This window comes from Vanellus vanellus, assembly GCF_965231255.1.
Source record: "Vanellus vanellus genome assembly, contig: HAP1_SCAFFOLD_110, whole genome shotgun sequence".
NCBI classification, from domain to species: Eukaryota; Metazoa; Chordata; class Aves; order Charadriiformes; family Charadriidae; genus Vanellus; species Vanellus vanellus.
The window spans coordinates 44,249-114,840 of NW_028127815.1; the positions used below are offsets into that span (position 1 = coordinate 44,249).

A 70,592-nucleotide genomic window follows, 5' to 3' on the forward strand; every position below is an offset into this window, starting at 1 on the left:
CAGCAAAACTATTCAATAGAGGGACAGCATTTTCTGAAATGTACTGAATGGACTGAAAATAAAAGTGATGCAAAATGGTGAGTCTATTTGTATTGTTCAAGATGACTAACAGATACAGTCAGGATTCTGTGCATTGTTCTAAAAATATCAAAGTACAAACTGGGTCACTTGGGCCCCTCCGAGTAAAGCCTGTGCCACGTCCCAATAGAAACAGGATTTCCTAATCCCCTTCCAGTACAGACCGGTCCACCTAAGGTACAAAGTGGATGCCCTGATACCCTGCCAGTATTGACTGGATCTTCTTTTAATCACCTTTGGGCGATGTGTTGCCATTTCATTACCACCCCCATGGCAGAGCAGCAGTGGGTAACAGTCAGAGGGCTGTGCCAGGCTGGGAAGTTTCCTCGTGTGTGGAATCCTGCATGAGGAGTTGCAGAAGCCACTGAAGGACAAGGTGAATCGAGCCAGTTTGCAGAGGTGACAGCCATCCAGCTGGCTTTGGACATTGCCGAATGAGGAAAATGGCCGGTGCTTTACCTCTATACTGATTCATGGGTGGTGGCAAATGGTCTGTGGGGGTGGTTACAGCAGTGGGAGCAGAGCAACTGGCAGTGCAGAGGTAGACCCATCTGGGCTGCTGAACTGTGGCAAGACATTGCTGCCCGGATAGAGAATCTGGTGGTGAAAGTACATCACGTAGCTTGCCATGTACCCAAGGGTCAGGCCACTGAGCAACGTCAAAACAATCAGCAGGAGGATCAGGCTGCTAAGATTGAAGTGGCTCAGGTGGACCTTGGCTGGCAACAGAAGGGTGAATTATTCATACCTCGGTGGGCCCATGATGCCTAAGGCCATGAAGGATGAGATGTGATGTAGAAATCGACTCGTGATCCAGGGGTGGGGATGACCATGGAACTGACACTATTGCACAGGTTATCCACGAATGTGAAACATGTACTGTAATTAGGCAAGCCAAGCAGTGAAAGCCTCTTTGGTATTGGGGATGATGGCTGAAATATCAATATGGGGAGGCCTGGCAGATTGGTTCTATCACACTCCCTCAAACCCGCCAAGGCAAGTGCCACGTCCTCACAAGCAACCACAGGATAGCTGGAAATATATCCCGTGCCCCCTGCCACCACCCAGAATACTGTTCTGGGCCTTGAAAAGCAAGTCTGATGGCAACATGGCACCCCAGAGAGAATTGAGTCAGACAGTGGGACTCATTTCCGAAACAGCCTCATAGAAACCTGGGCCAAAGAGCATGGCATTGGGCGGGTGTATCACATCCCCTACCACACACCAGCCTCCGGGAAAATCAAACGATCCAACGGACTGCTATAAACTACACTGAGAGCCATGGGGGTGGGACCTTCAAACGCTGGGATGCCCATTTAGCAAAGGCCACCTGGTAAGGTAACATTAGAGGATCTGATATCGAGCTGTCCCTGCCCAGTGAGAACTTTTCCATACTGTGGAAGGAGATATGTTCATGAAGACAGTTTGGGTTATTCCTGACACAGGCAAAGGCAAACCTATCTGTGGGATTTCTTTTGTTTAAGGCCCTGGGTGCACTTGGTGGGTGATGCGGGAGGATGGGGATGACCGATGTGTTCCTCAAGGGGATTTGATTTTGGTGAGAACAGCCAATGAATCAAATTATATGATATTTATTGCTAAATTACCACTCTATGTCATCACTACTACAGTGGCTATATGCTCTATCTATGGCATTGCAGTGAAAGTGACCTAAATTAATGAAGAATGAACTTTGATGAAACTGAGCAAAGTGCAGAAGTGATGGAACCAGAATTGGCTGCAGCAACTGGTACCCGGGAATTGTCTTGAGATCGACATCTTCAACCCACAGATGATGGGCATGGGCCATGCCGCCTACACCAGCTGTGAGCTCCAGATGCAGCACTCAACAATTCAACACCACACACCACGTCTCCTGCCGGGAAAGACAGTTACAACAGATGGAGCCCAAAGTCATGGACTAAATGAACTCAAGGGACATTTCAGTGGGATGGGCCATGGACTAGGGGAATGATATCTGTGTGCATATATACATATATGAAAGACAGGAAAATGGTGGTGATTTATGGAAAAGTGTAAGACCTGGGCATGAGGTAGATGGTATAGAATAAGGGGCGGACGCTGTCCTGGTTTTGCCTGGGATAGAGTTAATATTCTTCCTGGTAGCTGCTGTTTTGGATTGACTATGAGAATAACATTGCTAACTCATATTGTTTTAGCTGTTGCTGAGTGATGCTTGTATTAAGTCACGGACTTTTTCAACGTCCCGTAGAATGTGGGGGGGCACAGATAAGACAAGCTGGCCAAAGGAATATTCCATCCCATAGCCGTCATGCTCAGTAAGTAAATGTGAGTCAGCTTGGGAGCAGGGATCGGTGATTACTTCTCCAGACAGGCGGGGCAAATAATCATTGTGTGGTGACAGCAATTTGTTTTGCATCACTTTATTCTAGATATACTTTATTATTATTATTATTACTATTATTATTATTATTATTACTACTATTATTATTATTGTTACTGCTACTGCTTTTATTTTCTGTTACTGTTCTATTAAACAATATTTATCTCAGCCCATGTTTTTTTTTTTCCCTGCTTTTCCCTTTTCTCGCTATTCTACCTGAGACATCCCGTTTCATTTAAGAGCTGTTATCTGTCAAGCCACACCTGACGCAGTGTTGTGCAAGAGTCAGAGACAGTAGGATCAAGCCTCAGAACAAGTAGTATAAACCCAGAAAAATATCAATAAGCAGGATTATGACAAGAGAAAAATTAGGCTCATGATCTAAGATAAACTCTGGGCAATGTGCAGAGAAGGGGTAGCAGGTTATTTTTGGTGAAACAGCCTCCATTGGGTCAGTTTCCATAGGGCATCCTTGAGCTCCTGGTTCCGCATGCTGTAGATGAGGGGGTTCACTGCTGGAGGCACCACCGAGTACAGAAATGATACCACCAGGTCCAGGGATGGGGAGGAGATGGAGGGGGGCTTCATGTAGGCAAACATGCCAGTGCTGATAACGAGGGAGACAACCACCAGGTGAGGGAGGCACGTGGAAAAGGCTTTGTGCCGTCCCTGCTCAGAGGGGACCCTCAGCACAGCCCTCAAGATCTGCACATAAGACACCACAATGAAAACAAAACACCCAAAGGCTAAACAGGCACTAACCACAAGAAGCCCAACTTCCCTGAGGTAGGAGTGTGAGCAGGAGAGCTTGAGGATGTGGGGGATTTCACAGAAGAACTGGTCCACAACATTGCCCTGGCAGAGGGGCAGTGAAAATGTATTGGCCGTGTGCAGCACAGCATAAGGAAAAACACTGCCCCAGGCAGCTGCTGCCATGCGGACACAAGCTCTGCTGCCCAGGAGGGTCCCGTAGTGCAGGGGTTGGCAGATGGCAATGTAGCGGTCATAGGCCATGATGGTGAGAAGAGAAAATTCTGCTGAAATGAAGAAACCAAACAGAAAGACTTGAGCAGCACATCCTGCATAGGAGATGGCCCTGCTGTCCAAGAGGGAATTGGCCATGGCTTTGGGGAGAGTGGTGGAGATGGAGCCCAGGTCAAGAACAGAGAGGCTGATGAGGAAGAAGTACATGGGGGTGTGGAGGCGGTTGTCGCAGGCGATGGCGGTGATGATGAGGCCGTTTCCCAGGAGGGCAGTCAGGTAGATGCCCAGGAAGAGCCCGAAGGTCAAGAGCTGCAGCTCCCGTGTGTCTGCGAATGCCAGGAGGATGAAGTGGGTGATGGAGCTGCTGTTAGACATTTGCTGCTTCTGGGCAGGGGGACATGGTAGAGGTCTGTTACCAGAGATTTCCCTAAGGAAAATGAAAGCCATTTCCCATAGACTTTGCCCCTCCTGTAATACGCCCTTTTCCTTTTCCAGGAGACATTCCTCAGCTTCCTGACTCGAGCTCTGGTTTACTCTTGCTGATTGTGCTGTGAGGAGGGAAGAGTTCCTGGGAAGAGTGAGGACCGGGGTCCGTGCCGATGTTCTACCTGTTCTGATGGAAACACCTACAATGCAGAAGGGCTTGTCAGCATCTGCACATGCACTGCTAAGGAACCAGGATGGCAGAAGGCAGTTGGAGAGGCTTTGGGTATTTTACAGCTCTCCCACCTCCCCTGAGCATTGTTCTGGGATGTCAGAAACCCTCAGCATTTCTGCTGCACTCCAGGAGAACGGAGTGAGTGCTGTGAGACATGAGGATTGCCTGGGGCAGACAGCAGAGTCAAGGGAGATGGTTTGTCCCTCCATCTTCCACCGTCATGAGATGGAGGGGGATTCCCCTCTTTTATTATGCAATCAGACAGTGCTGAGAGCAGAAGGATCCATCTCAGACTATGAAATGTCTCACCCTTTCTCAAGGTCTCAGCAGCCCACCTCTAGCCAAGGACACACATGACTCATTTCACCCACCAAACAGCATTTCCTCAGTCACAGAGTCTCTGTGTTTCTCTGTGGGGCTTTGCGATAACACAAAGGTGCTATGGGACAGGTTGGCATCCTGGAGGGCAGCTCACAGCTTCCATGGACACCCAAAGGACATACCCAATTTATGGGATCTCAGTGAGAGAAAATGGACTCCTTCCCCACCCACACAACCTGCACTGCCCACAGCCCCAGAAGTCAGAAGAAAACTTTGACACTGGTTCCCATGGACACACCGGCAGGAGTGGATGAACAATATCAGTGTGGGACTCTGCAGCTGAAATTCCCATCCCCAGGGAGGCTGACAGCAATAAAAAGATAACTTTAAGGAGACTTGTGGACAAACCAGGAGAAATGCCGTGAGGGTCTGACTGGGAGAGTCACGGGGAGAGGTAGCTGGGCACTCAGGGCAGCATTACCCTCACCCTGCTGGGCACACCACCGCCCAGACACTGATCATGCAGGGCAGGTGCCCTCAGCCCCACCGCTGGGCAGCAGCAATGGGGCACGTGGCAGGAGGGATGCCCTTCGCCTCTCCTGCTGCTCTGCCGGGCTCAGAGCTGACTCCCACCCCAGAGCCCATGGCCGTGAGGGCTGAGAGCTGTGCTGGGTGGCTCAGGGAATGCATCTGCACTGCAGGGGTGGCTGGAGGTGCCCCTATCTCCCCTGCAGCAGGGCTTCCAGGAGCAGCTCCCTCCTTCCCTGCCCATCTCCACTGCCTGGAGCTCTCCCTGCCAGCAGCTCTTTCCCTGCCCCCACGTCTCTTCCCTGCCAGTGCTCACAGACCCCATGGCAGCCCCCGTGTGCCCAGCTCTGCCCTGCAGCCTCTGCTTGTGTGCAGGGGCTAAAGAGCAGGTGCCAGAGACCCTGGTTGGACTGGAAAGGGGATGCTGGTGCTGTCTGTAGCCCCCAGAGCTGGAAACCGAAGACACAGACTCAGGAAAGCTCCTTATCTCTACAGGGATCCCTCCTTTGATCTTTCATTTGAAAGTCCTCTTGGACATGTGCCACTGCCCACCCAGCCAACCAAGATGGAAAACATCAAAAGAAAGACCCTCTACTGTTCAGGGAACTCAAACATGAAATGTGCCCTCAGGAATGCCCAGAGGTGATCTGGAGGTGTAAACAGTCCTGACACACACATGTTCCTCTAAAAAACAGAATGACCCCTCCCCACCAGGGGTTGCTACTCCCACCCACAGCTTCTCCCCACAGAACCTACGTGGGAGCTCCCCGGGCAGGCGCAGAGGTGACCCTGGCAGGCGACAGGGTCCCTCCCCTGGCACACAGCCCCCGGGGTGCAGGGACCCTGCTGGCAAGGAAAGCCCTGCCCACCCCTGCCTGCACACCCACCTTCACAGCCCTTCGACCGTTCCTGGGAGAAGGCAGCTGTCATGCCCTGTGCCTCTGATGGTGCAGCAGGGAAGCCCCAATCTCGAGAATGTCCTCTTCTTCCACAGCAGAGAAGTTGTGAGCGTCCTCCTGAAAGATCCCACGGGCTGTGGGAGGTGCCAGCTGTTGGAGATCTCTCCAGCTACTGCAGCTGCTCTGCTTTGGGAAGAGTTCTCCCCTCATTCACCCTCAGCATCCTCCCTCTCCAGACTGCCTTTAATGTCTCTCTGCCTCCCTGCTCTGCCCTCGCTGCCTGCAGACAGTGCCCTCAGCCCTGCTGCGCTGTGCAGAGGAGCTGCTCCTGGGCTGAGCTGTCTCTCTGCAGCGCTGCCCGCTTGCCAGGAGCTCCCTCCGTCCCAGCAGCCCGGCCCAGCTCAGCAGCAGAGGACCTGCTGTGGCTTTCTCTGCCTCCTCCCCACACTGCCCCAATCCCTCGAGGTGTCCCTGTGCCTCCAGGGCTGACAGCTCCTCCAAGGCAGCGGGGTCTCTCCTGGGGAGCAGAGTTTGAAGCACAATGAAGTCATCACCGACTGTCCCTCTCTGAACCCTGGACGGATTGATCCCTGTGGTGGAAAGTGCTCTGCCAGGTTGTGCAGACCTACAGGAGGTGTCCATGTTCCCCTCTGGAAACCCCCATTCCTGCCCCATTGCCAGGCAGGGCACGGAGGCAGTGACAGGCCGGGGATCATTCCCACCGGTGCAGGGCAGGGATTGAGCCAAGTCAATGAGGCATCTCAGCTCTTATCAGTGTTCCTGAGGTCGGAGGGACAGTCTGCTTCTCCAGTGCACCCCAGAGACCCACCGGAGGGGGGATTCCTCTTGCCTCAGCTCAGCTGCCAAACATCATTGTGAGCTCCTTCTCTGAGCTGCCCTGTGAGCAATGGAGACAGAGGCCAGGAGGGAGCTTTTCCAATGCAAACACCGGGTGACATCTGAGGTGCCAGAGGTGGTTCAGGACACGTGCAGGGAACTGCAAGCTCTAATGGCGCAATTTTGAGAGACAGGGCAGCATCCGTGTGCACTGGTGGGGAATCCCTTTGGCCAACAGAAAACATAGAAGACCACAGAATCACAGAATCACAGAATGGTAGTTGTTGGAAGGAACCCTCGTAGATTGTCTAGTGCAACCCCCGTGCAACCCCCGTGCCAAAGTAGGGTCACCTAAAGCAGGTTGGACAGAAATGAAGCCGGGCAGCTTTTGAATATCTCCACAGAAGGAGACTACACGGCCTCTCTGGACAGCCTGTTCCAGTGCTTTGGTGCCCTCAAAGTAAAGACATTTTTCCTTGTGTTCAGATGGAATTTCCTGTGTTCCAGTTTGTGCCCGTTTCCCCTTGTCCTGTCACTGGGCAGCACAAAAAGGAGTCTGCCCCCATCTTCTTGAAACCCTCTCTTTAGAAACTGATAAGCATTGAGGAGATCCCCTCTCAGCCTTCTCTTCTCCAGGCTAAACGTACCCACCTCTCTCAGCTGATTCTCATAAGAGAGGTGCTCCAGTCCCGTGAACATCTTTGTAGCCCTCTACTGGACTCTCTCCAGTAGTTCCCTGTGTTTCTTGCACTGGTGTACCTAGAACTGGCCACACTACTCCAGATTCGGCCTCAGCAGCACAGAGCAGAGGGGAAGGATGACCTCCCTCCACCTGCTGCCCACGCTCTTTTGTAATGCACCCCAGGAGACCATAGGCCTTCTTGGCCAACAGGGCACATTCCTGGCTTATGGTCAACTTATTGTCCACCAGGACTCCCAGGTCCCTCTCAGCAAAGCTGCTTTGCAGCAGGTGAACCCCCAACCTTTACTGGTGCATGGGGTTTTTCCTCCACAGGTGCAGGACCCTACACTTCCCCTCGCTGAACTTCATTATGTTCCTCTCCACCCAACTCTCCAGCCTTTCCAGGTCTCACTGACCAGCCTGCCGTTTCCTGGGTCCTCCTTCTTGCCCTTTTTGAAGACTGGCGTGACTTTGGCTTTCCTCCAGTCCTCAGGCACCTCTCCTGTCCCCCTGACCTTTCAAAGATGGTGGAGAGCGACTTCATAATAACATCTGCCAGGTCCCTCAACACTCCTGGGAGTGACCCATCAGGGCGGTGGGTGTCAAGTTTGCCTAAATGATCTCTAACCCGATCCTCCTTGACTGAGGGAAAGTCTTCATTTTCTCAGATTCTTTCTCTTCACTCCGGAGTCTGGGATTGCTGAGGGCCGGCCTTAGCAGTAAAGACTGAAGCAAAGAAGGCATTCAGTAATTCTGCCTTCTCTGCATCTTCCGTCACCAGGGCACCCACCTCATTCAGTAGCAGGCCCACATTTTCCCTGGTCTGCCTTTTACTACTGAGGTACTTGGAGAAGCCCTTCTTATTGTCCTTGACATCCCTGGCCAGGATTAATTCCACGTGCGCTTCAGCCTCCCTCGTTACATCCCTACATACTCTCGCAATGTTTATATACTCCTCCCAAGTCGCCACTCCCTTTTTCCACATTCTGTAAACTTCTCTCTCGCACCTGAGTTTTTCCAGAAGGTCCTTGCTTGTCCATGCAGATTTCCTGCCTCCTCTGCCTGATTTATTACTCATAGGCATGCACTGATGTTGAGCTTGGAGGAAGTGGAGCTTTTCTATTAACCAGCTCACCTGCACCCCCCTTCCTGTAACAGCCTTTTCCCGTGGGATTCCTCCAAGTATGTCTTTGAAGAGGCCAAAGTCAGCTCTCCTGAAGTCCGGGCTTGTAATTCTACTTTTTGCCCTGCTTCTTCCACGCAGGATCCAGAACGCCACCATCTCATGGTCACTGCAGCCAAGGCTACCCCCAGCCTTCACATCCCCAACTAGTCCTTCTTTATTTGTGAGTAAGACATCCTGCAGCGCACCTCTCCTCGTTGGTTTCCCCACCAACTGTGTCAGAAAGTTCTCATCAATGCTCTGCAGAAATCTCCAGGACTGTGTGTGCCTGGCTGTGTTGTTTCCAGCAAATATTGGGGTGGCTGAGGTCCCCCATGAGAACCAGGGCCTGTGACCATGAGGCTATTTCCAGCTGTCTGTAGAAGGCCTCATCAACTTCCTCTTCCTGATCTGGTGGTCTGTAGTAAACACCCACAGCAGTGTCTCCCACATTAGCCTGTCCCTTCATTCTTAACGATAAGCTGTCAACACGTTCTTCATCCAGCTGCAGGCAGAGCTCAATGAGTTCCAGTTGCTCTGTCCCATAGAAAGCAACTCCACCACCTCACCCCGCGGGCCTGTCTTTCCGAAACAGTACATAGCCATCCGTGACAGCATTCCAGTCCTGCGAGCTATCCCACCATGTCTCTGTAATTGCAATGAGACCATGGCCCTGTGGCCATCATCCCCTCCGGAAGGGTTTTGTGGAAAGGAAGGCTGGGACGCTGTGTCAGGGTTTTCACTGAAGGAAGTATTGACCCAGAAGCCTCATCATTTTACTGCTGTCCTTTAGTCCTTGTGCCCAACACATGTCCTTCAGACACATGTCCTTCAACACATGTCCTCCCAGAAATGGAGGAAAGTATGCCAAAGAAAAAGAAGTCATTACTGGGGGATTTGTTGGGAAACAGCACAGGATGGGCTCAAAGATGTCTCCCTTAACTTGTCAATGTCTTCTCTTTCAGCAGTGCGCCATGCCCAGAGTAGCTGTTGAATAGCAGCTCCATCACCCACTTCCTCCTCCTGGCATATGCAGACACTGGGGAGCTGCAGCTCTTGACCTTCGGGCTCTTCCTGCGCATCTACCTGGCTGCCCTCCTGGGAAATGGCCTCATCATCACCGCCATCGCCTGCGACCACCTCCTCCACACCCCCATGTACTTCTTCCTCCTCAACCTCTCTGTTCTTGACCTGGGCTCCATCACCACTCTCCCCAAAGCCATGGCCAATTCCCTCTGGGGCACCAGGGCCATCTCCTACTGGGGATGTGTTGTCCAGCTCTTTTTCTTTGTCTTCTTGATTGTAGGGGAGTATTGCCTTCTCAACGTCATGGCCTATGACCGCTACATTGCCATCTGCCATCCCCTGCACTACGGGACCCTCCTGGGCAGCAGAGCTTGTGTCCGCATGGCAGCAGCTGCCTGGGGCAGTGGGTTTCTCAATTCTCTCCTGCACACGGCCAATACATTTTCACTTCCCCTCTGCCAGGGCACTGTCCTGCACCAGTTCTTCTGTGAAATCCCCCACATCCTCAAGCTCTCCTGCTCACACTCCTACATCAGGGAAGTTCGGCTTATTGTAGTTAGTATCTGTTTAGCATTGGGTTGTTTTGTTTTCATTGTGCTGTCCTATGTGCAGATATTCAGGGCTGTGCTGAGGATCCCCTCGGAGCAGGGGCAGCACAAAGTCTTTTCCATGTTCCTCTCTCACCTCCTCATGGCCTCTGTTTGTCCGCACATAATCGTTTACCCACCTGAAGCCCCTGACTATCTCACCTCCCTATCCCTTGACCTGGTGGTGTCAGTGCTGTACTCGGTGTTGCCTCCAGCAGAGAACCCCTCATCTACAGCATGAGGAACCAGGAGCTTAAGGATGCTCTAAGAAAAATGATGGTTGGATGTTTTTCAGAAACAACAGAGTGCCTGTTTTCTTCTGCACAGCATTCAGAGTGTAACTCTTTACAAGCCCAGCCTGTCTTCTCAGGTTTTTGCTGTGTGTGTGTTTCTTTGTTTTTCTTGTTATAATGTTGTGCTCAGCAAAATTTTATTATTCTTCCTACTTCTAACTCATTGTGTACCTGTAGAATTTGACCCACAGACTGTGTAAATCAGGTGCAGTGCTCTCTGTGTATTCAAACAAAAGAAAGGACCCTGCAGTGACTTGTTTGTCTTAGATCCTTCCTCTGAGACCTCTGTAAAGACACAGGGCAGTGCCTGTGTGCAGAGGTGGAGGGGAACGAGTCCCAGCACAGCAGCACTGCCAGGGCGCACCAGCCTCGGTCTTGCCAGAGCTGCTCTCTTGCCACTTCCACGCTCTCCTTTGGAGCCCTTGTGTAGGTGTAAGGCCTCAGGGGTCACAGTCCTGCTGTGTGGTAGTCCTGTGACTGCAGGCAGGGACAGGCCATGAGCACTTCTGTGACACAGCTGACCTCTATAACGGCATCTCCATCATGACAGGGGATGTCCTCAACACAGTGCTTGAAAGCTTTGGTCTTCTTCCAAAGTTGCTCTCAGGAACATGCCCAAGGAATACACTCTAAAGAGCCTTGTTGCTTTGTTTGTTCTCTGTGGGCTCAGTGCGATGAGACTGTGGTCCCAGGATGGCCTTCTAGGGACTTAGGGCTGGTTCAGGTGTTGCTTGTTGGTGGCCAGGGCCCATGCAGACAGTGAATGGTCTCCAACAAACCTGCCTGGGGCTCTGCAGCAGTTCATAGGGCTGATGGCAGAGCAGTGTTTTTCTGGAGGGACTTGGGAGCTGCCAGAAGAGCACAAGGGATCTGCAGGGACAGCGCCAAATATCTGTATGAGCCTGCAAATGAGAGCTCTGCAACCCCGAGGGAGACAGCTGGCACAGGGAAAGGAGTCTGGCAAGTGATTCATTTTACCCTCAGTGAACTTTCACAGACTGGATCCAGCGCAGCACCCAAACACATCTCACAGCACTGGAGTAAGGCAGGGTACCTCTGAGCACCTTCCATGGCCACATAAGAGCCTGTGTGGGAGGTGCTCAGTGGCAGTGACCACCATCAGCTGGGTCTGCCTCCCAGCCTGACCAGCACAGCCCAGCAAAATCACCCCATTGGTCCTGGGCACCACAGCTCACTTGCTCTGCAGAGCAGCATCACCAGCTCGGGGGCTGTGGGGACCATGGGGACAGGGCGCAGCAATGACTGGCTGAGCCAGCACAGACGTGCTGACCTTGGGAAAAGTCTCTGTGGGCAGGTGGGATGTCCTGGGAGAAGAGCAGGGAACGGTGTGTGTGCAGGGGAGACATGGAAAGAGAAACACTTGGCTGTGAGTGCCAGCTTGGGCCAGGTTGCCCTGCGGCTGGGACAGCAGAAGCTGCCAGAGGAGCGCCGGGGCCAGGACTCTGTGCTTTCCTGGGGAGCGCCGCTGGTAACGGGGGCTGCACGCTTCCTGGGATGGGATCTCCAGGACATGACACCACAAGAGACACTGCTACTTACCTCCGTTTCCTCCTTGCTGCTGGGCCCAACCAGACGGGGCTGCTCTGCTCGGCTGGGGAGAAGGTAGAGGAGTGGGGATTGCTGGGAAGGGGCTGGGACGGCTGGGCTCAGAAACGCAGGGGAGGGAGAAACACCAATGTACAGCTAAAGTGTGTGAGCGTGCAGGGTAGGGGCACTCAGCAGTGTCCTCACACAGCCCGGGCTCCTGGGAGAGACACACAGGAGCAGCAGAGCAGGGTGATGTCTCTGCCTTTGTTCATGGGACACCCCAGGGAAGCTGCCCCGGGGCAATCGTCACAGGGCAGCCACTAACAAGCACCGCTTCCAGCACTGCCCTCTCGCCCAGCTCAGAGAGGTTGTTCTTACCTCCACAGAGGGACATTGAAAGACGAGGTGTGAAGACCATGTTTGCGTTCTGCAGAGGAGACAGAAGCATACACATTGCGTGCGGGTGGTAAGATGAACCCAAGTGAGCACAAATGCCATCAGCTGTTCTTAGGGGTGCCATGAAGGACTGTGGGACTAACGGTGTCTTGAGGTCACTTCACCTGGAGAGTAAGGTCCCCTGGGAAACCCACATAATGAAGCACTGGAATTTGCATCCTTGAACTGAGGTACCCCTGTTCATTTTTCACGATTTGGGGCATCTCAGATGAGTGAAGAGCAGGAGGACACACCACAGGGCTGAGGTGCCGGCCAGCCTCTGGCACTGGCAACAGGAGGCCAGGGAGACACTACGACTGCTGCAGTGCTCTGCCTCTGCCTGTGGAAGGGAAGGACTCGTGTCTCCAAACACCCCTGTGTGTAGAAGGAGTGCATGAGGCCAAATGAGGTGGGGACACCTCACAGCCCTGATATTTGTGTCTGACTCCAGGAACAACCCACACTATCCCAGTGAGGTTCATCTCACCTGGCTTGGACAGGCTCATTACCAATTCCTCTGTCTGCTATGTTATCCCTCCTTGGCTTTCTGGCCAAGAAAGGGGAGGGGGACAATCAAACCTCCTTGATGCAGTTTCCCCTCCTGCAAATGGGGAACATCACCAAGACTTTGACAAATCTCTTCATCCTCTTTCATGAGTTGCCCCGTATCTTCTTGCATTAAAAGGCTACCAAGCTCTTCCTTGTTGTGCATGGTGGTAGGAGGAAGGCCAATGGACGTCAGCTGAAAAACATGAAGAAAATCTTTCTCCCCATCAAGATAGTCAAGCACTGGAGGAGATCTCTCAGAGAGCTTATGTCGTCTCTTATTTCATATTTCTTATTCCATATTTCATGGAATCATAGAATGGTTTAGGTTGGAGGGGAATTTAAAAACCATCTACTTCCAACCCTACTGCCATAGGCAGGGACACCTCCCACTAGACCAGCTTGCTCAAAGCCCCATCCAGCCTGGCCTTGAACACCTCCAGGGATGGGGCATCCACCACTTCCCTGGGCAACATGTTCCAGTGTCTCACCACCCTTGGAGTAATGAATTTGTTCTTAATATCTAATCTCAATCTTCCCTCTTTCAGTTTAAACCCATTACCCCTCATCCTATTGCTACACTGCCTGAAAACAGTGCCTCCCCAGCTCTCCTGTAGGCCCCCTTTAGGTAATGGAAGGCCACAATAAGGTCTCCTTGGAGTCTTTTTTTTATCCAGGCTGAACAACCCCAACTCTCTCAGCCTGTCTTCAGAGGAGAGGTGCTCCAGCCCTCTAATCATCTTTGTGAGCCTCCTCTGGACTCACTCCAACGGGTCCATGTCCTTTTTCTGTTGGAGGCTCCAGAGATGGATGCAGTACTCCAGGTGGAGACTCACAAGAGCAGAGGGGAAGAATCACCTCCCTCGACCTGCTGGCCATGCTGCTTTTAATGAAGCTCAGGATGTGCTTGGCTTTCTGGGCTGCAGGCACATATTTCTGGCTCATGTTGAGCTTCTCATCCACCAACACCTCCAAGTCCTTCTCCTCAGCGCTTTTCTCTATCCATTCTGCACCCAGCCTGTATTTGTGCTTTGGTTGATTTCCTCTTGCAACTTTAAACTTCAAACATTTTTGGTGTTGTTATTGTCTTTGCTTGGTTTTGTCTTGTTTTAATAAGTGATTTCTCAGCGATTTTGTGTGCTGCCTTTGTTTGCAAAGGCAAGTGATTATTAAAATAGGGTGGGATGCAGTGAGAGGGACACGGGAGCGCGGTGCCAGTGTAGGTGCCTGGGACCTTCTGCTCAGGCTCCAGCTGCAGCTTCCCAGGGGCTCTGGTCTCCAGCAGCTCCTCTGGGACAGTGGCCAGGCCCAGGCAGGTGCTTCAGAGACACGGGGTCCTCTGGAGGTACCACTGGGTACTGATGGTCAGACAGCGGAGCGCTGCCTGGAAGCCTGAGACATTTTGACATGTGTATAAGCACAACCTCATCAGCTAAAACAAGAGAATACTTTTAATAAACATTTGCACAATTAATAATTTGTGATTGCTCTCTACATTCCCCTTCCCCTTCCTCTTTCATCATTAGGAACACCTCTCAACAATCCCACTGCTGCTTTGAGCTTCAGGCAGTTAAAATTTGTCTTTCAGTAGTCTGTTGAATTCTGGGTTTAGGACATCTCTTCATTTGTGCTTATTTCCATAAGAACAGGTTCAACAAGCCTTTAGGTTCAACAAGGTTTCAGGTTCAACAAGGCCAAGTGCCAGGTCCTGCACTTGGGTCACAACAACCCCATGGACACTACAAGCTTGGGGCAGAGGGGCTGGAAAGCTGCCCGGGGGAGAAGGACCTGGGGGTGTTGGTTGACAGCTGCCTGAATATGAGCCAGCAGTGTGCCCAGGAGGCCAAGAAGGCCAATGACATCCTGATTTGTATCAGAAATAGTGTGGTGAGCAGGACTGGGGCAGTGATCATCCCTCTGTACTCAGCACTGGTGAGGCCCCACCTCGAGTGCTGTGTTCCGTTTTGGGCCCCTCACTACAAGAAGGACATTGAGGTGTTGGAGCGTGTCCAGAGAAAGGCAACGAAGCTGGTAAGGGGTATGGAGGACAAATCTTATGAGGAGCGGCTGAGGGACCTGGGGTTGTTTAGCCTGGAGAAGAGGAGGCTGAGGGGAGACCTTATTGCTCTCTATAGTTCCCTGAAAGGAGCTTGTAGAGAGGTGGGGCTGACCTCTTCTCCCTGGTGACAAGTGATAGGACAAGAGAAAATGGGTTCAAGTTATGCCAGGCAAGGTTTAGATTGGATATTATGATTTTTTTTTTTTTTTTCACTGAAAGGGTTATCAAGCATTGGAATAGGCTGCCCAGGGAGGTGATGGATTTGCCATGCCTGGAGGTGTTTAAAAAAAGGGTAGATGTGGTACTTGGGGACATGGTTTAGAAGTGGTTCTGCCAGGGTAGGTTAATGGTTGGATTTGACGATCTTAAAGGTCCCTTCCAACCTCAACAATTCTATGATTCTGTGATTCTATTCTATGAAATCCATGCTGAAGGTTCTTGGACACATTCTTCTGCTGCTGGTGCCCGGAAATGTCACCACGGAGGACTCTGACTGATGGCACAACACTCCTCACCAAAGTGAGCTTGTACAGCCACTGGCTCCCTGGGTTGCACATTTGGACTCTTTCAAAGACAGGTGCTACACTTGCTTGTCCTCTCTCACCAGAGACCTCTGCCAATCCCATGACCTTTCAAAAGGGATATTCCAAAGAAATATTGATCTTCCCCTGTAACCTCATTACCACTCTTCTCCCTGTTACACACTGTGTGTACTTTCTCTAATCTTTCAGATGCTTACCCTTCTCCTGAGACAATGCTCATTTCTAAAGTCATCTTTGCAGATGCAGACTCTCTGGGCAAAGGCCCTTTCCATTCTTCGCCAGTTTTCTCCTCCCCTTACTCTTTCTTCACTCAGATACCTCTCACCTGTGCTGCTGCTTTGACTTTCAAGGAGTTCAAAGCTTGCCTGTCTTTCAACAATCTAATTGTCTCCTCAGCCAACTCCTTAACTGTGTTTATATCTGTCTTGTCTATCTACCTTCCTAAACTCTTTCTCATAAGAACTCCCTTGTAGAAAGGCAGCCTCATTAGAGGTAGCTTGTTCTGAGCGTGTGATTGCGGACTGTGTGTTATTGTTTAGGAAAACTGATTATGCTTTACTTTTCTTTTCTTACAAACAGGAAAAGTTCTCCTGCGCCTGGGTGCAGCCAGGGCTCTGAGGAGCGCAGGTGGGAGATGGGGCAATGGAGCTGTGACATCCAGCTGCAGACTTCAGTGGAGAAGTCTGATGCAAGGACCAGGGGTGTCAGTCCCAGGTGGCCAATGTCAGAAATGGGGAGGGCGGGGAGGTGAGGAGCAAAGCTGTCCTACAGTGTCAGACCTCCAGGGACTGCTTCTCCTCCCTGTCCAGACCCCCTGAAGGGACACCCTGTATCCAGAACAATCAGAGAATGCTTCTATCCTAATTGTAAGGGATAATCAGGAGTAATATAGTATATCCTTTAAAATAAAAAAGACATTTTTATTAGGTGCGCTTTGAAATCTCCTCCTTAATTACACTCTGAAACCTCTCTACTTGGCTGTACAAGTCTTGAAGATTTGAAGAAAATTATAGGAACGATGAACACCTTGTTAGGGCTTTCTGTCTTTTAATGAGCCCCACGGAGTATTTGGTGCTGAGTCCATGAGCATCAGGCACTGAGAGAAGATTGAACAAAGTGCTCCAGAAGTCCAAGTCAGAAGCAAAGTACCTTGAAGCCTTGATTGGCCGCACTGAGGGTCGTTACTGCCAAAGTCTCCCCAGGGACTCGTTAGAGGAGATAACTGGAGGCTGTGGTTGCAGGTAGGCAAAGGCACTGTGCAGGTGGCTGTAATGCTGAGGAACCCCTTGGCTAGGTTGATGCAGCAGAAAGGCCAACCCCTGACCCCCAGGCCCTGGGAAGGCAGGTCCTGCCCCTCACTGGTGGCTCAGGGCTCTTCCTGGTGGCCGTGGGGTGTGAGGGTGAGTGAGGCCGAGTGTAGGAAAATTCTGTGACACCTCCTGCCCTCCCAAAAAGGGGCAAGGACTAAACAAAATCCAGAGTCCCAAAAGAATCACAGAATCATTGAGAATTTCAAAAGACCTTTAGGATCATAGAGTCCAACTGTAAACCTGACACTGCCGAGTCCACCACTAAACCATGTCCCTATGTGCCACATCTGCACATCCATTAAATACCTCCAGTGATAGTGACTCAACCACTTCCCTGGGCCGCCTGTTCCAGTGCTCGAAAGCCCTATAGCTGAAGAAATTTTTCCTAATACACAATGTAAATCTCCCCTGGAGAAACTTGAGGCCATTTCCCTCAAGTCCTCTCTCTCATTACTTGGGAGAAGAGACCAACACCCACCTCGCTACAACGTCCTTTCAGGGAACCGTAGAGAGTGAGAAAGTCTCCCCTCAGCCTCCTCTTCTCCTGTCTGAATAACCCCAGTTCCCTCAGCCGCTCCTCACAAGACTTGTCCTCCAGACCCCTCACCAGCTTCGTTGCCTTTCTCTGGACACGCTCCAACACCTCAATGTCCTTCTTGTCATGAGGGGCCCAAAACTGAACACAGTACTCGAGGTGGGGCCTCACCAATGCAAAGTACAGGGGGACGATCACTTTCCTAGTCCTGCTCACCACACTTTTACTGGTACAAGCCCAGATGCAGTGGGCCTTCATGGCCACCTGGGCACACTGCCAGCTCATATTCAGCCACCAACACCCCCAGGTCCTTTTCTGCTGCGCATCTTTCCAGCCACTCTGCCCCAAGCCTGTAGCGCTGCGTGAGGTTGTTGTGACCCAAGGGCAGGACCCGGCTCTTGGCCTTGTTGAACCCCATACCATTTGCCTCGGCCCATGGATCCAGCTTGTCCAGATCCCTCTGTAGAGCCTTCCGACACTCAGGCAGATCAACACTCCCACCTTAATTGGTGTCATCTGCAAACTTACTGAGGGGGCACTCCACCCCCTTGTCTAGATCGTTGATAAAGATATTGAAGACAACCGGTCCCAGTACTGAGCCCCGGGGAACATCACTTGTGACCGGCCGCCAAATGCATTGAACTCCATTCAGCACCACTCTTTGGTCCCGGCCGTCCAGCCAGTGTTTTACCCAGCAGAGTGTACACCTGTCCAAGCCATGAGCAGCCAGTTTCTCCAGGAGAACGCTGTGGGAAAACGTGTCAAAGGCTTTAATGAAGTGCAGGTAAACAACATCCACAGCCTTTTCCTCATCCACTAAGCTGGTCACCTTGTCATAGAAGGAGGTCGGGTTTCTCAGGCAGGACTTGCCTTTCATAAACTCATGCTGGCTGGGTCTGATCGCCTGGTTGTCCTGTATGTGCTGCATGATGGAACTCAGGATGATCTCCTCCATAACCTGCCCCAGCACCGACGTCGGACTGATAGGCCTGTAATTCCCCAGGTCCTCCTTCTGGTCCTTCTTGTAGATGGGCACCACATTTGTTATCTTGCAGTCAACTGGGACCACCCCAGTTAGCCAGGAATGCTGATAGATGATGGAAAGTGGCTTGCTGAGCACTCCCGCCAGTTCCCTCAGTACCCTTGGGTGGATCTCAAGCGGCGCCATAGACTTGTGTATTTCTAAGTGATGTAGCAGGTTCCTCACCATTTCCCCTTGGATTGTGGGGGCTTCATTCTGCTCCCCAATCCTGTCTTCCAGCTCAGGGGGCTGGGTACCCAGAGAGCAACTGGTCTTACTCTTAAAGACTGAGGCAAAGAAGGCATTAAGTACGTCAGCCTCTTCCTCATCCCTGGTCACTGTGTTTCCGTACACATCCAATAAAGGATGGAGATTCTTCTTAACCCTCCTTTTGTTGATGTACTTATGAAACATTTTTCATTGTCTTTTATGGCATGGCCAGATTAATTTCTAGTTGTGTTTTAGCCCTTCTACTTTTCTCCCTGCATAACCTCATGACATCCTTGCAGTCCAACTGAGTTGCCTGCCACTTCTTCCAACTGTCATAAACTCCTTTTTTCCCCTCAGTTCCAGCCAAAGCTCTCTGTTCAGCCAGGTCTTCTTCCCTGATGGCTCGTCTTTTGGCACATGGTGACAGCCTGCTCCCGTGCCTTTACAAGTTCCTTCTTGATGAATGTCCAGCCTTCCTGGACTCCTTTGCCCTTCAGGACTTCCTCCCAAGGGACTCTGTTAACCAGACCCCTAAACAGGCCAAAGCCCGCCCTCCGGAAGTCCCAGGTGGCAGTTCTGCTGACCCCCCTCCTGACTTCTCCAAGAATTGAAAATTCTGTCATTTCATGATCACTATGCCCAAGACGGCCTCCAATCCTCACATCCCCCACAAGCCCTTCTCTGCTGGCAAACAACAGGTCCAGCGGGGTGCTTCCCTCCTCTGCTCCCTCCCCACCTGTGTCAGGAAGTTATCCTCAACACACTCCAGGAACCTCCTGGGCTGCTTCCTCTCCACTGTATTGCATTTCCAGCAGACATCCAGTAAGTTGAAGTCCCCCACGAGGACAAGGGATGGCTATCGTGACACTTGTCCCAGCTGCTTCTAGAATATTTCATCTGTCTCTTCATCCTGGTTGGGTGGTCTATAACAGAATCCCACCATGACATCTGCTTTCTTGGCCTTTATTTAACACTTCCCAGTACAGACAGGTTCCTGTACAGTACAAAGTGGGTTATTTTAACGTGTCCCAGTATAGGCTGGGCCCAATCCCAGTAGCAGTGGGATCCCCTGATCCTCTCGGAATGCAGACTGGGCACCATCCAAGTACAAACTGCATCTCCTGGCAACCTCCCAGCACAGACTGGGCCCTTTCAAGTCCAAAATGGGGCCCTTTGAACCAAGCCCAAGAAGACTGGTCCCCGTCCCTGTAGAAACTGGATCCCCAATCCAGTACAGACTGAGCCTTCCACAGTATAAACTGCACCCCTTTAACCCCTCCCATGACAGACTGGTCCCTGTCCCACTAGAAAGTGGATCTCCTCAACCCCTCCCAGTAGAGACTGGGCCCTGACCCAGTATGAAGTGGATCCCTTCAACCTCTGCCAGTACAGATGGGACCCTCTCCTAGTACAAACTGGATCACTCGATCCCCTCTTAGTAAAAACTAGTTCCTGTCCTAGTACAAACTCCACCACCTCATCCCCTCCACACAGAAACTGGGTCAGGTGCCAGTACAAACTGGATCCCATGGCCCCCTCCCTGTAACCACTGGGCTCCATTCCATTAGAAACTTTATCTCTTTAAACCCTCCCAGTATACACTGCGCCCTTCCCAGTACACACCAAATCCCTTAACCCCTCCCACTACAGACTGGTCCCTGTGGCAGTACGAACTAGATGCTGTGGTCCCCTCCCAGTACAGACTGGGTTCCCTCCTGGTACAAACTGGATCCCGTGCTCCCCTCCCAATACAGAACAGACTGTCAACAAATAGAGATTACTCCATTTAACCCCTTCGAGTACAGACTGGGTCAATGCCGAGTCCAAAATGGACTCCCCGGTCCCTACCCACTACCAACTGGCCACCTCCAATACAATCTGGATCCTCTAACTTATGCCAGGACAGACTGGGCCCTGTCCAGTCCAAACTGCATCCCTTGATTCCCTCCCAGTACAGAAGGGGCCTTGTCCCAGTATGAAGAGAATCCCTTTAATTCCTCCCAGCAGAGAAAGAGCGTCTGCCTAGTCCAAAGTGGATCCCAGCCCAGCTCCCAGTGCAGACTGCTCTGTGTACCAGTACAAAATGGATCGCTTTAACACTGCCCTGTACAGACTGGGCCTCATCTCAGTACAGACTGGATCCCCCAGTTTCCTCACAGTACAGACTGGGCCCTCTCCACGTAGAAATGGGATCCTCTGAGCCAATCCCAGCAGAGTCTGGGCCTCGTCTCAGTACAAACAGACTGGGCCCTGTCCCAGTACAAACTTTATCCCTTTAGACCCTCCCAGGGTACACTGGGCGACCCTCCCAGTCCACACTGGAGCCCCTGGCCCCTTCCCACTACAGTCTGGTCTCTGTCACAGTACAAACTGGGTTGCTTTAACCCCTGCCAGTACAAACTTGGCCCCTCCCCCTACAAACTAGTCCTCTTTCACCCCTCCAAGTACAGGCTGAGCACGCTCCCAGTATAAACTGCATCCTCTCATCCCCTCCCAGTACGACTGGGCACTGTGCCATTTCAAACTGGATTTCATTAAACCCTTCCAGTACAGACTTGGTCCCCTCCCAGTAAAAACGAGCTCTGTTTCGAATCATGGAATGGTTTGGGTTGGAAGGGACCATTAAAGGTCATCTAGTGCAACCCCCCTGCCATGAGCAGGGACACCTTCAACTGGATGAGCTGTCTCCAAGCCCCAGCCAACCTGGCCTGGAATGTTTCCAGGGATGGGGCATCTCCTTTCACTCTGGGCAACCTGGGCCGGTGTCTCACCATCCTCATTGTTAAAAGGTTCTTTATATGGAGTGTAAATTTCCCCCCTTTTAGTTTAAAGCCCTCACCCTTTGTCCTATCGCAACAGGCCCTGCTAAAAACTCTGTCCCCAGCTCTCCTGTAGGCCCCCTTTAGGTACTGGAAGGCCACAATAAGGTCTCCCCAGAGCCTTCTCTTCTCCAGGCTGAACAACCCCAACTCTCTCAGCCTTTCCTCACAGCAGAGGTGCTCCAGCCCTCGGAGCATCTTTGTGGCCTCCTCTGGACCCACTCCAACAGGTCCATGTCTGTCCTGTGCTGAGGGCTCCAGAGCTGGAGCAGCACTCCAGGTGGGGTCTCACCAAAGCAGTGCAGAGGGGCTGAATCCCCTCCCTCGACCTGCTGGTAATGCTTCTTTTGATGCAGCCCAGGATAGCGTTGGCTTTGTGATCTGAGAGCGCACATTGCCAGCTCATGTCCAGCTTTTCATCCCCCAGTATACCCAAGTCCTTCTCGGCAGGGCTGCTCTCCATCCCTTCATCCCCCAGGCTGTATTGATATCAGGGATTGCCCCGACCCATGTGCATTACCCTTCACTTGGCCTTGTTGAACCTCATGCTGTTCATACAGGCTCACTTCTTGAGCCTTTCCCGGTCCCTCTGGATGACATCCTGACCCTTGGCAGTGTCAACCGCACCACTCAGCGTGGTATCATCAGCATACTTGATGAAGGTGCACTCGATCCCACTGCCTTTTTCATTGATGAAGATATTGAACAGTACTGGTCCCAGTACAGACCGCTGAGGTTCACCACTTGTCACCAGTCTCCATCTGGACATGAGGCCGTTGACCACTACTGGATGGGACCATCCAACCAGTTCCTCATCCACCGAACAATCCACCCTTCAAATCCACATCTCTCCAGTTTCACAGAATCACAGAGTGATCAGGGTTGGAAGGGACTTCTGGAGATCATCTAGTCCAAGCCCCCTCCTAGAGCAGGGTCACCTACAGCAGGTTGCACCGGATAGCATCCAGGCGAGTTTGGAATGTCTCCAGAGTGGGAGATTCCCCCACCTCTCTGGGCAGCCTGTGCCAGTGCTCTGCCACCCTCAAAGGAAAGAAGATCCTCCTCATGTTAAGATGGAACTTCATACATTCAAGTTTGTGCCTGTTCCCTATAGTCCTATCACTGGGCACCACTGACAAAAGACTGTTCCCATCCCCCTGGCACCCTCCCTTTAAGTATTTATAAGCGTAGATAGGGTCCCCCCTCAGTCTCCTTTTCTCCAGACTAAAAAGCCCCAAGTCCCTTAGCCTTTCCTTATAAGAGAGATGTTCCAATTCCTTCATCATCTTCGTAGCCCTTTGCTGGACCCTCTCCAGCAGTTCCCTGTCCTTCTTGAACTGGGGAGCCCAGATCTGGACACAGTACTCCAGATGAGGTCTCACCAGGGCAGAGCAGAGGGGAAGGATGACCTCCCTCGACCTGCTGGCCACACTCTGCTTGATGCACCTTAGGATGCCATTGGCCTTCTCGGCCACCAAGACACATTGCTGGCTCATGGGCATCCTGTTGTCCACTGGGACATGCTGCTGCATGTTCCCCCAAGATCTTCCTTTCTTCCAGCTGGACAAGCCCAGCTTTTTCAGCTTCTTCTCACAGCACAAGTGCTCCAACCCTGACCACCTTGGTGGCCCTCCACTGAACGGGCTCCAGTTTACCAGTGTCTCTCAGGCATTGCAGGGGGTCAGAACCTTGGGGAGTATTCTGGATCCTTTCTCAAATGTGCTGAACCCAGGGTGGTAATCATTCCCACTGGCTGTGCTCCTCTTCCTACCACCCAGGATGCTTTTGGCCTTTGCTGATGGCTCCATATTTTGCCTAATGAAACAGAAGGACCACCGGAGCCTTTCCTGCAGTGCTGATACCAACCTAGGCAGTCCCTGCCCTCTGTCACTTCAGGCCCTTAGTCAAGCTCAGCGAAAGAACTTTAGATCTGTCCTTGTTGGATAACATGATGTTACTGTTGGCCTGTCCTTCAAGCCTGTCTAGGTCCCTTGGGATGGCAACCCTGCCCACTAATATAGTGTCTGCTCTCCTCAATGAGGTGTCATCTACAAATGCTATAAAAAAAGCATTTTCTCATCTCCTTTGGGTAATTAAAAGCCCTTGAAACATGGTGGAACCCGACTAGATACATCCCTCTGGGCAGAACACTATGCGTTCACCACGTTCTTCCAAGCCCGAGTACTGATCTCAGTTATTACCCATCTACTTATCCACCCAATCAGACCATAATGTCCTAACTGGACACAAGAATACTGTGGGGAATGAGGCTGATAGCATAGTGTTCGGCGCACAGTCTAGTTGGAGGCCTGTAAGTAGCAGTGCTCCCCAGGGGTCAGTACTGGCCAATCTTGTTCAACATGTTAATCAACGTCCTGGATGAGGGCACAGAGTGTACCCTCAGCAAGTTTGCTGACATCTGTTGGAAGGGTAACACAGCAGGGCATAGGCAGTCCAGGAGGTTCTTGGATTGTATTGACGACAACTTTTTTCTCCCAGTGGTAGAGGAGCCAACGAGGAGAGGAGCTCTGCTGGACCTTGTCCTTACCAACAAAGAGGGGCTGGTAGGCAGTGTTAAGCTCAAGGGCAGCCTGGGCTGCCGTGACCATGAAATGATCAAGTTTGAGATTGTCAAGGCAGCGAGGAAGGTTCGCAGCAAGCTGACCACCCTGGGCTTTAGCAGAGCTGACTGTGGCTTCTTGAAGAATCTGCTTGGTATAGTGCCATGGGATGAAGCGCTGGAGGGAAGAAGGGCCCAAGTAAGCCAGTTAATATTCAAGGCTCACCTCCTCCAAGCTCAGGAGTCATGCATCCCTACAAAGAAGAAGGCAGGCAGAAAAGCCAGGAGGCCTGCATGGATGAACAAGGAGCTCCTGGACATGCTCACAAGTGAAAAGGAGGTCTATAGGGAGTGGAAACATGGGTGGGAAGCCTGGGAGGAATACAGAGAAATTGTTCAAGCAGCCCCGGATCAGGTGAGGCAAGCTAAAGCCCAGATAGAACTAAATCTGGCCAGGGGCATCAAGACAAACAAAAATCCTTCTTTAAGTATGTCAGCGAGAAAAGAAAGACTAGGGAAGATGTGGGCCCTCTCCGGAAGGAAATGCAAGAACTGGTCACCTGGGACAGAGACAAAGCTGAGGTCCTCAATGACTATTTTGCCTCAGTCTTCACTTGCAAAGACGGCAGCCGCACTGCCCATGATGCAGAGGGCAAAGGCAAGGAGCTGGAAAGTGAAGAACTGCCCACTGTAGGTGAAGATCATGTATAAACCACCTGAGGAACCTGAAGGTGCACAAGTCCATGGGACCTGATGAGACACATCCGTGGGTCCTGAGGGAACTGGCAGACAAAGTTGCTAAGCCACTGTCCCTCATATTTGAGAAGTCATGGCACTCTGGTGAGCTTCCTGCTGACTGGAAAAATGGGAAAAATAACCCCTATTTTCAAAAAGGAAAATAATGAAAACCCAGGGAACTACAGGCCAGTCAGTCTCACCCCTGTGCCTGGCCCGATCATGGAGCAGATCCTCCTGGAAACTCTGCTTAGGCAGATGGAAAATAAGGAGGTGATTGGTAGCATCCAGCATGGCTTCACCAAGGGCAAGTCATGCCTGACAAATTTTGTGGCTTTCTACGAAAGTGTTACAGCGGCAGTGGACAAGGGAAGAACAACTGATGTCATCTACCTGGACTTGTGCAAAGCGTTTGTCATTGTCCCGCACAATATCCTGGTCTCTAAATTGGAGACACATGGATTCGACAGATGGACCACTCAATAGATAAAGAACTGGCTGGACGGTCGCACTCAAAGTGTTGTGGTCAATTGCTCCATGTCCAAGTGGAGAGCAGTGATGAGTGGTGTTCCTCAGGTGCTGTACAACATCTTTGTCAGAGACATGGAGAGTGGGGTTGAGTGCACCCTCAGCAAGTTTGCTGATGAAACCAAGCTGTTTGGCGAGGTTGACACGCTGGAGGGGAGGGATGCCATCCAGAGGGACCTGGACAGGCTGGAGAGGTGGGCCCAAGCCAACCTCATGCAGTTCCACCAGGCCGGGTGCAAGGTCCTACATCTGGGTCGGGGCAATCCCAAGCACAAATACAGGCTCGGCGGGGAATGGCCGGAGAGCAGCCCTGAGGAGAAGGACCTGGCTGTGCTGATTGACGAGAAGCTCAACATGAGCCAGCAATGTGAGACTGCAGCCCAGAAGGCCAACCAGATCCTGGTGTCCATGAAAAGCAGCATGGCCAGCAGGTCAAGGGAGGTGATTCTGTCCCTCTACTCTGCTTTCGTGAGACCACGCCTGGAATATTGCATCCAGCTCTGATACCCTCAACATAAGAAGAACATGGATGTGTTAGGGCAGGTTCAGAGGAGGCCCTGAAGATGATCAACGGTCTGGAGCAGCTCTCCTATGAGGACAGGCTAAGAGAGTTGGGGTTGTTCAGCCTGGAGAAGAGAAGGCTCCGGGGAGACCTTATAGCCCCTTCCAGTACCTAAAGGGTGCCTACAGGGGAGCTGAGGAAGGACTTTATACTAGGGCATGTAGTGATAGGATGAGGGGCAATGGCTTTTAACTGGAAGTGGGTGGATTTAGATTAAATATTAGGAAGAAATTTTCACTTTAAGGGTGGTAAGGCACTGGCGGAGGTTGCCCAGAGAAGTTGTTGAGGTCCCATCCCTGGAGGTGTTTAAGGCCAGGCTGGATGGGGCTTTGAGCAAATTGGTCTAGTGGGAGGTGTCCCTGCCTATGGCTGGGGGGTTGAAACTTGATGATCTTCAAGGCCCCTTCCAACCTAAAGCATTCTATAAAAAAAGAAGTGCTTTTTTAAGTACATTAATAGCAAGAGGAGGTCTAAAGAAAACGTTGGACCGATAGTTGTTGAAGGTGGTCAACTGACTGATAGGGATGAAGAAAAAGCAGCCGTGTGCAATGCTTTTTTTTTGCCTCACTCGTTAATCATGCATCTAGAGCTTGGGCTGCCCAGTCCCCTGAATTGGAGGACCACAAAAACTTTCCATTTGTGGGATGGAAATCGTCAGAGAACAGCTGTATCAGCTGAATGTTCACAAGTCCATGGGGCCTGATGGGATTCATCCCAGGGTATTGAAGGAGCTGGTGGATGTGCTGGCAGGACCTCCTGCAACTTCTCTGGGCAACCTGTTCCAGTGCCTTACCACTCTCAAAGTGAAAAATTTCTCCCTAAAAACTAATCTAAATCTTCCTTCTTCCAGTGTGAAGCCATTCCCCCTCATCCTATCATGTCCTGCCTAATTAATAAATCAGAGCAGATATGCTGGACCTCAGCCAAGCACCAGGACCACACTCAGATATGTAACAAAGAAAGGCAGTACCAAGTGCCCAAGGTCCCATGCAAGGCAGAGGTTTTGTTCAGAGCATGCAGGGGTGGATGGCAGATGGCAATGGAAAGAGGAAATGAGGTGATCCGAAGGAGAGCAAACCCTCAGGACCAGAGAGAAGCAGGGCTGGGCTGTGCAGCCCTGGCAGGAGAGGGCTTTGCTCTCTGGGACGTCTCTGCAGGCCTGCAGGGCCTGTGGTGCAAGGGGAAGCTGATCTCCAGGAAAGACACGGTGCTTTGGAAAATGTCCTCGGCGATGGACATCCTGTGATCCAAGAACATGGGTTAAATCATTGCTCTGTTCCATGATTGCATCATCAAAGGGATGATTAAAGGCTGTGGGAGGAGCAGGGCCGACATCTACTGGATGGAGATGGGACAGGACTGGCTTCACTGCAGCTGCCTCAAAAAAAGCACTGAATGTCCCAGAGGTTCTCTTGGGGTGTGTTACACGGCTGCTCTGAATGGTGGTCGTCATCCTGCAGGTATTGTGCTGTCCCTGCTGGCTGCATGCGGCTGTGCAGGAGAGCCCTGGCACCTCCCGTAGTGCCACAGGGTGTAGGTCACCTTCCAATGGAGCAGCTGCCCTGAATGAGGTTGGGCACTGTAGGGGTGTCTGTGAGAAACAGGCCATGGGTGCCAAAGGAGATGGGGTAAAGACAGCTGGTGGAGGAGGGAGAGTGTCACCACCATGCCCCACCAGCCTCAAAATGATGACTCCAGACACTGCCCTGTCCCTCTTAATATTTCCATCAGTTACGAGCACGTGTCTTAGACCACCTCTGGCACCTCATGTGTCACCTGTGCTTTGCATGGGTACAGGAGGTACAGGAGACTCCTGCCTTTCACTGCCTGGGTGTGCTGTCTCCTAGTGGGGCAAGAAGAGGGGATTCTTGGACATAACTCTGTCTCCGAAAGGGGAAATGGCACTGCAGGGAAGAAGTTTCTCTGCCCAGCAGAGGGAGAAAACATCAGTGATGACTTCAGCTTGTTTCCCAGGTGGTTCCCCTGGAGCCCCAGGGACATCTCTGAGGGAGCCCAGAGGGGACAGAGGCAGTGCCACCGTGGGCTGGTCCTCTGCTGCCGAGCTGGGCCGGGCTGCTGGGCCGGAGGGAGCTCCTGGCAAGCGGGCAGCGCTGCAGAGAGACAGCTCTGCCCAGAAGCAGGACTGAGGGCAGTGCCTGCAGGCAGAGAGGGAAGAGAAGAGAAGAGAAGAGAAGAGAAGAGAAGAGAAGAGAAGAGAAGAGAAGAGAAGAGAAGAGAAGAGAAGAGAAGAGAAGAGAAGAGAAGAGAAGAGAAGAGAAGAGAAGAGAAGAGAAGAGAAGAGAAGAGAAGAGAAGAGAAGAGGTAAAGGCAGTCTGGGGTGGGAGGACAGGAGAGAGCTCACCGGGGGAGAAACCTTCGCAGCCTTTCACATGGTAAGTCTCTGGCTGTGGGGCAATGCAGATGAGTTCCTGGCAGTGTCTCCTAGAGCTGGCACATGCCATGGCTGATAGGAGCTGTCAGGACGGCTCTCCTGGCTTGTCTGGTGTGGAGCAGGAGGATGTGCTTCAGAGCATGGATGTCCTGCTGCACCTTCAGAGAGACAATGACATGGTAGGGTAGGGATGATTAGGTCAGGGCATGGTGCTTCTGCTCTCAAGAGAGTGCAGCAGCACAGGTGAGCTCTACCTCATGATATTTTTCAGAGGACCTCTTCAGCAGCACACCAACTCAGCAACATCTTCCCCTTTGCAGCCACATCAGGTTCGCTGTGAACTGGTCTTTAGCCCCCACACACTCAGAGATGCCCCTGGGCAGTGCCCCGTCCCTGGAGGTGTTGGCAGGCAGAGGTGGGCGCACAGCAGTGGGATGGGGTTTGTGAGCACTGATGGGAGCTGAGCCGGGGACAGGGGGACGGCTGCCGGCAGCAGAGACACGGGCAGGGAGTGAGAGGAAGCTGCTGCCTGAAACACTGGCGAGGAGGATGTGGGCCCGTCCGTGCTGTCCCTGAAGCACAGACACCTTCCCCTGGGCAGCTCCTGCCTGGTCTCCGTTCCCAGCCGGGGCACATCTCTGCCCTCCAGCCCACGGGGTCTCGGGCACACATTGACCCTGCAGCAGCCAGAGCCCAGCAAAGGACGAACCCCGGATTGCCGTCTGCCTAGCATGTCCCTCCTCCCTTGTCAGGAGAGTTGTGGCATTTCACTGCCGTCCCCTCCTGCCTGAGCTGCCCTTGTTCTCACCGTTGGATAAACTGAGTCAGTGCGGGGGGTGGGGGTTGCGGGTGACAGATTCAGCTCCCGTTCAGATGCCGACCCTTTGGGTCCTGCTCTGCAGTCGTGTCTGTGGGAGCAATGTGCCCAGGACTCCTCCAGGCAACTTAAGGACATCAACTATTTGCCTGAGGAGTCCTGTGGGGCTGCAGGGTGCTCTCCAGAAGGGCACAGCTCTCCCATAGTATCTCTGTGCTCCCTCGGATCCACATGGAGAAGACATCTCGGTGCTCAGGCCATGGAAATGCTGCTGGGCAGCTGTACGTGGGCAGCTGCAATGATCCCTCCTGGTCCCAGTCTGGGAGGGGAGAGATGAGAAAAGGCAATGAGCCTGTATATCTCCCCTTTGAACCTGCATTCCTTTCTTCTCCGCAGTGTCCTGCTTCTTTTGATGGCAACACCTCAGAGGGATACTCCTCCAGTTGCAAGCTGCCAGCACAGGGCAGCGGAGAAGAGGACTGATGGGCAGAGCTGCTCTCCTCTCTCTGCACTAAGGGACCGTCCCTTTGCCTCTCAGGACCCACAAGACTTCACCTGGAGTGCATTAGAAATGTCAGGGATTTCAGCCATCCCAAACCGCTCCGAAATGTGGCAGGTACAACCAGAACAAAACAGAGAAAACAAAATCCCCTCTCCTCTGCTGTGCAGTTGGGCAAATTGCCGACAACAACACTGAAAAGCTCTTTGATACAACACAATTACATTTAATTGGAGACAGCCCTGCTGTCCTAGTTCCCTCATGCTGCACAGCAAGGAGGACTCCTCAGGAGCCCATTGCCCTGCTCCCAGTGGCAGCCTCAGCCGGCAAAAGCCAGAGCTCAAGTGAGGGAGCTGCAGAGAGGTGCTCCTGAAAAGAGGGTCTGAATGTGGGGCTGCAAAGACATATGCAATCCATTTTGCCAGGAGAAGTCTGCTCTGACTCAGTACTGTCTTTTCCTCCTTAACAGATAACCACAAGTAACAATAACAGATACCCAGAGGCAGAATATGTCCAACAGCAGCTCCATCACCCACTTCCTCCTCCTGGCATTCGCAGACACACGGCAGCTGCAGCTCTTGACCTTCGGGCTCTTCCTGGGCATCTACCTGGCTGCCCTCCTGGGAAACGGCCTCATCATCACCGCCATCGCCTGTGACCACCGCCTCCACACCCCCATGTACTTCTTCCTCCTCAACCTCTCTGTTCTTGACCTGGGCTGCATCTCCACCACCGTCCCCAAAGCCATGGCCAATTCCCTCTGGGACACCAGGGACATTTCCTATGCAGGATGTGCTGCACAGGTCTTTTTTTTTTCCTTCTTGTTTGGTGCAGATTTTTCTCTTCTCACAGCCATGGCCTATGACCGCTACGTTGCCATCTGCCATCCCCTGCACTACGGGACCCTCCTGGGCAGCAGAGCTTGTGTCCGCATGGCAGCAGCTGCCTGGGGCAGTGGGTTCCTCAATTCTCTCCTGCACACGGCCAATACATTTTCACTGCCCCTCTGCCAGGGCAATGCCGTGGACCAGTTCTTCTGTGAAATCCCCCACATCCTCAAGCTCTCCTGCTCACACTCCTACCTCAGGGAAGTTGGACTGATTGTGGTTAGTGCCTGTCTCTTCTTTGCGTGTTTTGTTTTTATTGTGGTGTCCTACGTGCACATATTGAGGGCTGTGCTGAGGATCCCCTCGGAGCAGGGACGGCACAAAGCCTTTTCAACGTGCCTCCCTCACCTGGCTGTGGTCTCCCTCTTTATCAGCACTGGCATGTTTGCCTACATGAAGCCCCCCTCCATCTCCTCATCATCCCTGGACCTGGTGGTGGCAGTGTTGTACTCGGTGGTGCCCCCAGCAGTGAACCCCCTCATCTACAGCATGAGGAACCAGGAGCTCAAAGAAGCATTGAAGAAAGGGGTTCAATGGGTTCACCTTCAGCAGCAGTAAGCTGCCCATGTCTCCTCACAGGCTGTCCCTACTGTGCTGGATAATAGTGAGGCCTTCGGTAAATGTGTCATCACAGCATCAGAACTGCCTTCCTGAGGAGCATCTCCGTAATAACAGGGCAGCTCTCTCTGTTGCAGGAAAATTGACATAAACTAGGAAAATGAAATGTAAAATGTCATTGTAATTGAAGCAACCAAGGACACCTGCTGCTGCTCAAGTCCTCTGTACTGCCCCAACCCTATTTCATAATTTACCTAATATGAAAATAGAGAAAGAGTAACTAGACATGATTTATCTATGACTCAGTTAAGGAACTACCACCAGACAATGTAGCATTGTTGAGAAGCAGGGGATTCCTGTCAAGAGAGTGATGAACTGTAGGGCGGGTCAGCGAACCCAGAAAACCTCTTGGAACTGCCAAGATCAGAGAAGTGGTAAAAGGTAATTCTGCCAGGGGGAGATCGCGACCACTGAATCGCTGACCACCTACCCAAATGATACCACCTACTCAAAAGAGAACAATGGAAGAAGAAGACAGAGTCTGTGCACTAATTTACATGGGAAGCAAAGAAATCTCAAGCAATCCTTGAAGAGAATAACAATGAGTAACTGTGAATATATATATGAATTGTTTGAATATGTAAACATCAATGCATAGAAGTGGAGTCTTTTGAAGCTAAGTTGTGCTCCCGTTTTGGGCTGAGCACCCCATTTCCGCGCATTAATGGAATAAACTTGGAAATACCTCTGCTCTGTGTGTTATTGGCTTGCACACCGTGTAACAAACCCAGATTTGGGATATCAGGAGGGTGTCATACTGAAGTGAAATAGATCTAGTTTTGTCTTTGAGGCAGCAGCAGAAGGAAGATGTGCAGTTCCGTGTGGTGACATGAAGCTAAATAGAGGATTCAAATGAGTCTATGGGCTGAGACATCTTTGGCATCTGAGGAGCATTAGGAGGGCTTTGGAAGAAGCTGCACAGGTTATGGGGAACTCACAGCCATTAGGAAAACCTCAGAAAATGACAGCCTTGTGTTTGAAGAAATAGTGAAGACAGAGTCATCAGTAGAGCTTGGGACAGCATGGGGGCAGAGTGGGGTGGGGAAGCAGGGGCTGGCATCTGCATCTGTTCTGATGCTGGCATCATCTTCTCTGATCTTGGCATCTGCAGAGAAACAGCCACAGCCTGTGGGGCGTATGGCCCCTTTGTTGGGGCTGGGACCCCCCAACAGAACTGAAATCCTTGTCCTTTCCACTATGGCTGCGGTCTCTTCCACTGAGGCCCCTGAGAGCACTCCAGTTCCTTACATCAACGGGGCCTTGTTGCCTCCACCCCACCCTCCAGAGGGCCTGAGAGGTGTCCTACCACTGTCTTGTCCTTGGCATCACACACCCCTTCATCTCAGTGCTCCCAGGAAGAGCCCTGAGCTTCCCGTGTGGGAAAGGATCCCCATTCCCAGGGTGTGGGGGTCAGTGCTTGGACATCCCGCTTGATGAGACAGGTCAAGGGCTTTCACAACCACTTCCATGTTTCATTTTCAACCTGTAAGCAGTGCCTCTGACTTCCTGCTTCACCAGCCTCCAGGGACAGTCCCTTTTCTAGTCATTCCCTCCAAGGTCTTTTCAGGGGTGGCCCTCAGTGCAGCCCACTGACATGCTCAGAAACTTGGAGCTTTGCTGCTGCTTTTTACTTCTCAAGGGGCCAGTTCATTAACATGCAAAATGCCCTAACAAGCCAAGGCTCTGAGCATAATTTTCTTCACTTTACAATTCTTATTTGAGAGATTTCAGAAGTGAAATGATTTTAAAAATGAAAGAAAAGAAAAGAAAAAAGTTTCCTTTTTCTTCCACTTGTCTTTGTTTATCTGCTTACGCATTAAGTGATATCAGCAATTTCCAAATGATATTGAAACTGGACCTCTCCAAATGGAGGGTGAATGTGTAGGTATTGAGGTTTGGGCTGGACTGGCCACTCAGGCAGAACAGCAGATGCTCTCCCCTACCGAGGAGAGGCAGGAGAGAGAAAAAGTGACTTACGAGTTTAGAAGGACCTAAACTCTGTTAATGAAATATTAATAATAAAATAAAAAAAATGAAATATATACAAAACCATATCAAGCTCCCAGGATGATGATCACGTCACTGGCTGGCGCTGGGGCAGTCCCAGACTGGACTCAGTGATGGATGGGAACTGGATTCCAGATAAGGATTCAGGATCGGGATCACAGGCAGATGAACAGACAGAGTACTCCTCAGACACCGGTCATTGAAGGAAGCGAGCTGACCCTTTGATCCCTCAGCTTTTATACTGATCATGAGGCAGATGGGATGGAATACCCCGTTGGTCACCTGTCCTGTCCACTCCTCCCCGCAGGTGGGACCCCACTATGCTTTTCCACTTCCAACCGTCCAAGGGGGAAATCACAAAGTCGGTTGGCCGTGGGTGTTATAGCAATAAGTATAAGCAAGAGCCTCTCTGCACACCGTGCCTGGGCATCCGCTGTGACCATAGGTCTGATCACTCTGAGAGAGTGAACACTGTCTGCAAAATATACTGTTAATTTCAGTAGTTAGAAGAAGCCCGGCTAAGAAGTAAATATACTGAACAAAATTGGTTCTGTTTTACCTCACACCAGGACAGGTGTGTATTGTTTCTCTCAAACAGGTTTATTAGGAAAGCATTTTTCTTCAATTGCCAAAACGCTGGTCGGTACAGGTTGGGAGTCCACACTATTTACCAGCTGGGATATTTGGTTGAGCACTCTATGAAATGATTATCAGGTTATCAAGTTATCAGGTGCGTTTCTCACAGCTGAGACATCAGCCTGCAGAGAAACACTCTGCAGTTTCTGCAACATCTCATCAAGTTCCCACCTAGCTTTTTCAGACGATTTTTCCATGGCTGAGGTGTTGACCTGCGGAGGGACATCATCTAACCAGTTGTCCAATACACTGCCACATGCTACAGCAGATTTATGGTTTTTCCTCAACTGAGACAGCGGCCTGGTCACGTGACCTGTCCAATGCTGACACACTGTCCTGCGGGGCAGAAAAAGATTATGTGCATAATGCTGCATGTCAGTATCCACATGACCCACCGTCGGTGCCTCACCCTCTTTCCAGCAAAATAATACCAATCCATGAGCATGTGCCGCTGGTGCTCTCCGTACCCACATGCACCAAGTGGGTCCGGTAATTTTGAGTGCATCTGGATCTAATGGTGTCTGCACGTTGTCCAAATCAGTAAAAATCATCTCCCGCACAGCTATTTCCCTCAGATTCTGAACATCTCTCTCAATAGTTGTCCACTTGGATGGGTGGTATGGGATAGCGTCCCTATAGGGATACTTGCTCCTCACGCTTTACAGGAGTCATCTCCAGAGGCTAAGGGATTGTGGTGTTCTTCCAAAAACCCTGTCAATACCCAATTCTCTAGTCAATGGTCCCAACCGCTTGGCTTCTCTACCATCTAAGTCCAAACTATTGGCTCCAGTGTCCCAGCAATCGAGTAGCGGAGGAATCACTTGCTCGCCTTCCTGACAGCCGTAATGCTTACGTATGTCTCACAGCTCACTTAGGGATAACGATGGAGTGGTTTCCTCTGTTTCCTCATTGTGTGATGTCCCTGACTGACTGTTGCTATCTGGTCCTATTGCACGTCTTGTCTTATGCACAGGGTTGACTGATACCGGCGCTGACTGGGTCTGTAGTTCAGCTGCATCATCCATCACCAAGGTCGGAGTAGGTGTAATACTCGTTGCAGCTGCGGGTCCTGTCATGGTAGCCAGCGGGGACTGGAGAGGTGCAATGTCCGTCATGGGGGCTGGTGGGTGCTGTGCAGGAGAAATACCGTGCGGTGCCTGACCATAGGAGCCGGTGGGATCTAAGCCAGCGGAGTCTGGATCGGATGGATGCCTGCCATGGGGGCTGGCAGGGTCTGAGTGTCGCAGGGGACGGCAGGGTCTGTGCAGGCGCAATGTCTGTCACAGGGACAGGAGGGGGCTGTGCAGGTATGATGTTGGCTGTGGGGGCCTATGGGGTTGCCACTGGATACTTCCCTATACTGCAGATCCACCAATAAAGAAGAAAGAGCCCGCAAAATTTAATTACCCAAGCACAATAACCAAAACATCCCAAGGGTACTCCAGACTTTCAAAAACTGTTGCTATTGATGCCACCGGCACATACAAAAACTCAAGAGACATCCCCCCTCTTGCTAAATGGCCCATAATATAACCCAAGGTGTAATTATGCACAATGTCCAACAGAGGCCTCCCGCCGTCCCAAGGTGAGTCTGACCGCGGCAATTCGCAAGGTGCCATTAGGTAAGGGACAGAAAACGGAAACATTAAAAAAGACCTGATAACATAGCAAAATACTGCCACCCAAAATAAAAAGGCAATGTTTTTAAGTCCCCATCTAGAAACGATAAGCTGCCCTAAACCAGCAGAAAGAGGAAATGTGGAGAAATGCCAGGAGTGTTGCTGTGAGGAGGCAAGAGAGGGACAGAGGGTTGGGCTCTGCTGGGTGGAAGAGGAGACCAGGGCGTTCCTTCAGAGTGGGTGTCTGCACTGCAGGGGATGGCAGGGAGGGTGCCCAAGTGCCCTCTCCCAAGGTGTTTGTGGGAGCAGGTCCCTCCGACTCCCTGCCCATGTCTGGGCTGCCTGGAGCTGTCCCTGCGGGAGCTGTTTCTCTGTCCCAACATCTCCTCCCTGCCAGTGCTCACTGACCCCATCCCTCCCGCTGTGTGCTCAGCTCTGCCCTGCAGATCCCTCCTGGCAGCAGGGCACTGCCCAGGGACATCTCTGCGTGCCAAGAGGATAAGAAGAGGCTCAGACAAATGCTAACAAGAACTGGGGTCTCCGTACCTGCTCCAGAGTGTAGAAAAAAAATTTCCCATCTCCCACTGTCAGGGATGTCACAGTCAGGGGTGAGAAGGTAGAGTTGAGGCTCCTGAAAGAAGGGAACAAGGCCAAGAGCAGGACTTCAGGAGAGCAATCTTTGGCCTTCTGAGGGACCTGATCAGAAGAATCCCATGGGATAGGGCCCTGCGGAGAAGAGGGGGGCAGAGAGCTCTTTGCTAGTCAAGGATGGACTCTTGCAGCTCCAGAACAGTCCACCCCATCATACAGGAAGTCTGTCAAAGCTGGCAGGAGCCTGGCATGGGTGAGAAAGGAGGTCCTGACTAAAATGAAGCATGAAGGGGCAGCCCAGAGAAGTTGGACGCTGACTGGCTTCTGGCCTCAATGATTCTTTGACTCTGTGCTGGAGAGAGCCATTTGCGTGAGCGTGTGCTTGTCTGTGCCTGGTGGGTATCAGGGGGACGAGGGTATCCCGGGGCCAAGTTCTGGATAGATGGAAGGTGTCAGACCAGCTCTTGGAAGGATCCGTTTTTGCTGTGTGTCTGTATGGGTAGATATCTTACACTAACATAATACAGCACACAAAGAGCCCACCCGTGTTTCCCTTTCTCCACTGACCGTGGTTTTGATTGCCCTAGACACCTCTTCATGCACCATGGGTCTTCCCATGATGATAATGCATTTGGGGGGCGGGGGGGAGCAGGGAGGCTGGGTGAGTAGAGGGACGAGGCTGGCTCTGACAGGGGCCATGAAGCAGCTGCCCGGAGGTGACAGCAAGGACTTTACAAGGAAGAAACTTATCTCTTTTGACGTCATTGTTTTTAGGAAGGCAAAGCTCCCCTTGAGCCAGTGGTTGCAAGGAAGGTCAAGAGCAGAAAGAAGGCTTAGGGGGACCTCCTTGCAGCCTGTCAACCTAGGAGGAGGTCATAAAAATACAGAGATAGGCTCTCCACCATGCTGCATATTAGGAGGATGAAAGACAAGTGTTGGGTGAAAGAGGGGATGTTCAACCTGGAGATAAGGAGAAGATTTTCCGCCAGTGTCAGGGCTCGTCCTGAGCCGGGTGGCCATGAGCCCCACCTGCCCTTCTGTCTGCCATGGTTGGTCAGGTTGCTGTAACAGAGGTGCCCCCAGGATCAGAACCCAGGTGGGCCTCTTCCACCTGCATCACCCCCTCCCCAAGGACGGAATTCCTCTTGGGTGGGGTCTCTGATGCGCTGGATGACCTCAGCCTGCATGCTGGCCAGCATGTCTCCTGAGGGCCAACCAGGCTGCTGCTGTGGAAGTGCCCTCATAAGCATCACCATGCCAGCCATCTCCCCTTGGCCTGCCGCTCCCCTTTCCCTCTGCCCCTATCTTGGCTCTGCTGGGAGGAGTGGTATTGTGATAAACCTCTTGTCCCCAAACTGCTGGGGCCATCTGCGGGCCAGTCATGCTCCTATAACAGTAGTGGCCTCACAATCAAATCAGAACTTGTCTCACCTTTGCCTATCTCTCCCCATCCACTCCCTTGACTCCTCATCTCTACTGGACCCCACCTTCAACATCCAAACCCCGTTACTAGCTTTTCCCTCTCCTCTGCCCCACGGGTTGACAGAGACAGGGTGGCACACCTTACGTTTAAGCTTTGCAGTGCTCATGCATAATTCTTGTGATAAAGTCAGTGCTGAGATCAGACTCTATGGTGTGGAGCAGTTAAAACAGCAGATTGTCAGTGGTGGCCATCATGTTGGTTTCGAAAGGGGGAGGGGCTTCTGTCTGTTTTCAAAAAGGAAAATTTGCTTTCTCTTACGATGCAGGTTGACCTGATGGGTCTTTTCACATTAATCCCTTTGATTGCCCAGGTTGGAAGGTGACATTTTCCCACCTTGGATCAAGACGATGGGCTCTCTCACAGCCACTCCAAGTGTCTTACTCTGGAGTTATTCAGCCTGAGTTTGCCATACATAAAGAGTGTTTGTGCATGCTCATGAGTCCACTAATAAGAGGGCCAAGTTTCTCCTATTCCCAATGGCCACTTCCGATGTGTGAGAATCTGCTGGCAAGCACTCCAGGATCCCTGGTGCCAGCCCACAAGAACCTGGGCCTTCCCAGTAGACCCTATGGATCTTGTCCAAGACATACTCTTGAATTCCCAGACTGAGGGGAGTGCGCTGCATTGATTGTGACTTCTGTTCATGACTATATGTTACTCTGCTGAAAGCTGAGCTGCTGTTCCAGCTTTCTGTAGCTCAGTTTCTAAAACCTTTAGTTCTGTTTCTAAATCTTGTGCTTGTCCAAGTTCTAAGTCCAGCTGTTTAATTTGTAACCAGGGTCTATGTCTGTTTACCCTGAGATCTTCCTCTCAAATTTTGATTAAGATCATTGTCTTTATTTTGGGAAATTCCTCCTCCTTCAATTTACGGGTGCCTTTTTTTCACATTCTTTACCTCGTCATCCATTTCTCTCAGGAGATCCTGTGAATCATACATGGCACACCACAGGGTTCCAATGGCACCGGCTTCCTTTTTCACTTTGCAATGACTAACGTAAACTTGACAGGTTGGAGAAGTGGGATCTGCTACTTTAAGACAGTGGGATCTCCTAGGGCATTTCCCTGGTTCAATCACCTGCTTATTGAGTTTGTAACATCCTTTTCCTCCTTAACATATATTTTAGCTCAAGCTGCCTGGTCTGTTTTATGCTGTGCACTTCCCATACAGCCTTTACACAGGCAAACACTAACAGGAATTTTGCTGCTCCAAGCGACTCAGTAGAAAAGAGTTTTAAATGTGTTTTCTGTAAGCTCCAATTCCAGATTGACTTTCCTTCAGAGGTCCATTGGTTCTGAGCATCCAGAAAGCCACACCAAAGATGCATTGTGGGTCATTTCAGTCACCACCATCACCCACAAACCTTCCACTTTGACTGCAGGGCTTGCCTCTCCATTTACAGACCACGCAATGAAGTTGGGATGAGGCTGTTCATTAGGAGAGCTTCCCAGACAAAATGCTGTTTGAGCCCAGCCAAGGGTGTGTCAGGGGCAATTCCTCGAGGCAGCCAACCAAATATTAAATGAGCACAGAGCTACTTGTGGCTGGAATTCTGTGTGCAGGAGCAAGGACTGCCTTCAGTCCAACAGTGCAGTTCCTTCACCCTTGTCGTGGTTTGGGCCGGCCTGGCCACAGCAACAAACGACAGATGCTCTCCCTCACCTCTCTTTCCAAGGAGAGGAGGGAGAGAGAGAAAGGACTTGTCAGTTTAGATAAGTTAGTCAGTTTGGGGTCACCTGTCCTGTCTGCTCCTATCCAAAGGTGCGACCCCTCTACACTTTACCGATTCCGACCCTCCAACGGGGCATATAACAAAGTGAGCTGCCCTTGGTTGTTATAGCAAAAAGTCTAAGCAAGAGCCTCTCTGCATACCATGCCTTGGCATCAATTATAGATAATCAGGTTTTGTCACTCTGAGAGCCAACAGCTTATGGACAATATGCATTAAATTTCAGAGAGTTCAGTTAGTTCGAGGAGGCTTGGCTGCAAAGTCAAATTACTGATCAGAAAATGGGTTCAGTTTCACCTGAGAGCAGCACAGGTGGGCTGTTCTTTTGGGAGGGTATTAGGAGAATAAAAGAGAAGCACTCGGGATTTCAGGGAATGGAAAGAGAAGCAAAGGATGCTGTTGGCCTTCTTTGCCCCGGGCTCCTGTTTTGCCTAATGAAACTGAAGGACCAGCAGAGCCTTTCCCGCAAAGTTGCCACCCAGCCACACCGCCCCTGCCCTCTGTCATTGCACGGGGTTAGTGCACCTCAAGGGCAGGACTTCAGAGTTCTCTTTATCGGACATCATGATATTCCTTTTGGCCCATCCCTCTGGCCTGTCTATGTACCTCTATGTTCCCTCCCTCAACCTCCATGGCCTTTCAATGATTACGGAGTGTCATTGGACACGCTGGCACATTGGCTTACCCTGTCATCTCCCTCAGCTGCCACCCCTCCTGTCCCATAGACTGGTAAGGATTGTCTTAGTTAAGGTGACTTGAGAACAATCCACTGCTGGTGGTGTTCCTCCAGATTCCTGCCCCGAGTCTCAGAGCTCTGGGAGACCTTGCTGGGGCAGACTGAGGCAAAGAGGATGTAGAGAATCTCCGATATAGCTCCACCTGCTCTCTGAAACTCAGCAGTGGCCACACAGTGGCTTTGTTTCTCCTTGAACACTTCCTGAAGGAGTAAACACTCATTCTGGTGCCCTTGAATTGCCTTTGGGGGTTATATTGAATTGCCATCTGGACTATAGCTGAGCTTGGAGGAGGCTGTCCTTTAAGACCAGCTGGACTGAGTTCTGCCACCATGTCACAGCTCTGTCTGCCACAGGAACGGCTCCATCTCGTCCTGTCTGTGCCCCTGGCTGAGATCATTGCTGCACGTTTGGGCTGAAGCCCCCCAGCTGTGGCACCAGGCAAGCGGTGACTTGCCATAAGGAATCCTGGTAATAACAGTCCAACACCCTGTGTGTGCTACTGATGGGACAAGAAGAGGGGTTACTCATGCCCAGCTCTTCTTCTGCTGGGAGAAATAACACTGCTGGAAGTAAGTGTCTCTCCCCAGCTGAGGGAGGGAACATGAGAGATTGCATCAGCCTTTTTCAAAAGCGGTTCCCCTGGAGCCCCAGGGACACCTCCAGGGAGCCCAGAGGGGACAGAGAGAGTGCCACCATGGGCTGGCCCTCTGCTGCTGAGCTGGGCCAGGGTTCTGGGCTGGAGGGAGCTCCTGGCAAGCGGGCAGCGCTGCAGAGAGACAGCTCTGCCCAGGAGCAGGGCTGGGGGCACTGCCTGCAAGCAGGGAGGGGAGACCTGCGAGGCAGAGAGAGCTTAAAGGCAGTCTGGAGTGGGGGGTGCTGAGAGCTCACTGGAAATCTTCACCACCCTCTGCGTGGTAAGTCTCAGGGTGCCGGGCAATGCAGCTCCAGTTCCTGGAGGGATCTCCTCAAGCTGGTCCATCTGAGAGCTGCTGGGCTCTGTCAGGAGGACTCTCTCAGTTTCTGTGCTGTAGAGGAGGAGGATGTGCTCCAGAGCAGGGCTTCCCTGCTGCCCGGTGAGAGGGACAGGGCCCGAGGGCTGCCTTCTGCTGGGGATGGTTGTGGAGGTGTGCGTAGGGGTGTGCAGGCAGGGGTGGGCAGGGCTGTCCTTGCCATCAGGGTCCCTGCACCCAAGGGCTGTGTGCCGGGGCAGGGACTCTGCCGCCTGCCAGGGTCAGCTCTGCGCCTGCCCGGGGAGCTCCCACGGATCTTCTGTGGGGAGAAGCAGTGGGTGGAAGGAGTGACTGCCAGCAAGGCAGATGCCTTCTGTTGCTGAGATGGACCTGTGTGGGTCAGGGCTGCTCCAGATCCACATCACCCCAGGACATTAGCAGAGGGCCCGTTTTGAAGAAGGACATCGAGGCACCTTTCCCCTGAAAGGGAACAAGTCTGTGCTGTGGGATTTCTCCTCTCAGCTGCTGGGTGGGCAGTGGGAGGTGGGAATGGATTTCTCCTTTGTGGAGAAGGCACAGAGACCCCCGTTCTCAATAGCACTTCCCTGAAGCCCTCCTGAGCCCCCGCACAGCCAGAGATGCCCCCGGGCAGCGCTGTGCTGCCAGGAGGGGTCTGCAGGGCAGAGCTGAGCACACAGCGGGTGGGATGGGCTCTGGGGCACTGGCAGGGAGGAGACCCGGGGGCAGAGAAGCAGCTCCAGGCAGGGGCAGCTCCTGGCAGCCCAGACACAGGCAGGGACAGAGAGGGAGCTGCTGCCAGAAGTGCCCAGGCAGGGGGGATCCTGGCACCTCCGGCCACCCCCTGAACTTCAGACAGCTTCTCGGCAGGAAGCCTCTGCTCTCCTCTCACACCCGCCCCACAGCCAGTGGGTCCAGAGCCCGAGATGCCTTCTTGGCAGCTCCACCTACAGTCAAGGAGACGTGTGATTGTCCTACAACTAATGCACAACATAAAAGCAAGTGCCCCGCAGTGTCTCTGTCTGGAGACACTGTCACTGAGGAGAAGCCTTCACTGCACACCTGTCTGACTCCCTCTCCTCGCTTCCTTTTTTCAGAGCACAGACGCATTTCTCCTTGTTTCCCCACCCCTCTGTTGAACTCTGCATCTCAGGAGTTTGGGAGGGGGTGCGGGTCAGCTTCTCTTCTGCCTCTGACTCTGCCTCTGACTCCTGCCCCAGAGGTGCCCTCATGGAAAGTAGGTGTCGAAGCAGTATTTTACCCGACAAGTGAGAGTGTCACTGAGTTTGTGGGGTTGGGAATGAGCTGGATCATTCCTCATTCAGCTGTGGGAGGGGGATTTCTGTGAGGAATGGCATTGGGATTTCCTCAGAGAAGTCTCTCCCAGTTTGTCACTGCCTTTTCCTCCTTGGACAGGTCACCCTGCCCAGACGCAGCAAATGTCCAACAGCAGCTCCATCACCCAATTCATCCTCCTGGCATTGGCAGACACACAGGAGCTGCAGCTCTTGACCTTCGGGCTCTTCCTGGGCATCTACCTGGCTGCCCTCCTGGGAAACGGTCTCATCATCACCGCCATCATCTGCGACCACCGCCTCCACACCCCCATGTACTTCTTCCTCCTCAACCTCTCTGTTCTTGACCTGGGCTCCATCTCTACCACTCTCCCCAAAGCCATGGCCAATTCCCTCTGGAACACCAGGGCCATCTCCTATGCAGGATGTGCTGTCCAGCTCTTTTTCTTTCTCATTTTTACTTCAGCTGAGTATTCTCTCCTCACCATCATGGCCTATGACCGCTACGTTGCCATCTGCCATCCCCTGCACTACGGGACCCTCCTGGGCAGCAGAGCTTGTGTCCACATGGCAGCAGCTGCCTGGGGCAGTGGGTTTCTCAATTCTCTCCTGCACACGGCCAATACATTTTCACTGCCCCTCTGCCAGGGCAATGCCGTGGACCAGTTTTTCTGTGAAGTCCCCCACATCCTCAAGCTCTCCTGCTCACACTCCTACCTCAGGGAAGCTGGGCTTCTTGTGGTTGGTGTCTGTTTAGCATTGGCGTGTTTTGTTTTCATTGTGGTGTCCTATGTGCAGATCATGAGGGCTGTGCTGAGGATCCCTTCTGAGCAGGGACGGCACAAAGCCTTTTCCAGGTGTCTCCCTCACCTGGCCGTGGTCTCCCTCTTTATCATCACTGGAGTGTTTGCACATCTGAAGCCCCCCTCCATCTCCTCCCCATCTCTCGACCTGGTGGTGGCAGTGTTGTACTTGGTGGTACCTCCAGCAGTGAACCCCCTCATCTACAGCATGAGGAACCAGGAGCTCAAGGATGCCCTGCGGAAACAGGCCCAATGGACGCTGTTTCACCGACAATAACCTACCGCCTCTTCTCCGCACATTGCCCAGAGTTTATCTTAGACCACGAGCCTGAATTTTTCTCTAGTGATAATCCTGCTTATTGATATTTTTCTGGGTTTATACTACTTTTTTTGAGGCTTGATCCTACTGGGTCTGACCCTTGCACAACACTGAGTCAGATGTAGCTGGTCAGATAACAGCTCTTAAATGAAATGGGATGTCCCAGGTAGAATAGGGAGAAAAGGGAGAAAGAGAAAGACATGGGCTGAGATAAATATTGTTTAAAAGAACAGTAACAGAAAAGATATTATTACTACTACTACTACAAATAATAATAATAATAATAATAATAAACAAAATGAAGTGATGCAACACAAATTGCTGACACTTCCCAATTATTAACTCCCCAGTCTGTCCGGAGATGTGATCACCGATCCCTGCCCTCCTGCTAACTCCCATTTATATACTGAGCATGACATCTATGGGATGGAATATTCCTTTGGCCAGCTTGTCTTGTCTGTGGCCCCTCACCTTCAACAGGAAGTTGAAAAAGTCCATGACAATATAAGCATCACTCAGCAACAACTAAAACAATATGTGTTAGCAATGTTATTCTCATAGTCAATCCAAAACACAGCAGCTACCAGGAAGGATATTAACTCTATCCCAGGCAAAACCAGGACAGCGTCCGCCCCTTATTCTATACCATCTACCTCATGCCCAGGTCTTACACTTTTCCATAAATCACCACCATTTTCCTGTCTTTCATATATGCGTATATGCACACAGATATCATTCCCTTAGTCCATGGCCCATCCCACTGAAATGTCCCTTGAGTTCATTTAGTCCATGACTTTGGGCTCCATCTGTTGTAACTGTCTTTCCTGGCAGGAGACGTGGTGTGTGGTGTTGACTTGTTGCGTGCTGCATCTGGAGCTCGCAGCTGGTGTAGCCAGCATGGCCCATGCCCATCATCTGTGGGTTGAAGATGTCGATCTCAAGACAATTCCCGGGTGCCAGTTGCTGCAGCCACTTCTGGTTCCATCACTTCTGCACTTTGCTCAGTTTCATCAAAGTTCATTCTTCATTAATTTAGGTCACTTTCACTGCAATGCCATAGATAGAGCATATAGCAACCGTATCAGTGATGACATATAGTGGTAATTTAGCAATAAATATCATATCATTTGATTCATTGGCCATTCTCACCAAAATCAAATCCCCTTGAGGAACACATCGATCATCCCCATCCTCCTGCATCACCCACCAAGTGCACTCAGGGCCTTAAAAAAAAGCAATCCCACAGATAGTTTTGCCTTTGCTTGTGTCAGGAATAACCCAGACTGTCTTCCCGAACATATTCAGATCCTCAAATGTTACCTAACCAGGTGGCCTTTGCCAAATGTGTATCCGGACTTTTGAAGATCCCACCACCCATGGCTCTCAGTGTAGTTTATAGCAGTCCGTTGTATTGTTTCATTTTCTCAGAGGCTCGTGCATGGTAGGGGATGTGATACACCCGCCCAATGCCATGCTCTTTGGCCCAGGTGTCTATGAGGCTGTTTGGAAATGAGTCCCACTGTCTGACTCAAATCTCTCTGGGGTGCCACGTCGCCATCAGACTTGCTTTTCAAGGCCCAGGATAGTTGTTCAGGGCGGTGGCATGGGTCACAGGGTGTGTTTCCAGCCGTCCGGTGTTTGCTTCCTCCGTTGTGAGCACGTGGTGCTTGTCTTGGCGGGTTTGAGGGAGTGTGATAGAACCAATCTGCCAGGCCTCCCCGTATTGATATTTCAGCCAACGTCCTCCATATCAAAGAAGCTTTAACCGCTTGGCTTTCTTAAATGCAGCACACCTTTCACATTCGTGGATAACCTGTGCAATAGTGAACGTGATCAAGTCCACCCCCTGGTCACAAGCCCATCTATATGTCGCATCTCTTCCTTGATGGCTTGAGGCGTCATGGGCCCACCAAGCTATGAATAGTTCACCCTTACGTTGCCAGTCCATGTCCACCTGATCCACTTCAATCTTAGCAGCCTGATCCACCTGCTGGTTGTTTTGATGTTCTTCAGTGGCCTGACCCTTGGGTACGTGGTCATCTACATGATGTACTTTCACAACCAGATTCTCTATCTGGGCAGCAATGTCTTGCCACAGTTCAGCAGCCCAGATGGGTCTACCTCTGCACTGCCAGTTGCTCTGCTCCCACTGCTGTAACCACCCCCACAGAGCATTTGCCACCACCCATGAATCAATATGGAGGTAAAGCACCAGCTGCACGGGGGCTCACAGCCGGTCCCGGGTCACCCCTGCGCCTGTGATTTCCCTTTGGGGCACGTTCCAGAGCCACCAGACAGGCAGGGGTTGGGAGACGGTGTTGGAGGGAGGGCATGGACAAAGCGCTGTAGCACCTCCAGGAGAAGCACTTTCCACTGCCACAGGCTGTGATGTGGGCGATAGCTTGGCTCCCAGCAACACTCATCCTCACCCAGGGAGAGGAAGATGAGTGCTGTGCTTTGCACCATCTTTAGTGAGCTTTGCCTGGAGGAGAGACTCTGTGATGTGGTTATCAGTGTGGGTGGCATTGAGTTCAGTGGTCACAAGAACATCCTCTGTAGCTGCAGTCAATAGTTCAGGTCAGTGCTTGGAACAAGAGGGGATGGGGACACACAGCATTTCCCAGGCTGTGTCACGCTGCCTTAGTGTCCCTCCAGTGCTTCCCTCGGCATGAAAACTCTCCTCCAGCACTTCCCCACAGTCCTGGTGCCTCCCTGGACACCGGAATTCATCCCCAACCCAAGATCTCACAGCAGCGCTGGAAGCGGTGTCTGACGAACCCCCCGATGCGGTGCAGGGCTGGAGCGTGGCCAGCCGGGCTTGTCTGCCGTGGGGCGGGAGGTGTTCCTTCCCCACACAGCGCCATTCTCTGGTGGTCTCGTTGAAGCAACGGGGGCACTGGCCCTGTGGCTCTCTGTGCACAGCCGGAGGCGGTGACTCCTTGTTAAAACAACCGGCTCGTAACACATGAATTAATAAGCCCCACAGCCTCCCAGCGTGGCTACTGCTCGTGACCAAATTGGTGCCCCAGGTAGGAGGCACAGGGGATAACGGGGTCCGGGTTTAATGCAGAAAGATGCTTTTCCCCCAGCACTGCTTTGCTTTGAAAAAAGCCCTGAAAAGGGCTTTGTTTTCCACCCACTGGAGCAATGCCGGGAAGGTCGTCTATAAAATACCCGGCACTTCACCTGAAATGATGCGGCTCATTATCGACTACGCCTACACCGGCACAGTACCGGTCACGGCCGACAACATTGAACGTTTGCTGATAGCGGCCGACCAGTTCAACGTCATGGGCATCGTCAGACTGTGCTGCGAGTTCTTAAAGTCCCAGCTGTGCTTGGAGAACTGCGTCGGCATCTGGAGATTCACCGAGTATTACTACTGCCTTTATTATTGACTTTATTATTGACCTGCGAGAAGACGCCCGTGCTTTCATCCTCCATCACTTGGAGGGGGTGACCAGGGTGTCGAGAGAGTTTCTGCAGCATTCCGTCAAAGACCTCCTGTGTGTCCTGCAGAAGGAGGAGCTCAGTGGGAAAGAAGAGGCCGTGTTCAAGGCTGTTCTGCAATGGATGGCTCACGACCTGCAGAACAGGAGGCAGCAGGTTGCAGTCTTGCTGGGCAAGGAAGAGTGGAAGGGGGGACAGAGGGCATTTATTTAAAACAAAAAAAGTCTAGGTTATTCTTAGCTTAGAAAAAATAAACTCAGCATTTTCGACAGTAAGGACTTTGCTTGAAACTTTTGAAATCCTGCCTTCACAAGGGTATAAATTTGAAGTTCATATTCACTGTACATACACGCCACTCACCCAAATCCCATTGCTTGTTAGCACGTGCATGGTTTCCGAAGGCACACACACTGACACTGACACTATGGAAATGATCAGGTATGTGTTGTCTATGAGTGCCCAGGCCACAGTTGTGTGAGGCATTGCACAAGCATCGGAAATCCTTGCCCAAAAGAGTTTGCAAACCACCCGTTCCTTTCGACTGGGCTCGAAAGGGGGAGCATCTTGCATAGGGGAGGATGGCACATCGCTCTCATGTTCTTGAGGCAGTCCTATTCGAGTCATGGTTTCAGTCAGAGTCTTTCCTGAACGATCATTGCCTGGGAGGACAGCACCATAAAGGCAGTCAAATGCCTTCTGTGCCACCCCTGGGGACAATTCTCGGCCTTTGAGGATAACATCATGAAAACTTTCCAACTGCCCATGCTGTCCCAGGAGAGAGACTGGGACACAAAGTATGGAATTACACGAGTGATTCTCTGTTCACGAGCACGAGTGGTCCCAGTCAAATTGGGACACCCCAAATGCAGTTTCACACATGGTTCTTATACCTTTAGAGCATTCAGGTACAACACAATTTGAGTGATCGCTACGTAACACGCACACACAGGCTGCTGTTTGGCAAAGCAACTCTCATGCTGTGGCATCATCATCCACCTGCTGCTCTCCTAATGGAGACGTCCCTGGAGTCGGTCTTGCTGCAGTTCCTTATCTCTGATGCCAGATCAGGGGAGGGTTTCACAGGGGTGTCAGAGGGGCTGGGAGGCTGGCGTCATCCGGGCAGTGCTGGAGTATCCTTTCTTCTTCAGGCTGGGGGCTGTCTTCTCCTCCCGACAATGAGCTGGGTCCTGTAGTCATGCTGACTGAACCATGGCTATGCAGTACGCAATAGAAACGCTGTATATCTTAAAAAAGTTCATACAATTTCATACTCTAAAGAGTAATTGTTACAATAGTTCAGGAAAGAGATTTTCCTAACAGTCCCTCCTTTTCCTTTCACCATCAGGGTCACACTATACTCTTTATTATTTAAGTCGTAAATCAAGTTCATAAGGTAATACTACACTGTAAACACACCCATCTAATTAGAAAGCAAAACAAGAGAGTGAATACAACAACCCAAATCCTTTCAGTTCACAGTCCTGTTCCTAAGTCTGGGAGCCAAGAGGTTAGCCACCCAAAGAGATTTAGGGGAGATCCCTGCCCTATTTCGTGTAATATTTTTAAATGAGTCTTTCTCTTGTTTCTCTCAGTTTTGTTTTTCTGGTCTTGACTGACATAAAAACCCCAGCAGCTCTTATTCAAGAACGCACCTACTCTGTCCTGTACTTCTAAAAGGTGCTCTAGAGCTAAGCCATTCTATATTACCATTTTTGATAAAAATTTGATTTCTTCCTCTAAGGCTGTCATACTGCCTGCCCTCATTAATGGCTTTTTCTAATTCTCTTGGCACATTTGCAGTAGCCCTTTCTAGTTTTGCAGTCCCTCACTGTGGGATAAAATCTGATACAGACAGGTGGAACTCAGTGCCACATTAGCAAAGGCATTTATGAAAGGCAGGTCCTGCTTGACTAACCTGATCTCCTTCTACAACGTGGTCATGCGCTCAGTGGATGAGGGAAAAGCTGTGGATATTGTCTATCTGGACTTTAGTAAAGCCTTTGACACTGTTTCCCACAGCATTCTCCAGGAGAAACTGGCTGCTCATGGCTTGGATGGGCACACGCTTTACTGGGTAAAAAACTGTCTGGAAGGCCGTGACCAGAGAGTGGTGGTGAACGGAGTTAACTGCAGTTGGCGGGCGGTCAGGAGTGGTGTCCCCCAGGGCTCAGTGCTGGGGCCAGTCCTGTTTAACGTCTTTATCAATGATCGGGATGAGGGGATGGAGCGCACCCTCAGTCAGTTTGCAGATGACACCAAGCTGGGTGGGAGTGTTGATCTGCCTGAGGGTAGGGAGGCTCTGCAGAGGGATTCGGACAGACTGGACCCGTGGGCCAAGGCAGACTGTAGGAGTTTCAATGAGGCCAAGTGCTGCGTCTCACACTTTGGCTACAACAACCCCCGCCAATGCTACAGGCTTGGGAAAAAGTGTCTGGAAAGCTGCTCAGCAGAGAAGCACCTCTGTTGTTGGTTGATAGCAGGTGAACATGAGCCAGCAGTGTGCCCAGGTGGCCAAGAATCCCAGCGGCATCGTGGCCTGTATCAGGACTAGTGTAGCCAGTAGGACCACGGAGGTGATTTTCCCCCTGTACTGGGCACTGGGGAGGCTGCTTCTTGAGTACTGTGTTCACTTTCGGCCCCCTCACCACAAAAAGGACATTGAGGCGCTGGAGCGTGTCCAGAGAAGGGCAATGAAACCGGTGAGGGGTCTGGAGCACATGTCTTATGAGGAGTGGCTGGGGAAACTGGGGTTTTTTAGCCTGGAGAAAAGGAGGCTGAGGGAGACCTTATCGCTCTCTAAACATATCTGAAAGGAGGTTGCAGAGAGGTGGGGGTGCACCTGTTCTGTCAGGTAACGGGTGTTAGAACAAGAGGAAATGGCTTCAAGTTGCGCTAAGGGAAGTTTCAACTGGATATTAGGAATAATTTCTTTACTGAAAGGGTCATCAGGCATTGGAATGCGTTACCCAGGGCAGTGGTGGAGTCCCCATCCCTGGAGGTGTTTAAGGGCTGTGTAGATATAGTGCTGAGGGATATGGTTTAGTGATGGGCTTGTCTGTGTTAGGGTAATGATTGGACTATGTGATTTTACATGTCTTCTCCAATATAGGAAATTCTGTGATACTGTGATTCTGTGATGATGGCGCTGGGACAACTTCCCCGGGGTGTCCAGTGGGCACAGGCACAGCCCAGACCCTGCTCTGCTGGTCCCTCATGTCTCTCGCAGGAGCCCAGCTGTGCCAGGACACTGCTATGTGCCCCCACCCTGCACATTCCCACACTTCAGCTCTTCCCTGGGGTTCTCTTCTCTAGGGCACTTGCCAGCCCTGCCAGCCCAGACCCTCCCTGAATCTGGCCACCTCCTGCCCTCTCCCAGCACAGACCAGCAGAGCAGCCCCATTGGGACTGGTCCCACAGCAGGACACAGAGGCCAGTGAGAATTTCCACCCATCCGGCATGCTGAGGAGACCTCCACCCCAGGCAGCTTGCAGCCCCACCTGCCAAATGTCCTCCCAGGATGGCATGAGAGAATTGGCCCAGGGCACCCTCAGGAAGGTCCTTTGGCCCCACGGACAGGGCAGCCTGCCCCGAGCTGTCCCACCAGAGCAAAGGGTTCCTCTTGCCATGGCTGCCCTGCACACACGCGGTGCCCTGCTCTTCTCCCGCCACAGCCCATCTCCCCTCAGAGCCTCTTCCCGAGAGAGCTCATCCGTGCTGGCCTGGCCAGCCGTTCCTGCACCCCTCCCCAGGCGTCCCACAGCCCCCAAGCTGGTGGTGCAGCTCTGCAGAGCCGGGGGCTGTGGTGCCCAGGGCCATGCTGGTCAGGCTGGGAGGCAGACCCAGCTCGGGTGGCTCCTGCCCCCTTCACCTCAGCACACAGACTTGGCCCCTGTATCTCCAGAGAAGTTCTCGGAGAAAGGATGTCAGACAAACAAGTCAGTGCAGGGTCCTTCAGTTTTTCAAAAACAAAGAGAGAACAGTTTCTTATTTACACAAAGTCTGTGGCTCCCACAACACAGATCCTGACATAGCAATAGGATAAAGGATGATTCTTCACTTTTATTGACAGCATTAACAAAACCCAGAAAAGATAAAAACCAAAGAAATGAAAGGAAAAAAAGTACTAAAGACAATCTGGGCCTGTAATGAGTTACATCATGTGTGATATGTAGAAGATGGGCAGTTCATTGCTGCTTCTGCCAAGATACCAGTCATCAGTTTCCACAGGGCATCCTTGAGTTCCTGGTTCCTCATGCTGTAGATGAGAGGGTTCACTGCTGGAGTCACCACTGAGTACAGAAATGACACCAACAGGTCCAGAGATGGGGAGGAAATGGAGGGGGGCTTCAGGTAGGCAAACATGGCAGTGCTGATAAACAGGGAGATCACAACCAGGTGAGGGATGCCCGTGGAAAAGGCTTTGTGCCATCCCTGGTCCGAGGGCATCCTCGGCACAGCCCTCAAGATCTGCACATAGGAAAAGAGAATGAAAGCAAAAGCCCTGAATGCTAGTAAGACACTAAGCACCAGAAGCCCAACTTCCCTGAGGTAGTCTGAATGTGAGCAGGAGAGCTTGAGGATGTGGGGGATTTCACAGAAGAACTGGTCGAGGGCATTGCCCTGGCAGAGGGGCAGTGAAAATGTATTGGTTGTGTGCAGCACAGCATAGGGAAAAACACTGCCCCAGACAGCTGCTGCCATGCGGACACAAGCTCTGCTGCCCAGGAGGGTCCCATAGTGCAGGGGATGGCAGATGGCAACCTAGCGGTCATAGGCCATGATGGTGAGAAGAGAAAACTCTGCTGAAATGAAAAAGACAAACAGCAAGGCCCGTGTAGCATAACCTGCATAAGAGATGACCCTGGTGTCCCAGAGGGAATTGGCCATGACTTTGGGGAGAGTGGTGGAGATGGAGCCCAGGTCAAGAACAGAGAGGTTGAAGAGGAAGAAGTACATGGGGGTACCAAGAAGACCGAGTGGATAAGGTCCTCTATAGACAGATTGGAGTAGGCTCACATTCACAAGCCCTGGTCCTCAGAGGGAACTTTAGCCAGCCTGATAGCTGTTGGAAGGAAAGCAGAGCAGCGCACAGGCAATCCAGGAGGTTCCTGGAACACATTAACGATTACATCCTTATCCAAGTGACAGCAGAGCCAATGAGGAGAGATGCCATGCTGGACTTTGTCCTGACCAAGAAAGAGGGACCCATGGGGAATGTCATGGTCAAGGGCAACTTTGGCTGCAGTGACCTTGAGGTGGCAGAGTCTGGGATCTTTAAGGTGGCTAGGAGAGCACACAGTAAGCTCACTATCCTGGACTTCAGGAGATAGACTTTGGCCTCTTCAGGGACCTGCTTGGTGAACTACATTGGGACAAAGCCCTGGAAGGAAGAGGGACCCATGAAAGTTGGCTAATATCCAAGGGCTACCTCAGCCAAGCTCAGGAGCAATACATCCCGGCAAAGAGGAAGTCAGGCAAAGACAGCAGGAGGCCTGCGTGGATGACCAAGGAGGTCCTGGTCAATCTCAAAAAGGAAAAGGAAGCCTACAGAGGGTTGAAGCAAGGACAGGTATCCTGGAAAGAATTGTCCGAGCAGCGAGAGATCAGGTTAGGAAAGCTAAAGCCCAGGTAGAAGTGAATCTGGCCAGGCGCATGAGGGCACAGCAGTCCTGGCCTTGGGGTCCCCTCAGGCACCTCATGCGTCTCCCCACTCTCCCCTCCCTGTGCCTGATGAGGCCCTGCTGACTCCCTCGGCACTGCAGCGTCCTTGTGCGTGGACACATTGATTCAGTGCTTTATATTGGTGGACTTCACCTTGGAGTGTGTTTCACCTTCGGAGTCTCCATCCGTTCCAGTCCAAGGGCAAGTGTTGAGTCCCTAATCCCGCCTCTCCTCCCCCCTAAAAAATGCATTTCCAGAATGTCCGGTATATGACGTCAGTCCTCTCATACATGAAGAAGACTGAGGAGATAATGGGAGCTCATGGACGGTCTCCCCTTCCATTGGGCACCAAGAAGAGCGCTTCTAAATCCAGAATATTTGGTGCAGTGGAACCCAATAATACCATCAGCTTAGCTCCAGAAACATTGAAAACACAAGGAGAAGAGATTCATTAAAATATTGATTCCTTGAACATGTTCTTGGAAGGAACTTTGGAGGAACAGCCCATCCTTCAGGCACTGCACTTGGGAGGTGACCTTTTATTGAAGAGCTGTTATCTGTCAGGACACACCTGACACAGTGTCAGGTCAGACACAGCAAGGGTCAGACACAGTAGGATCAAGCCTCAAGACAAGCAGCGTAAACTCAGAAAATTATTTATAAGCAGGATTATCACGAGAGAAAAAAGCAGACTCACAGCCTAAGATAAGCCTTGAGCAATGTACATGGAAGGGGCAGCAGGTTATTGTCAGTGAAACAGTGTCCATTGGGCCTGTTTGCGTACGGCATCCTTGAGCTCCTGGTTCCTCATGCTGTAGATGAGGGGGTTCACTGCTGGAGGCACCACCGAGTACAACACTGCCACCACCAGGTCCAGAGATGGGGAGGAGATGGAGAGGGGCTTCAGATGGGCAAACACTCCAGTGCTGAGGAAGAGGGAGACCACGGCCAGGTGAGGGAAGCATGTGGAAAAGGCTTTGTGCCGTCCCTGCTCAGAGGGGATCCTCAGCACCGCCCTCAGGATCTGCACGTAGGACACCACAATGAAAACAAAACACCCAAAGGCTAAACAGACACTAACCATAAGAAACCCATCTTCCCTGAGGTAGGAGTGTGAGCAGGAGAGCTTGAGGATGTGGGGGATTTCACAGAAGAACTGGTCGAGGGCATTGCCCTGGCAGAGGGGCAGTGAAAATGTATTGGCCGTGTGCAGGAGAGAATTGAGAAACCCACTGCCCCAGGCAGCTGCTGCCATGCGGACACAAGCTCTGCTGCCCAGGAGGGTCCCGTAGTGCAGGGGACGGCAGATGGCAATGTAGCGGTCATAGGCCATGACTGTGAGGAGAGAACACTCTGTTGACATAAAAAAGAAAAAGAAAAAGAGCTGGACAGCACAGCCAAAGTAAGAGATATCCTGTGTGTTCCAGAGGGAATTGGCCATGGCTTTGGGGAGAGTGGTGGAGATGCAGCCTAGGTCTATGAGGGAGAGGTTGAGGAGGAAGAAGTACATGGGGGTGTGGAGGTGGTGGTCGCAGGCGATGGCGGTGACGATGAGGCCATTTCCCAGGAGGGCAGCCAGGTAGATGCCCAGGAAGAGCCCAAAGTGCAAGAGCTGCAGCTCCCGTGTGTCTGCGAATTCCATGAGGAGAAAGTAGGTGATGGAGCTGCTGTTGGACATTTGCTGCGTCTGGGCAGTGGGACCTGTCCAACGAGGAAAAGACAGTGACAAACTGGGAGAGACTTCTCTGAGGAAATCCCAATGCCATGAGGAGCAGGGCGCTGCACAGTGGTGGCCGAGGAGTCAGCCCTGCTCTGCAGCAGGGAGTTCATAGGGAGGGTGGTGGCAGGAGCCAGTCCTGGTGTTCTGCTTTGGCTGAGGAACCCACACCTAATGCAGATGGGCTTTTCAACATCTGAACTCTCACTGCTATGGAACAGGGATGGCAGAAGGCAGTTGGAGAGGTTTGGGGTATTTTAAAGCTCCCCCATCTCACCTGGACAGTGTTCTTGGATGTCAGAAACCCTCAGCATTTCTGCTGCACTCCAGGGGAACAGAGTGAGTGCTGTGAGACATGAGGATTGCCTGGGGCAGAGAGCAGAGTCAAGGGAGATGGTTTGTCCCTCCATCTTGCACCGTCATGAGATGGAGGGGGATTCCCCTCTTCTATTATGCAATCAGACACTGCTGAGAGCAGAGGGATCCATCTCAGACTATGAAATGTCTCACCCTTTCTCAAGGTCTCAGCAGCCCACCTCTAGCCAAGGACACCCACGGCTCATTTCACCCACCCAACAGCATTTCCTCAGTCACAGAGTCTCTGTGTTTCTCTGTGGGGCTTTCCGATAACACAAAGGTGCTATGGGACAGGTTGGCATCTTGGAGGGCAGCTCACAGCTTCCATGAACACCCAAAGGACATACCCAATTTTGTGGATCTCAGTGAGAGATTTAGCAGGGGCTAAAGAGCAGGTCCCACAGACCCTGGTGAGACTGGAATGGGGAAGCTGGTGCTGTCTGTAGCCCCCAGAGATGGAAACCGAAGACACAGATTCAGGAAAGCTCCTTATCTCTACAGGGATCCCTCCTTTGATCTTTCATTTGAAAGTCCTCTTGGTCATGTGCCAATGCCCACCCGGCCAACCAAGAGAAGAAACAGCAAAAAAAATTTACCTTCACATTAAGGGAACTCCATCTTGAAAAGTCCCTTCAGGAATGACCAGAGGCACCAGATGGCACCCTCTTCAAAGCAGAAGGACCCTGCCCTGCCAGTAGTCACTCCTTCCACCCACAGCTTCTCCCCACAGCGTCGTGGGGAGCTGCCTTGGCAGGCGGAGAGCTGACCCTGGCAGGCAGCAGAGTCCCTGCCCCGGCACACAGCCCCCGGGCTGCAGGGACCCTGCTGGCAAGGACAGCCCTGCCCACCCCTGCCTGCTCACCCACCTTCACAGCCCTTCAACCATTCCTGGGAGAAGGCAGCTGTCATGCCCTATGCCTCTGATGGTGCAGCAGGGAAGCCCCAATCTAGAGAATGTCCTCTTCTTCCACAGCAGAGAAGTTCTGAGCGTCCTCCTGAAAGATCCCACGGGCTGTGGGAGGTGCCAGCTGTTGGAGATCTCTCCAGCTACTGCAGCTGCTCTGCTTTGGGAAGAGTTCTCCCCCCACTCGCCCTCAGCATCCTCCCTCTCCAGACTGCCTTCAACCTCTCTCTGCCTCCCTGCTCTGCCCTCGCTGCCTGCAGGCAGTGCCCTCAGCCCTGCTGCGCTGTGCAGAGGAGCTGCTCCTGGGCAGAGCTGTCTCTCTCTCGCTGCGCTGCCCGCTTGCCAGGAGCTCCCTCCGGCCCAGCAGCCCAGCCCAGCTCAGCAGCAGAGGACCCGCTGGGCCTTTCTCTGCCTCCTCCCCACACTGCCCCAATCCCTCGAGGTGTCCCTGCGCCTCCAGGGCTGACAGCTCCTCCAAGGCAGCGGGGTCTCTCCTGGGGAGCAGAGTTTGAAGCACAATGAAGTCATCACCGACTGTCCCTCTCTGAACCCTGGACAGACTGATCCCTGTGGTGGGAAGTGCTCTGCCAGGGTGTGCGGACCTACAGGAGGTTTCTGTGTTCCCCTCTGGAAACCCCCATTCCTGCCCCATTGCCAGGCAGGGCACGGAGGCAGTGATGGGCCGGGGATCATTCCCACCGGTGCAGGGCAGGGATGGAGCCAAGTCAATGAGGCATCTCAGCTCTCAGCAGTGTTTCTGAGGCCGGAGGGACATTCAGCTTCTCCAGTGCACCCCACAGACCCACCGGAGGGGGGATTCCTCTTGCCTCACCTCAGCTGCCCAACATCATTGTGAGCTCCTTCTCTGAGCTGCCCTGTGAGCAATGGAGACAGAGGCCAGGAGGGAGCTTTTCCAATGCAAACACCGGGTGACATCTGAGGTGCCAGAGGTGGTTCAGGACACGTGCAGGGAACTGCAAACTCTAATGGAGCAATTGTGAGAGACAGGGCAGCATCCGTGTGCACTGGTGGGGAATCCCTTTGGCCAACAGAAAACATAGAAGATCACAGAATCACAGGATCACAGAATGGTAGGGGTTGGAAGGAACCCTCAGAGATCGTCTAGTGAAACCCCCCTGTCAAAGTAGCCTCACCTACAGCAGGTTGGACAGCAATGCAGCCGGGCAGCTTTTGAATATCTCCACAGAAGGAGACTCCACAGCCTCTCTGGACAGCCTGTTCCAGTGCTTTGGTGCCCTCAAAGTAAAGACATTTTTCTTTGTGTTCAGATGGAATTTCCTGTGTTCCAGTTTGTGCCATTTTCTCCTTGTCCTGTCACTGGGCAGCACAGAAAAGAGTCTGGCCCCATCCTCTTGACACCCTCCCTTTAGACACTGATAAGCATGGAGGAGATCCCCTCTCAGCCTTCTCTTCCCCAGGCTAAACATACCCACCTGTCTCAGCTGTTTCTCATAAGAGAGGTGCTCCAGTCCCCTGATCATCTTTGTAGCTCTCTACTGGACTCTCTCCAGCAGTTGCCTGTCTTTCTTGCACTGGGGTACCTAGAACTAGACACAGTACTTCAGATGCAGACTCAGCAGGGCAGAGCAGAGAGGGAGGAAGACATCTCTCCACCTGCTGGCCACGCTCTTTTGTAATGCACCCCAGGAGACCATAGGCCTTCTTGGCCACCAGGGCACATTGCTGGCTTATGGTCAACTTATTGTCCACCAGGACTCCCAGGTCCCTCTCGGCAAAGCTGCTTTGCAGCAGGTGAACCCCCGACCTTTACTGGTGCATGGGATTTTTCCTCCCTGGATGCAGGACCCTACACTTACCCTTGAACTTTATCATGTTCCTCTCCACCCAGCTCTCCAGCCTTTCCAGGTCTCACTGACCGGCCTGCTGTTTCCTGGGTCCTCCTTCCTGCCCTTTTTCAAGATAGGCATGACTTTGGCTTTCCTCCAGTCCTCAGGCAGTTCTCCTGTCCCTCGTGACCATTCAAAGATGATGGAGAGCACCTTAGCAGTAACATCTGCCAGGTCCCTCAACACTCCTGGGTGTGACCCATCAGGGCCCATGGATTTGTGGGTGTCAAGTTTGCCTAAATCATCTCTAACCTGATTCTCCTCCACCAAGCGAAAGTCTTCCTTTTTCCAGACTCTTTCTCTTCGCTCCAGTCTCTGGGATTGCTGAGGGCCGGCCTTACCAGTAAAGACTGAAGCAAAGAAGGCATTCAGTAACTGCACCTTCTCTGCGTCCTCCGTCACCAGGGCACCCACCTCATTCAGTAGCAGGCCCACATTATCCCTGGTCTGCCTTTTACTACTGATGCACTTGGAGAAGCCCTTCTTATTGTCCTTGACATCCCTGGCCAGGTTTACTTCCAAGTGGGTTTCAGCCTTCCTCGTTGCATCCCTACATACTCTCGCAATGTTTATATACTCCTCCCAAGTCGCCACTCACTTTATCAACATTCTCTAAACTTCCCTCTCGCACCTGAGTTTTTCCAGAAGGTCCTTGCTTGTCCATGCAGATTTCCTGCCTCCTCTGCCTGATTTATTACTCATAGGCATGCACTGATGTTGAGCTTGGAGGAAGTGGAGCTTTTCTATTAATCAGCTCTCCTGCACCCCCCTTCCTGCCAAAGCCTTTGCCCATGGGATTCCTCCAAGTATGTCTTTGAAGAGGCCAAAGTCAGCCCTCCTGAAATCCAGGCTTGTAATTCTACTTTTTGCCCTGCTTCTTCCACACAGGATCCAGAACTCCACCATCTCATGGTCACTGCAGCCAAGGCTACCCCCAGCCTTCACATCCCCAACTAGTCCTCCTTTATTTGTCAGTAATACGTCCTGCAGCGCACCTCTCCTTGTTGGTTTCCCCACCAACTGTGTCAGAAAGTTCTCATCAATGCTCTGCAGAAACCTCCAGGACTCTGTGTGCCTGGCTATGTTCCCTTTCCAGCAAATACCAGGGTGGCTGAGGTCCCCCGTGAGAACCAGGGCCTGTGACCATGAGGCTATTTCCAGCTGTCTGTAGAAGGCCTCATCAACTTCCTCTTCCTGATCTGGTGGTCTGTAGTAAACACCCACAGCAGTGTCTCCCACATAGCCTGTCCCTTAATTCTTAACGATAAGCTCCCAACACGTTCTTCATCCAGCTGCAGGCAGAGCTCAAGACATTCCAGTTGCTCTGTCTTGTAGAAAGAAACTCCACCACCTCACCCTGCTGGCCTGTCTTTCCAAAACAGTACATAGCCGTCCGTGACAGCATTCCAGTCCTGCGAGCTATCCCACCATGTCTCTGTAATTGCAATGAGACCATGGCCCTGTGGCCATCATCCCCTCCGGAAGGGTTTTGTGGAAAGGAACGTTGAGACACTGTGTCAGGGTTTTCACTGAAGGAAGTATTGACCCAGAAGCCTCATCATTTTACTGCTGTCCTTTAGTCCTTGTGCCCAACACATATTGTTCAGACACATGTCCTTCAACACATGTCCTCCCAGAAATGGAGGAAAGTATGCCAAAGAAAAAATTATCAGGGGAATTGTTGGGAAACAGCACAGGATGGGCTCAAAGATGTCTCCCTTATCTTGTCAATGTCTTCTCTTTCAGCAGTGCGCCATGCCCAGAGTAGCTGTTCAATAGCAGCTCCAATACCCAGTTCCTCCTTCTGGCATGTGCAAACACTCGGGAGCTGCAGCTCTTGACCTTCGGGCTCTTCCTGGGCATCTACCTGGCTGCCCTCCTGGGAAACGGCCTCATCATCACCGCCATCACCTGCGACCACCGCCTCCACCTGCGACCACCGCCTCCACACCCCCATGTACTTCTTCCTCCTCAACCTCTTTGTTCTTGACCTGGGCTCCATCACCACTCTCCCCAAAGCCATGGCCAATTCCCTCTGGGACACAAGGGCCATCTCTTACTCAGGATGTGCTGTGCAGGTGTTTGGTTGTTTTTGTTTTTGTTTTGTTTTTTTTTCTGTGTTGCAGCAGAGTTTTCTCTTCTCACTGTCATGGTTTACAAACACTACATTGCCATCTGCCATCCCCTGCACTACGGGACCCTCCTGGGCAGCAGAGCTTGTGTCCGCATGGCAGCAGCTGCCTGGGCCAGTGGGTTTCTCAATTCTCTCCTGCACACGGCCAATACATTTTCACTGCCCTTCTGCCAGGGCAATGCCCTGCACCAGTTCTTCTGTGAAATCCCCCACATCCTCAAGCTCTCCTGCTCACACTCCTACCTCAGGGAAGATGCAGTACTTGTGATTAGTATCGTTTTTGGATTTGGCGGTTTTGTTTTCATTGTGCTGTCCTATGTGCAGGTCTTCAGGGCTGTGCTGAGGATCCCCTCGGAGCAGGGGCAGCACAAAGTCTTTCCCATGTTCCTCCCTCACCTCCTCATGGCCTCTGTTTGTCAGCACATCAGCGTTTACCCACCTGAAGCCCCTGTCTATCTCACCTCCCTATCCCTTGACCTGGTGGTATCCTTTCTGTACTCGGTGGTGCCTCCAGCAGAGAACCCCTCATCTTTTGTTTTTCAGAAGCAACAGAGTGCCTGTTTTCTTCTGCACAGCATTCAGAGTGTAACTCATAGCAGGTCCAGAATGTGTTCTCAGGTTTTTGCTGTGTGTGTGTTTCTTTGTTTTTCTTGTTATAATGTTGTGCTCAGCAAAATTTTATTATTCTTCCCACTTCTAATTCATTGTGTACCTGTAGAATTTGACCCACAGACTGTGTAAATCAGGTGCAGTGCTCTCTGTGTATTCAAACAAAAGAAAGGACCCTGCAGTGACTTGTTTGTCTTAGATCCTTCCTCTGAGACCTCTGTAAAGACACAGGGCAGTGCCTGTGTGCAGAGGTGGAGGGGAACGAGTCCCAGCACAGCAGCACTGCCAGGGCGCACCAGCCTCGGTCTTGCCAGAGCTGCTCTCTTGCCACTCCCACGCTCTCCTTTGAAGCCCTTGTGTAGGTGTAAGGCCTCAGGGGTCACAGTCCTGCTGTGTGGTAGTCCTGTGACTGCAGGCAGGGACAGGCCATGAGCACTTCTGTGATACAGCTGACCTCTATAACGGCATCTCCATCATGACAGGGGATGTCCTCAGCACAGTGCTTGAAGGCTTCGGTCTTCTTCCAAAGTTGCTCTCAAGAACATGCCCAAGGAATAGACTCTAAAGAGCCTTGTTGCTTTGTTTGTTCTTTTTGGGCTCAGTGACGCAATGTAAATCTCCCCTGGAGAAACTTGAGGCCATTTCCCTCAAGTCCTCTCTCTCATTACTTGGGAGAAGAGACCAACCCCCACCTCGCTACAACGTCCTTTCAGGGAACCGTAGAGAGCGAGAAAGTCTCCCCTCAGCCTCCTCTTCTCCAGTCTGAACAACCCCAGTTCCCTCAGCCGCTCCCCACAAGACTTGTCCTCCAGACCCCTCACCAGCTTCATTGCCTTTCTCTGGACACGCTCCAACACCTCAATGTCCTTCTTGTCATGAGCGGCCCAAAACTGAACACAGTACTCGAGGTGGGGCCTCACCAGTGCCAAGTACAGGGGGACAATCACTTTCCTAGTCCTGCTCACCACACTATTACTGGTACAAGCCCGGATGCTGTGGGCCTTCTTCGCCACCTGGGCACACTGCCAGCTCATATTCAGCCACCAACACCCCCAGGTCCTTTTCTGCTGGGCATCTTTCCAGCCACTCTGCCCCAAGCCTGTAGCGCTGCGTGAGGTTGTTGTGACCCAAGGGCAGGACCCGGCTCTTGGCCTTGTTGAATCTCACAGCATTTGCCTCGGCCCATGGATCCAGCTTGTCCAGATCCCTCTGCAGAGCCTTCCGACACTCAGGCAGATCAACACTCCCACCTTAATTGGTGTCATCTGCGAACTTACTGAGGGGGCACTCCAGCCCCTTGTCTAGATCGTTGATAAAGATATTAAAGACAACCGGTCCCAGTACTGAGCCCCGGGGAACGTCACTTGTGACCGGCCGCCAAATGCATTGAACTCCATTCAGCACCACTCTTTGGTCCCGGCCGTCCAGCCAGTGTTTTACCCAGCAGAGTGTACACCTGTCCAAGCCATGAGCAGCCAGTTTCTCCAGGAGGATGCTGTGGGAAAAAGTGTCAAAGGCTTTAATGAAGCGCAGGTAAACAACACCCACAGCCTTTTCCTCATCCACTAAGCCGGTCACCTTGTCATAGAAGGAGGTCAGGTTTCTCAGGCAGGACTTGCCTTTCATAAACTCATGCTGGCTGGGTCTGATCGCCTGGTTGTCCTGTATGTGCTGCATGATGGAACTCAGGATGATCTCCTCCATAACCTTCCCCAGCACCGAGGTCGGACTGATAGGCCTGTAATTCCCCAGGTCCTCCTTCTGGTCCTTCTTGTAGATGGGCGCCACGTTTGTTATCTTCCAGTCAACTGGGACCACCCCAGTTAGCCAGGAATGCTGATAAATGATGGAAAGTGGCTTGCTGAGCACTCCCGCCAGTTCCCTCAGTACCCTTGGGTGTATCTCAAGCGGCACCATAGACTTGTGTATTTCTAAGTGATGTAGCAGGTTCCTCACCATTTCCCCTTGGATTGTGGGGGCTTCATTCTGCTCCCCAACCCTGTCTTCCAGCTCACAGGGCTGGGTACCCAGAGAGCAACTGGTCTTACTCTTAAAGACTGAGGCAAAGAAGGCATTAAGTACGTCAGCCTTTTCCTCATCCCTGGTCACTGTGTTTCCCTCCACATCCAATAAAGGATGGAGATTCTTCTTGGCCCTCCTGTTGTTGATGATGTATTTATGAAACATTTTTCATTGTCTTTTATGGCATGGCCAGATTAATTTCTAGTTGGGTTTTAGCCCTTCTACTTTTCTCCCTGCATAACCTCATGACATCCTTGCAGTCCAACTGAGTTGCCTGCCACTTCTTCCAACTGTCATAAACCCCTTTTTTCCCCTCAGTTCCAGCCAAAGCTCTCTGTTCAGCCAGGTCTTCTTCCCTGATGGCTCGTCTTTCGGCACATGGTGACAGCCTGCTCCCGTGCCTTTACAAGTTCCTTCTTGATGAATGTCCAGCCTTCCTGGACTCCTTTGCCCTTCAGGACTTCCTCCCAAGGGACTCTGTTAACCACACCCCTAAACAGGCCAAAGCCCACCCTCCGGAAGTCCCAGGTGGCAGTTCTGTTGACCCCCCTAATGACTTCACCAAGAATTGAAAATTCTGTCATTTCATGATCACTATGCCCAAGATGGGCTCCAATCCTCACATCCCCCACAAGCCCTTCTCTGTTGGCAAACAACAGGTCCAGCGGGGTGTTTCCCTCCTCTGCTCCCTCCCCACCTGTGTCAGGAAGTTATCCTCAACACACTCCAGGAACCTCCTGGGCTGCTTCCTCTCCACTGTATTGCATTTCCAGAAGACATCCAGTAAGTTGAAGTCCCCCACGAGGACAAGGGCTGGCTATCGTGACACTTGTCCCAGCCACTTCTAGACTATTTCATCTGTCTCTTCATCCTGGTTGGGTGGTCTATAACAGACTCCCACCATGACATCTGCCTTCTTGGTGTTTAACATCTCCCAGTACAGACAGGGTCCTGTCCCAGTACAAAGTGGGTTATTTTAACGTGTCCCAGTATAGACAGATAGGCCGAATCCCAGTAGCAGTGGGATCCCCTGATACCCTTGGAATGCAGAATGGGCACCATCCAAGTACAAACTGCATCTACTGGCAACCTCCCAGCACAGACTGGGCCCTTTCAAGTCCAAAATGGGGCCCTTTGAACCAAGCCCAAGAAGACTGGGCCTCGTCCCTGTACAAACTGGATCCCCAATCCCCTCCCAGTACAGACTGAGCCTTCTCCCAGTATAAACTGCATCCCTTTAACCCTTCCCATGACAGACTGGTCCCTGTCCCACTAGAAAGTGGATCTCCTCAACCCCTCCCAGTAGAGACTGGGCCCTGACCCAGTACGAAGTGGATCTCTTCAACCTCTGCCAGTACAGATGGGGCCCTCTCCTAGTACAAACTGGATCACTCATCCCCTCTTAGTAAAAACTAGTTCCTGTCCCAGTACAAACTCCACCACCTCATCCCCTCCACACAGAAACTGGGTCAGGTGCCAGTACAAACTGGATCCCATGGCCCCCTCCCTGTAACCCCTGGGCCCCATTCCATGAGAAACTTTACCTCTTTAAACCCTCCTGGTATACACTGCGCCCTTCTCAGTACACACCAAATCCCTTAACCCCTCCCACTACAGACTGGTCCCCGTGGCAGTACAAACTAGATGCTGTGGCCCCCTCCCAGTACAGACTGGGTCCCCTCCTGGTACAAACTGGATCCCGTGCTCCCCTCCCAGTACAGAACTGACTGTCAACAAATAGAGATTACTCCATTTTACCCCTCCAAGTACAGACTGGGTTCCGTCCCTTTATAAACTGGATCCCTTAAACACATGACAGTAAAGACTGGGCTCCGTCCAAATAGAAACTGGATCCCTTTAACCCCTCCCAGTACAGACTGGGCCAATGCCAAGTCCAAAATGGACTCCCCGGTCCCCACCCACTACCAACTGGCCACCTCCAATACAATCTGGATCTTCTAACTTATGCCAGGACAGACTGGGCCCTGTCCCAGTCCAAACTGCATCCCCTGATTCCCTCCCAGTACAGAAGGGGCCTTGTCCCAGTATGAAGACAATCCCTTTAATTCCTCCCAGCGGAGAAAGAGCCTCTTCCTAGTCCAAAGTGGATCCCAGCCCAGCTCCCAGTGCAGACTACTCTGTGTACCAGTACAAAATGAATCGCTTTAACACTGCCCTGTACAGACTGGGCCTCATCTCAGTACAGACTGGATCCCCCACTTTCCTCCCAGTACAGACTGGGCCCTCTCCACGTAGAAATGGGATCCTCTGAGCCAATCCCAGCAGAGTCTGGGCCTCGTCTCAGTACAAACAGACTGGGCCCTGTCCCAGTACAAACTTTATCCCTTTAGACCCTCCCAGGGTACACTGGGCCACCCTCCCAGTCCAAACTGGAGCCCCTGGCCCCTTCCCACTACAGTCTGGGCTCTGTCACAGTACAAACTGGGTTGCTTTAACCCCTGCCAGTACAAACTTGGCCCCTCCCACTACAAACTAGTCCTCTTTCACCCCTCCAAGTACAGGCTGAGCATGCTTCCAGTATAAACTGGATGCTCTCATCCCCTCCCAGTACGACTGGGCATTGTGCCATTTGAAACTGGATTTCATTAAACCCTTCCAGTACAGACTTGGTCCCCTCCCAGTAAAAACGAGCTCTGTTTCGAATCATGGAATGGTTTGGATTGGAAGGCACCATTAAAGGCCATCTAGTGCAACCCCCCTGCCATGAGCAGGGACACCTTCAACTGGATGAGCTGTCTCCAAGCCCCGGCCAACCTGGCCTGGAATGTTTCCAGGGATGGGGCATCTCCTGTCTCTCTGGGCAACCTGGGCCAGTGTCTCACCATCCTCATTGTTAAAAGGTTCTTTATATCGGGTGTAAATTTCCCCCCTTTTAGTTTAAAGCCCTCACCCTTTGTCCTATCGCAACAGGCCCTGCTAAAAACTCTGTCCCCAGCTCTCCTGTAGGCCCCCTTTAGGTACTGGAAGGCCACAATAAGGTCTCCCCAGAGCCTTCTCTTCTCCAGGCTGAACAACCCCAACTCTCTCAGCCTTTCCTCACAGCAGAGGTGCTCCAGCCCTCGGAGCATCTTTGTGGCCTCCTCTGGACCCACTCCAACAGGTCCATGTCTGTCCTGTGCTGAGGGCTCCAGAGCTGGAGCAGCACTCCAGGTGGGGTCTCACCAAAGCAGTGCAGAGGGGCTGAATCCCCTCCCTCGACCTGCTGGTAATGCTTCTTTTGATGCAGCCCAGGATAGCGTTGGCTTTGTGATCTGAGAGCGCACATTGCCAGCTCATGTCCAGCTTTTCATCCCCCAGTATACCCAAGTCCTTCTCGGCAGGGCTGCTCTCCATCCCTTCATCCCCCAGGCTGTATTGATATCAGGGATTGCCCCGACCCATGTGCATTACCCTTCACTTGGCCTTGTTGAACCTCATGCTGTTCATACAGGCTCACTTCTTGAGCCTTTCCCGGTCCCTCTGGATGACATCCTGACCCTTGGCAGTGTCAACCGCACCACTCAGCGTGGTATCATCAGCATACTTGATGAAGGTGCACTCGATCCCACTGCCTTTTTCATTGATGAAGATATTGAACAGTACTGGTCCCAGTACAGACCGCTGAGGTTCACCACTTGTCACCAGTCTCCATCTGGACATGAGGCCGTTGACCACTACTGGATGGGACCATCCAACCAGTTCCTCATCCACCGAACAGTCCACCCTTCAAATCCACATCTCTCCAGTTTCACAGAATCACAGAGTGATCAGGGTTGGAAGGGACTTCTGGAGATCATCTAGTCCAAGCCCCCTCCTAGAGCAGGGTCACCTACAGCAGGTTGCACCGGATAGCATCCAGGCGAGTTTGGAATGTCTCCAGAGTGGGAGATTCCCCCACCTCTCTGGGCAGCCTGTGCCAGTGCTCTGCCACCCTCAAAGGAAAGAAGATCCTCCTCATGTTAAGATGGAACTTCCTACATTCAAGTTTGTGCCTGTTCCCTATAGTCCTATCACTGGGCACCACTGACAAAAGACTGTTCCCATCCCCCTGGCACCCTCCCTTTAAGTATATATAAGCATAAATAGGATCCCCCCTCAGTCTCCTTTTCTCCAGACTAAAAAGCCCCAAGTCCCTCAGCCTTTCCTCATAAGACAGATGTTCCAATCCCCTCATCATCTTTGTAGCCCTTTGCTGGACCCTCTCCAGCAGTTCCCTGTCTTTCTTGAACTGGGGAGCCCAGAACTGGACACAGTACTCCAGATGAGGCCTCACCAGGGCAGAGTAGAGGGGGAGGATGACCTCCCTCGACCTGCTGGCCACACTCTGCTTGATGCACCCCAGGATGCCATTGGCCTTCTCAGCAACCAAGACACATTGCTGGCTCCTGGGCATCCTGTTGTCCACTGGGACATGCTGCTGCATGTTCCCCCAAAATCTTCTTTCCTTCCAGCTGGACAAGCCCAGCTTTTTCAGCTTCTTCTCACAGCAGAAGTGCTCCAACCCTGACCACCTTGGTGGCCCTCCACTGAACGGGACCCAGTTTACCAGTGTCTCTCACGCATTGCAGGGGGTCAGAACCTGGGGGAGTATTCTGGATCTGTTCTCAAATGTGCTGAGCCCAGGGCGGTAATCACTCCCACTGGCTGTGCTCCTGCTCATACCACCCAGGATGCTTTTGGCCTTTGCTGATGGCTCCTTGTTTTGCCTAATGAAACCGAAGGACCACCAGAGCCTTTCCTGCAGTGCTGATACCAACCTAGGCAGTCCCTGCCCTCTGACACTTCAGGCCCTTAGTCAACCTCAGCGAAAGAACTTTAGATCTGTCCTTGTTGGATAACATGATGTTACTAGTGGCCTGTCCTTCAAGCCTGTCTAGGTCCCTTTGGATGGCAACCCTGCCCATTAATATAGTGTCTGCTCTTCCCAGTGAGGTGTCATCTACAAATGGTATAAAAAAAAAGCATTTTCTCATCTCCTTTGGGTAATTAAAAGCCCTTGAAACATGGTGGTACCCGACTAGATACATCCCTCTGGGCAGAACACTATGCATTCACCACGTTCTTCCAAGCCCGACTACTGATCTCATTTATTACCCGTCTACTTATCCACCCAATCAGACCATAATGTCCTAACTGGACACAAGAATACTGTGCGGAATGAGGCTGATAGCATAGTGTTCGGCGCAGAGTCTAGTTGGAGGCCTGTAAGTAGCAGTGCTCCCCAGGGGTCAGTACTGGCCAGTCTTGTTCAACATGTTAATCAACGTCCTGCATGAGGGGACAGAGTGTACCCTCAGCAAGTTTGCTGACATCTGTTGGAAGGGTAACACAGCAGGGCATAGGCAGTCCAGGAGGTTCTTGGATTGTATTGCCAACGTCTTTCTCTCAGTGGTAGAGGAGCCAACGAGGAGAGGAGCTCTGCTGGACCTTGTCCTTACCAACAAGAAGGGCAGGTAGGCAGTGTCAAGCTCAAGGGCAGCCTGGGCTGCCGTGACCATGAAATGATCAAGTCTGAGATTGTCAAGACAGCGAGGAAGGTGCGCAGCAAGCTGACCACCCTGGGCTTTAGCAGAGCTGACTGTGGCTCCTTGATGCAACTGCTCAGTATAGTGCCATGGGATGAAGCGCTGGAGGGAAGAAGGGCCCAAGTAAGCCAGTTAATATTCAAGGCTCACCTTCTCCAAGCTCAGGAGTCATGCATCCCTACAAAGAAGAAGGCAGGCAGAAAAGCCAGGAGGATGAACATGGATGAACAAGGAGCTCCTGGACATGCTCGCAAGTGAAAAGGAGGCCTATAGGGGGTGGAAACAGGGGCGGGAAGCCTGGGAAGAATACAGAGAAATTGTTCAAGCATCCCCGGATCAGGTGAGGCAAGCTAAAGCCCAGATTGAACTAAATCTGGCCAGGGGCATCAAGACAAACAAAAATCCTTCTTTAAGTATGTCAGCGAGAAAAGAAAGACTAGGGAAGATGTGGGCCCTCTCCGGAAGGAAATGCAAGAACTGGTCACCCGGGACAGAGACAAAGCTGAGGTCCTCAATGACTATTTTGCCTCAGTCTTCACTGGCAAAGACAGCAGCCGCACTGCCCATGATGCAGAGGGCAAAGGCAAGGAGCTGGAAAATGAAGAACTGCCAACTGTAGGTGAAGATCATGTATAAACCACCTGAGGAACCTGAAGGTGCACAAGTCCATGGGACCTGATGAGACACATCCGCGGGTCCTGAGGGAACTGGCAGAAGAAGTTGCTAAGCCACTGTCCCTCATATTTGAGAAGTCGTGGCAGTCTGGTGAGCTTCCTGCTGACTGGCCAAGGGGAAACATAAGCCCTGTTTTCAAAAAGGGAAATAAGGAAGACCTGGGGGACGACAGGCCAGTCAGTCTCACCCCTGTGCCTGGCCCGATCATGGAGCAGATCCTCCTGGAAACTCTGCTGAGGCACATAGAAAATAAGGAGGTTATAGGTAGCATCCAGTATGGCTTCAAAAAGGGCAAGTCATGTCTGACAAAATTTGATACCCTTCTATAAACAGGTTACATAGTCTATGTTACATGTCTATGTCCTTTGCCATGCCAGCCTTTCCTACCAGGGTAGTGTCTGCAAATCCTATGAAAAAGAACACTTGCATCTTCTCCAGGTCCTTAAAAACATGTTAAACAGGGCAGGTGGCAGGACAGACCCTTGCAGGAGCTTTCAAGCTAGATGCCTCAAGGCAGAGTACCACGTATTGACCACAGACCTCTGAGCCCAATCAGCTGTCTGGTTAGTTACCCATCTACTTATGCACCCATGCAAGCCATGACATCCTAATTCGGGCACAAACATATTGTGGGGGAAGATGCTGAAAACTTTGCTGACTTCCAACTTAAAAGACGAGCGCTTCTCTCCCTGCGCTGAGCAATTGTGTTCCTCCATCACAGGAAGCAGAGAACAGTGGGACACAAGCAGCCCTGGGTAAATCCAGGGTTTCAGACACCCACAAATGTGTTCTGAGCGGACACACTCTGGGGCACAGCCTTGACTTTCCCTGCTTATCCATTGGCGATTTTTTTAAAAGAGCATGCAATATTTGGATGCTGCCAGTCATCAGGGAGTTCCCTCCCTCAACCTCCATGGCCTTTCAATGATTACGGAGTGTCATTGGACATGCTGGGACATTGGCTTACCCTGTCATCTCCCTCAGCTGCCACCCCTCCTGTCCCATAGACTGGTAAGGATTGTCTTAGTTGAGGTGACTTGGGAACAATCCACTGCTGGTGGCGTTCCTCCAGATTCCTGCCCCGAGTCTCACAGCCCTGGGAGACCTTGCTGGGGCAGACTGAGGCAAAGAGGATGTAGAGAATCTCCCATATAGCTCCACCCGCTCTATGAAACTCAGCAGTGGCCACACAGTGGCTTTGTTTCTCCTTGAACTCTTCCTGAAGGAGTAAACACTCATTCTGGTGCCCTTGAATTGCCTTTCAGGGTTAGATTGAATTATGATCTGGACTATAGCAGAGCTTGGAGGAGGCTGTCCTTGAAGATCAGGTGGACTGAGCTCTGCCACCATGTCACAGCTCTGTCTGCCACAGGAACGGCTCCAGCTCGTCCTGTCTGTGCCCCTGGCTGAGATCATTGCTGCACGTTTGGGCTGAAGCCCCCCAGCTGTGGCACCAGGCAAGCGGTGACTTGCCATAAGGAATCCTGGTACCAAGAGTCCAAGACCCCATGTGTGCTACTGATGGGACAAGAAGAGGGGGTACTCATGGCCAGCTCTTCTTCTGTGCAGTGTCTCTGCGCAGCTGAGGGAGGGAACATCAGAGATTGCATCAGTTTTTTTTCACAGGCGGTTCCCCTGGAGCCCCAGGGACACCTCCAGGGAGCCCAGAGGGGACAGAGAGAGTGCCACCGTGGGCTGGTCCTCTGCTGCTGAGCTGGGTCGGGCTGCTGGGACGGAGGGAGCTCCTGGCAAGCGGGCAGCGCTGCAGAGAGACAGCTCTGCCCAGGAGCAGCTCCTCTGCACAGCACAGCAGGGCTGAGAGCACTGCCTGCAGGCAGCGAGGGCAGAGCAGGGAGGCAGAGAGAGGCTAAGTGCAGTCTGGAGAGGGAGGATGCTGAGGGCTCACTGTGGGGGAGAAATCTTCATAGCCCTTGACATGGTAAGTCTCTGGGTTAGGGCAATTGCAGCTGCAGTTCCTGGAAAGATGTCCAAAAGCTGCTCCTCCCATGGTCTATGGGATCTTTCAGGAGGACTCCGACACTTCCTCTAGTGTAGAGGTGAAGAATGTGCTCCAGAGCAGGGATGCCCTGCTGTGCCTCCAGAGGGAGAGGGCACGATGGCTGCCTTCTCCTTAGGACCACTGCCATGTGTGAAGGTGGGTGTGCAGGCAGGAGTGGGCAGGGCTGTCCTTGCCAGCAGGGTCCCTGCACCCCAGGGGCTGTGTGCCGGGGCAGGGACTCTGCCGCCTGCCAGGGTCAGCTCTCCCCCTCCCACGGAGGTGCTGTGGGGAGAAGGTGTGTGTGGAAGGAGCAACTCCTTGCATGGCGGGGTCCTGGTGTTGCCGAGAGAGAACTGCGTGGGTCAGGTCACAGCTGAAGGGCAGTGGCAGAGGAAACTTTTCAAGAAGAACGTCAAGGCAGAAGCTACCTGAAAGCGAAGGAG

At 52.0% G+C, this 70,592-nt stretch overlaps 3 protein-coding genes across 3 annotated transcripts; 1 reads left to right on the forward strand and 2 right to left on the reverse strand.

Annotated features, from left to right (window-relative positions):
• Positions 1 to 2,866: 2,866 nt before the first annotated feature.
• Positions 2,867 to 3,802, reverse strand: LOC309684957 (olfactory receptor 14C36-like; the record flags this gene model as incomplete). The annotated part of the gene is made up of 1 exon (XM_082500791.1): positions 2,867 to 3,802. The coding sequence occupies one exon, from the start codon at positions 3,800 to 3,802 to the stop codon at positions 2,867 to 2,869; it is 936 nt and encodes a 311-aa protein (XP_082356917.1).
• Positions 3,803 to 30,047: 26,245 nt separating this feature from the next.
• Positions 30,048 to 43,186, forward strand: LOC309684958 (olfactory receptor 2B2-like; the record flags this gene model as incomplete). Its single annotated transcript, XM_082500792.1, has 2 exons — positions 30,048 to 30,971; positions 42,242 to 43,186. The coding sequence occupies 2 exons, from the start codon at positions 30,048 to 30,050 to the stop codon at positions 43,184 to 43,186; spliced, it is 1,869 nt and encodes a 622-aa protein (XP_082356918.1).
• A 7,647-nt stretch (positions 43,187 to 50,833) lies between these two features.
• Positions 50,834 to 54,017, reverse strand: LOC309684959 (olfactory receptor 14I1-like; the record flags this gene model as incomplete). The annotated part of the gene is made up of 2 exons (XM_082500793.1): positions 50,834 to 51,047; positions 53,257 to 54,017. 2 exons carry the CDS (start codon positions 54,015 to 54,017, stop codon positions 50,834 to 50,836), a joined length of 975 nt encoding a protein of 324 aa, XP_082356919.1.
• Between the last annotated feature and the right edge of the window lie 16,575 nt (positions 54,018 to 70,592).